Consider the following 72,089-nt stretch of genomic DNA (forward strand, 5'->3'; position numbering starts at 1 on the left):
ACTGTACCATACAAGTTTCTCTCAATACAACTGTACCATACAAGTATTTCTCAATACATACAAGTTTATGTCAATACAACTGTATCATACAAGTCTCTCAATACAACTGTATCATACAGGTTTCTCTCAATACAACTGTACCATACAAGTCTCTCAATACAACTGTACCATACAAGTCTGTCAATACAACTGTACCACACAAGTCTCTCAATACAACTGTACCATACAAGTTTATGTCAATACAACTGTACCATACAAGTCTCTCAATACAACTGTACGATACAAGTCTCTCAATACAACTGTACCATACAAGTTTATGTCAATACAACTGTTCCATACAAGTTTATGTCAATACAACTGTTCCATACAAGTTTCTCTCAATACAACTGTACCATACAAGTCTCTCAATACAACTGTACCATACAAGTCTCTCAATACAACTGTACCATACAAGTCTCTCAATACAACTGTACCATACAAGTCTCTCAATACAATTGTACCATACAAGTCTCTCAATACAACTGTACCACACAAGTCTCTCAATACAAGTCTCTCAATACAAGTGTACCATACAAGTCTCTCAATACAACTGCACTATACAAGTCTCTCAATACAACTGTACCATACAAGTTAATCTCATTACAACTGTAGCATACAAGTTTCTCTCAATACAACTGTACCATACACGTTGATGGCAATACAACTGTACCATACAGGTTCATGTCAATACAACTGTACCATACAAGTTTCTCTCAATACAACTGTACCATACAGGTTTATGTCAATACAACTGTACCATACAAGTTGATGTCAATACAACTGTACCATACAAGTCTCTCAATACAACTGTACCATACGAGTTTCTCTCAATACAAGTGTACCAAACAAGTCTCTCAATACAAGTGTACCATACAAGTCTCTCAATACAACTGTACCACACAAGTCTCTCAATACAACTGTACCATACAAGTCTCTCAATACAACTGTACCATACAAGTCTCTCAATACAACTGTACCATACAAGTTTCTCTCAATACAACTGTACCATACAAGTCTCTCAATACAACTGTACCATACAAGTCTCTCAATACAACTGTACCATACAAGTTTCTCTCAATACAACTGTACCATACAAGTCTCTCAATACAACTGTACCATACAAGTTTATGTCAATACAACTGTACCATACAAGTATCTCTAAATACAAGTGTACCATACAAGTCTCTCAATACAAGTGTACCATACAAGTTGATTGCAATACAACTGTACCATACAAGTTTTTTCTCAATAGAACTGTACCATACAAGTATCTCTCAATACAACTTTACCATACAAGTTTCTCTCAATACAACTCTACCATACGAGTTCATGTCAATACAACTGTATCATACAAATCTCTCAATACAACTGTACCATACAGGTTTCTCTCAATACAACTGTACCATACAAGTTGATGTCAATACAACTGTACCATACAAGTTTCTCTCAATACAACTGTACCATACAAGTTTATATCAATACAACTGTACCATACAAGTTTCTCTCAATACAAGTGTACCATACAAGTCTCTCAATACAAGTGTACCATACAAGTTGATGGCAATACAACTGTACCATACAAGTGTCTCAATACAACTGTACCATACAAGTTTCTCTCAATACAACTGTACCATACAAGTCTCTCAATACAACTGTACCATACAAGTGTCTCAATACAACTGTACCATACAAGTTTCTCTCAATACAACTGTATCATGCACGTTTCTTTCAATACAACTCTACCATACAAGTATCTCTCAATAGAGCTGTACCATACAAGTCTCTCCATACAACTGTACCACACAAGTCTCTCAATACAACTGTACCATACAAGTTTCTCAATACAACTGTACCATACAAGTTGATGTCAATACAACTGTACCATACAAGTTGATGTCAATACAACTGTACCATACAAGTTTCTCTCAATACAACTGTACCATACAAGTTTATCTCAATACAACTGTACCATACAAGTTTCTCTCAATACAACTCTACCATACAAGTATTTCTCAATACAACTGTACCATTCAAGTTGATGTCAATACAACTGTACCATACAAGTTTCTCTCAATACAACTGTACCATACAAGTTTATATCAATACAACTGTACCATACAAGTATCTCTCAATACAACTGTACCATACAAGTCTCTCAATACAACTGTACCATACGAGTTTCTCTCAATACAAGTGTACCAAACAAGTCTCTCAATACAACTGTACCATACAAGTCTCTCAATACAACTGTACCATACAAGTATCTCTCAATACAACTGTACCATACAAGTATCTCAATACAACTGTACCATACAAGTATCTCTCAATACAACTGTACCATACAAGTTTATGTCAATACAACTGTACCATACAAGTCTCTCAATACAACTGTACCATACAAGTCTCTCAATACAACTGTACCATACAAGTTTATGTCAATACAACTGTACCATACAAGTATCTCTAAATACAAGTGTACCACACAAGTCTCTCAATGCAACTGTACGATACAAGTCTCTCAATACAACTGTACCATACAAGTTTATGTCAATACAGCTGTACCATACACGTTTCTCTTAATACAACTGTACCATACAAGTTTCTCTCAATACAACTGTACCATACAAGTATCTCTCAATACAACTGTACCATACAAGTATCTCTCAATACAACTGTACCATACAAGTTTATCTCAATACAACTGTACCATACAAGTTTCTCTCAATACAACTCTACCATACAAGTTCATGTCAATACAACTGTACCATACAAGTTTCTCAATACAACTGTACCACATAAGTCTCTCAATACTACTGTAACATACAGGTTTATGTCAATACAACTGTATCATACAACTTGATGGCAATACAACTGTACCATACAAGTCTCTCAATACAACTGTACCACACAAGTCTCTCAATACAACTGTACCATACAAGTCTCTCAATACAACTGTACCATACAAGTCTCTCAATACAACTGTACCATACAAGTCTCTCAATACAACTGTACCATACAAGTTGATCTCAATACAACTGTACCATACAAGTTTCTCTCAATACAACTGTACCATACAAGTCTCTCAATACAACTGTGTAGTCTCCATACAAGTCTCTCAATACAACTGTACCATACAAGTTTCTCTCAATACAACTGTACCATACAAGTTTCTCTCAATACAACTGTACCATACAAGTCTCTCAATACAACTGTACCATACAAGTCTCTCAATACAACTGTACCATACAAGTCTCTCAATACAACTGTACCATACAAGTTTCTCTCAATACAACTGTACCATACAATTTTCTCTTAATACAGCTGTACCATACAAGTTTCTTTCAATACAACTGTACCATACAAGTTAATCTCATTACAACTGTAGCATACAAGTTTCTCTCAATACAACTGTACCATACAAGTCTGTCAATACAACTGTACCATACAAGTCTCTCAATACAACTGTACCATAAAAGTTTCTCTCAATACAACTGTACCATACAAGTATTTCTCAATACAACTGTACCATACAAGTTTATGTCAATACAACTGTACCATACAAGTTTCTCTCAATACAACTGTACCATACAAGGTTCTCTCAATACAACTGTACCATACAAGTATCTCTCAATACAACTGTACCATACAAGTTTCTCTCAATACAACTGAACAATACACGTTTATGTCAATACAACTGTACCATACAAGTTGATGTCAATACAACTGTACCATACAAGTTTCTTTTAATACAACTGTACCATACAAGTTTATATCAATACAACTGTACCATACAAGTCTCTCAATACAACTGTACCATACAAGTTTCTCAATACAACTGTACCATACAAGTCTCTCAATACAACTGTACCATACAAGTCTCTCAATACAACTGTACCACACAAGTCTCTCAATACAACTGTACCACACAAGTCTCTCAATACAACTGTACCATACAAGTCTCTCAATACAACTGTACCATACAAGTATCTCTCAATACAACTGTACCATACAAGTCTCTCAATACAACTGTACCATACACGTTGATGGCAATACAACTGTACCATACAGGTTTCTCTCAATACAACTGTACCATACACGTTTCTCTCAATACAACTGTACCATACAGGTTTTTCTCAATACAACTTTATCATACAAGTTTCTCTCAATACAACTGTACCATACAAGTTTCTCTCAATACAACTGTACCATACAAGTCTCTCAATACAACTGTACCATACAAGTTTCTCTCAATACAACTGTACCATACAAGATCTCAATACAACTGTACCATACAAGTCTCTTTACAACTGGGTTTCCATTTTTAAAAAGTTTGCAAGTTGAAAAGTCTTTTGTAGTGTTACTAGTGTTATTCATTGTAGGAGAGACCGATTTACCAGAAATAAATTAAATTCTCTCTCTCTCTCTCTCTCTCTCTCTCTCTCTCTCTCTCTCTCTCTCTCTCTCTCTCTCTCTCTCTCTCTCTCTCTCTCTCTCTCTCTCTCTCTCTCTTTCTCTCTCTCTCTTTCTCTCTTCGCATAATAATGGTATTTAAACATGTCTTGTCTTGTTAATATGTATTTTGTCAAACTTTATAGGAAAGGGCTTAATATAATTTAGAAAACTTGTGCCCAATCTTATATATCACATGAATAGCAGGCCGATGAGCAATTTGATAATGCTTGTTCTCACAATTGTTTTCAAACTAATAAGGTTAATAGTTATTGTTTCAAACACACGTGTTAAGAAATCGAGGATACTAAAATCGGGTCCAACATTTGTACTTCGAAAGGTTATAGATATTGTGGCTCATTTTTAGTAGATAAAACATAAAAAAACATATTTACATAATTAATATTAATAGCAATGGTGTCGTTGTGTAAAGATCACAATATCTATACAGTGAAACCTCGCTATTAAGACCATTTGTGGGGCTGGACAAAAGCAGTCTTAATAGCGAGGTGGTCTTAGTAGTGAGATGGATCAGATTGACCATAAAGAACCGTAACTCTGTTTAAAATAAAGAGTATATATATCATAAAGTAAGTTACATGTATATTATTCAACAATAATAACTAAACTGTATTTGAAATGTTGAATTTTATTAAATGCGTGTAAAAAAGATAAAATTGCTGAATTTACAGAAGAATAATTATGTATATAGTCCTTAGTTTATATCATAATATACATGTATATTTACTATTGTAAACATTGAATAAAAGGAAACAAACAATCCATTTCAAGTTCAATAGGAATGTAGTAATATGTAATAATTATTTTAAAACATGTATATAGATTAGAACTATAGAGTATCTCGTGCTGAATGTGTCATAGAAAGTATATAATATTTGTTTTTTCTTTTATTTATTGTTTTTTCCAAAGTCAGATCTCATGCCACATTCAGGCTGTCAAATGTCAAAACTTTCTGACTACCTAGTAACATGAACAAAGTATAGTCACTCTTTATCAACCACGTGCAGCTGCCATTGGTGAACAGGCTAAAATGAAATGCTGTTCAGTGTCAAACAATAGCATTGGAAATGTATCGGCAATATAAAACAATCCTGCTTATTTTAAGGGTAAAAAAACGGTATACAATTATTTTAATTTTAAGTAAAGCTACTGTTACAAATCAGTAAAAGAGAAATTTGATAAATAAACTAAATTAAGTCTTTATTAACTGTGTATTTGAATTTTATGTGAAGAACGAAATGTACATTTTACAGTAAATCAACATATTTTTTTGTAAGGAAGCATATATTGTATGTGAATAATATTGCGAATGATGAAATTTAGGAATTGACAAGAGAAAGCCTTTCTATTTATTTTAGAGGAACCGACGATCCAATCTCGACCTCAAACCCAGCGAGTTTTAATATAATTTTTATAACGTTTTTTTCCAGATGCAGCATAGCGTAAACATTTGTGAGACAAACAAGATGAATCACTACATAATGACATTCCTCAGACGATACGCTAGTTAGGGATCGAATTCAGCCTTCTAAAGCAACAAAAATCACGACATGAAGCCATATAATCAAAACGTGAATGAAGTTATACAACACACCAGCTATAAAAACAAATTTGATTCCGCTGAATTTTGTCTCACTTCTATCTTGATATTTCCCAGCTGTCTACTTTTACACGTCCATACAACTTCTAAGTTAGAAAAATGTTTGTATCAGACCTGCTGCATTAAAGTACATGTATGTATTACGTAACACAGCTAGTCGCTGTACCACCCCCGAGGCGACAGTCCAGACAGACATCCCTATATTCTTCAACTACGGTTTAGTCAGATTATTTTAATTCTGGTGTGTTACACGACACAACGGAGGGTAGACGTTTTATATATAACATAATAATATGATAAGGTAATAGTACTGGACCATCAGTAAATCAGTTATATGTACAATACACTATCATCCTATTATTACAAATTAAGTCAGGCTTTAATTAATACCATTAAGCCCCATTCATGCTATCAAATGTTTCCAGTTCACATCACTATACCTATGTTACAACATCATTTTCGAGATTCTGAAAAACAACATCTCAGTTGCAATCAAACCACGGACAGTAATGTAGTATACTGTAAATTATACTCTATTTATCGTAGGTGTAATAAACTTTTCACATACATACAGTAGTTACTTCGGATATGCTTTAGAATTTTAGAATATAATACAATACAATCCGAAGACAAATACAGGTAAAAATGATAATACAACATTGGCGACGATACGTGTATATCATAAGTTTGTATGTAACCTACCTTAAATAAAAATAATAGAAAAAATGCTCCGGGGTTTTAGACTCAAAGATATATATTGTCCTGAGTTACAGAATGTATTTAAATTCTGTAGCGTTCCGGGTATTTAACAGTAGATTCAACTTTAAAGCACTAGAATGGTTTTATATATGTATTTTTGTATAAGCATTATTCAGCTGTCTCATATGGGATTACAGTTATAACATAATTCCCCTGAAGGGTTTTTTTTTTTAGTTTAAACTTTACGGAAAAACAAGGATCAGAATAGATTAACATTTTTTGTACCTGTTCATTTCAAGCTTTATCAATCCTGATAGAAAAACCAAAGTTGATACAGTACACAATCTGGCTTTTCAAAAAAAAAAATAAAATAAAATCAACAAAAAATACAACAGTTGCGCTGTTAAAAATTCTCTACGATATTTTACAACGTTACCGAACTAAATAAAGGGGTCAGGGAATTTTGTATTTTTCCAAGGCTAGGATTTCTAGGAGGGAAATTTTAGATTTGTTTCTTACATAATTTGGATAATCTTACGAACAGTTATGAAAAAAAATGATTACATTGATGCAAATGATGACGTCACAAAACATATGAGACCTTGAAGTTATGAAGTAACAATTGAAACAACGCAGGCTTTAAGCTTTGTCAAACTTGTATAAATATTGTCAACTTATTTTCAATATCTTCAATAAGATTCGATAAAATTACCACTATTGCGTTTATCCGTAATAGAGTCAACCACACAGGCATAATGATACCTATTACTTGATGACCTTGACCTTGTTTTTCGTTCATTGTCATCCTAGCACTTGCATGGTGACCTTGACACCGTCAATATCCATTTTAGCCCAGTACCTGGTGACCATGATATCGTCTATATCCGTACATAGCCTATCCCTGGATGACCTTGACCTTGCCTGTGATCATTATTAACATATCAGCAGATGACCTTTGAACTTGTCTATGTACATTATTAGCTAAGCACATGGTGGCTTAACATCGTCTATATCCATTTATAGCATATCACATATGACCTTGACCTGTCCCAGTCTTCACTTTCTAACCTTGACATGTACTGTATGTATATAACGCTGAATCGACCTTTATCATCATCCTCAAAGTTAAACAAAATTGACCTTGACCCATATATTTGAAATAAAAAGTAAAGATGAAATTCACAAAAGGCGTGATCAAATATTCCATTGCCTACATCATTGACTCGTGCTTAACATTAAGTATATCAGACATTCTGCTGACATAAACGTATTCAGTTTTGTGTAATTGGCCTTGTACGGATTCAGTTTTATTACACTGTATATGTTCAACTGCATGAGCGGCCAGGTGAACAAGACTATGTAAACCGTAGAGTGCAAACTCGTAAATCTTTGTAAAAATCGTGTTAGATCTAAACACGTCGTACATTCCTTTTTCCCTCGAACGAGTGTTTACATCCACAGCGGAACAGACACAGTGTCTGCGATGATTTATGGTGACGAAAAAGCTGTAGCACTCAAACCAAATAAACAAAATTATATTTCATATAAAAACGTATAACCTTGAACAAACAAACCTCAGGGTTTCGACGACTTCAAATGCTGTTTTGCCCAATTTGCAAGCCGCATGTATAATAGAAAAGTATTAACTCTCAAGCTGCTGAACCTATATTCACATTAAACGTCAATAATTTCCTGTCCTAAGCAATCGATAGAGCCTTGCGTTGATATCGAAATTTCAAATTGGACCAAAATCTGGCTAGTTTTTATTTCCGTCTTGAAGTTAAAACTAGAAATGGACAATTACTTGAAGTTAGCCATGTTATCACACTTTCGATCGCAGACTTTGTCATCAAAATTGATAATTATTTTCATTTGTTTTCAATGTTCGTTTTATAACTAATTCTAATAGCGATTGTCATTCTTTTAAAAAGTTCATATATGTATAAGTCGTCCCATAACTTGATATTTGTTTGCTAACATTATTACATTTCCTGTATACAAAAAGAGAAGGACTTGTTTGATAAGGAAGGAAACCCTTAATATACATCATGTTTCGTTATTACAATCATTTAGATTTCCTATTAATGATAAGAATACGGACCTCCCTCATTTATAATGGATTCCTAAACTTCCGAAGTATTCCTATACATATCGTTTTATAGCTGACCCGTCTAACTGTACAACCACGCCTTTGTCTGAACTACTAACCCCCATTCTAATTACTATAAAATCTGGGTTACAGTCTTATTGTGATACTGTCCGCTCAAGAAGTGGAATTAATAGATTGTGGATTTTGAAGAATTCCAAATAGCTTATGACTTATCTTCATCAACATGTACATCACAATACCCTATTCTAAACTGAAGGAACGCCCTCGTTCCCTTGTTATGAGAGCTTTCTTTTCGAAGAAAGGCGAACGGCGTATAATTATATGTTTTTGAACTATACTGAAGCATATTTTGTAAAATTTACGTTCAAATCAAAGAAGAAATTTACTGAGGACAAAATCATAAAAATGATCAAGTTGACCTGTTGGTTGATTTGTTTTTGTTTCCATACGAGGTTGAATTTATCAAAAGAGATCACAACGACCTTGTACGTTCAGATATATTGATTATGCCTTGTCCTTAAGTAACAAGAAATTTTTTGACTACGTCCATCATATAAATCCACCAGAACTAGAAATCAAGGACACGACAGACTGTTCTACATCAGCTGCTTATCTCGATGTTTTCCTACAACGAAACCAACATGGATAGCTTTCCATCAACCTGTATGATAAACGTAATGATTTGAATTTCCCTATTGTGAATTTGCCATTTCTGGATAGCAATGTTCTTGTTTCTCCAACCTATGTTATGTACATGTCACAGTTGTTATTAGTCGATATTCAAGGGCATGTTCCCATTATCACGATTTTCGTGCAAGAAGTCGTCAACTGACTGAAAACTCGAAACACATTCAAAAGATGCAGGTTGATGAAAATTATAGGAAGATTTATGGTCGTTATGGTGGATTCGTTTTATTTCTTTGTGCGACATAAAGCTTCATGTATTTCATGCTCGATAGTTTAACTATTGGTTCCACTGTTGTATACCTTGTACTATATGATAACGTGACATTACTTACTTGGATTGACCAAGGTTTAAATTGCGGGTGTTGTCGATGAAACAGAAGACGCTTACTTTTCCGGAACACATGATCTTATACTCCTTTAACTTTTTCAGGAGTATCCGTGTAAATATTTCTTTCGTTCATAATTTGCCCTTGTGTTATGGAACAGTGTATGGAAAACATTCTTTATATATATATACTGAAAGGATAAAAAGAACGCAGGGTAATATTTATTCCGATATTTTGAAAACGCGTTCTCCAAATAAAGTGAAACTTTGTGGATTGAGTAATTAGGTCATATTACACCTTGTCATGTATCGAAAATGTAGTCACGGTACAGTGCGCAGCTCTGGTAAATGGAGGCAGGAAAAAAAACAAGAATCTCGTGCACCGTGTTGTTCTGGTCTCATGCAAGTCACTCTTCGTTAGTTTTTTAATTGAGAATTTGATTCGTTTTAAGAATGGCACGACTCACAGAAGTTCAGAGGGGTCGGGCCATTCAGATGCTGATGCAAGGACAGCTGCAAAATCAGGTTGCTAGGCACTTTGGTGTTAATGTTTCCACCATAGAACGTCTTGCAAGACGTCTTCGGGAAACTGGGCGATTGGCCGATAGACCTAGGTCAGGACGTCCGCGCGTAACGTCACGACGTCAAGATCGCTATATTGTCGTCTCTCATGTGTGTAATCGGCGCCTTACTGCCGTTGAGAGTGCACTTAATGTTCGTGGAAATCATGGGCGTCCTATAAGTTCAAAAACTGTAAGGAATCGATTACGAGTAGTTGGTGTAAGAGCACGTCGCCCCTACGTAGGTCCACACCTTACTCCTGCTCGACGTCAGCGTTGTATGACGGTTTCCACTGAGACAGTGGAGACAAGTTTTTTCACGGACGAGTCGATTCTGTCTTTATCGATCTGACGGCCGTCAACGTGTCTACCGACGTCGTGGGGAACGTTTTACGGACGCTTGCGTTGTAGAGAGGGATAGGTTTGGGGGCGGTTCAGTAATGGTGTGGGGAGGAATCTCACACGGGTTAAAATCACAATTGGTTGTTAATGATGGCAATTTAACAGCAGCTAAGTATAGAGATGAGATCCTCCGACCCCATGTTATCCCTTTCTTACAGCAGCATAATCTAACCCTCCAGCAGGATAATGCTAGGCCCCACGTAGCAAGGATTTGCCAAGTCTTTCTGGCCAACAACAACATTCAACCACTAGATTGGCCGCCATATAGCCCTGATTTGTCCCCGATCGAACATCCTTGGGACCAGTTGGATAGACAGGTTCGAAAGCGCCAGCCACCCCCTGCTACTCGAGAGCAGTTGACCAGAGCTCTGATTGAAGAGTGGGACAACATCTCCATGAGACGGATAAATTTCAAAATCCTATGGGTCCATTCAATTTAATCGTTAGTACCTCTAAACCAATTGTCAGATGCAAAATACAGACTTTGGAAATTTTTAAGCTTTAATTTATCTGTAAGTATACAAAATTTCGTTTTAAATGAAGCCCGATATCATACTTAATTTCTGGTTTTAAGTTCACCCTGCGTTTCTTTATCCTTTTAGTATATATATATATATATATGGCCGTTTCATCAACCAATCGTGTTAAAATGTAATGATGCTATTTACATCCAAACCAATTTGAACGAAAAAGGATAGTATTGCACATACACTGTGATTATTGGTTTCCTACCCAAGTGCAATACTGTTACTCCAAAATCCTGTCGTCATTAATCATCTATTTTTAGATCTAGCGAGCCAATTTTCTGGTTTAGGTGTTTAGGCATCGTTAAGTACAATGTATCTTTTATTTAATTTCTTTCAATAAAAAAGAAAGAAAGATAAAAGTCATTTTTTTGTGATTTGAAAAGGATTATATCTAAATTTCATCACAGCCTTAAATTATATCATTTCTGCATCTCCTCGTGTATGCGTTGCAATACCGATGTGAAAATTATGTTGCTGGCGTTCTCAACATGTCACAACGATAAAGTTTTTGAGAAGATAAATTATGTAACTTTGAGAACACTACATACAGTTTTATCCTATAATGGAATATCTGTTTAATCTCAAATCTGTCAGAAACAACATTTGCTTTATTTGTTTTGTGACATCGAGCACGAGTTCGGTATTGACTGAAAATGCTGAGATACAATCAGCATTAAATCAAGTCTGTAAAAACTAAACTGGTATAACGTATGTGATATATTTTTTTTCGATGGATCAAGCAAATGTGTTACATTTGCTAGCGAGTGGCACCATAATACCTAATAGAAGCATAAACGCGGTTTTTTTTTAGCAAAATGACTACTTTTTTTCAAATTTATCAAATACTGTGTGTGGACAGAGTGTCAAGTGTTATGACAGAACGTGTTAATAGAATTTTTACAGAAAGAGGGGGTTTCCTTTCCCTGCCTTCGTTAATGTTACTGTAAACATCTTGTGCTCGCAAGAACACATTGCGATTCTGTATAAATGAACATTGTAATGCTTACTTGAAAATAAACACTTTATATCATAATGAACACTATATATTACTTTATATCATTAAAACACTTTATATCATATTTTACACTTTATATTATATAAACATTTTATATTATGATAAACACTTTATATTATAATAAACACTTTATATCATATTTTACACTTTATATTATAATAAACATTTTATATCATAATTAACACTTTATATTATAATAAACACTTTATATCATATTTTACACTTTATGTTATAATAAACATTTTATATTATGATAAACACTTTATATCATAATGAACACTATATATTACTTTATATCATTAAAACACTTTATATCATATTTTACACTTTATATTATAATAAACATTTTATATTATGATAAACACTTTATATTATAATAAACACTTTATATCATATTTTACACTTTATATTATAATAAACATTTTATATCATAATTAACACTTTATATTATAATAAACACTTTATATCATATTTTACACTTTATGTTATAATAAACATTTTATATTATGATAAACACTTTATATCATAATGAACACTATATATTACTTTATATCATTAAAACACTTTATATCATATTTTACACTTTATGTTATAATAAACATTTTATATTATAATAAACACTTTATATGATAATCAACACTTTCTATAACAATTCACACTTTATATTATAATTAACACTTTACATTATATCTAACACTTTATATGAAGAACTGTCCACATAAAATGTTAAAAAGTGTTCTGACAAAAAAGTTTTGACTTTTACGCATCATCTGTATACAATGTCCGGACTACTGTAGGTATCAAATGTAGATAAAGCCGTATCTATATTTTATCGACTTGACGGGACAGATTTCATACTACCATAGAACATATTTTATGTTTCCTTCAATGGCATAATTGTACGGTGTCAGATTCGTGTCATTTCGTCTTTTCGTCATAAAAAGACGAAAATAGAAAATCCAAACTCTCGTTCTTTCCTCTTTTCGCCCCGATAAGAGAACCATAATTCTCGTCTTTTCGTCCCACAAAGACGAAAAGATGACAAAATCATCAGCGAAAAGACATACGAATGTAATAAATGCATGATAATTAGCGAACTTAAGTTTCGTATTTTCAGGGTTAAGAATCTCATCCTTTCCTGTTTCCTTTCCGAAAACACAAGCTTACTTCAAGATTCAAGATTACTTAGTTCATATTTGATTCGCGACAAAATAACAAAATAAGAAACTATCACAAGTCAGCCACCGTACAATGAACATAAGGCGTGTATGTTAAAAGTGCAACGGACCGAATCATTATTAGGATTATGGAAAAGGTTTGCTTAATGGATAAAGTTCAGCGCAATATTGTGAGATACGATATCATGTAAAATTAGTAACTGCATGTGTTTAATTTCTCACTTCCGTGTCCTTTGTAAACATTTCTAATTTTGATATAGCGGATTTGATTAAAAGTACAGAATGGAGGGATTTCAAGCTCTCTGTCTGATTAAACAGTGTGCTTTATCAGATTTTCCATATTAAGGACAGCTGTGTGGATCACTTGAACTCTGTAAATAAATTGAAAGGACGTGATATTCGAATGCCGTAATCTGATTACAAGGTAACATATCGGACCTCCTGGAATTCATAGAATCGTGTTTTGGGGATTAGTTCAGATGTATGATTCGTATTTCACAGGAATTTCAATTTGAGATTTGAAAGTACTTCGGCATTTTTTTGAAACAGAAGTTATCTCTTGCGCATCAGGGACAAAACCGTATCTAATAATTATGATATTATTAATTTTGTTGATATATAGATATCTTGGATTGGGATTAAATTTGGATGAAAATGTATGAAAGATGGAAAATTCACATAAAGAGTAGTTTACTTGAAGCAATGTTTCTAACACAACGAAGGTCGCTGATAGTGCGATGTGAACTCTGTTTTATCAAATGAAAGAGAAAAGACACATAATATTGTAGTGGTAGTATTTTTCCAGATAGGCGAAAATGAAAAATGTTCTTCGGAGGTCATGAGTGCACTTCTAAATGAAGAAGTAATTGTTTCCAAAGATTTTATTTCGAGGCCCACCTTTTTCTAAGACTTGTGCAATAGACACTCAAGTGAATTGTGTATTTTAATACAAACGTAGAGTTATATAGAGTAAAGCCAAATAACGAACTAAACTGCATCATACAGCTGTTCCTTCTAGGACTCGTTAAATCTAGGAAGTGACTGAGGAAAACCAAAAATGATTAAAAGAAATGTCAGAATTTAGATGAGTAGGTGTTGTAGCTCCGTGAGCTGTTTAATTGCGTACTGTATCTGCTACAGTAAACAATACAAGGACAGCTTTAGTCTTATCGTTCTTGTTCGAACAAATCATTAGATTCTGACATTGCAATCAAGTCCATGTGTCATGTTTATACATATATCATGATAAATAAATGTGTTATTTTCAGTTAATATCCTACATGCACGCCTAAATTACCCATCCTGATAATTATTTCCTGCCATAGTAAGTCCCCTCGCACGCTTCCATCCAGGCCAACAAGAGTGATTGATATAAGTTGGAAAAACTTGTTTCACACTTGATATAAAATAAAAGTTTATTTAAAAGCTTAAGCTAGATTTAAGACAGGATTTTATACTGAATTAAAGGACCAGGTGGTGAAGTGGTTCGATTCCCCGATCGGACGTGAAAAGTTATGGGATCACCTGTCCTACCACGTGGATTTTTTTCCGGGAAATCTAACTTCCTCACATATCAATACCTCTTGCGCGCTCCTATCCGGGGTAACAAGAGTTATATAACTTGGAATAACTTGTTCAGTAATTGTGGTAAAATAATTAGTATAAGTTTACTGAACAGAGGCTATACCACATCAATTTAAAAGGTTATTCATAAGGCATAAACCAGATGGTTGATTTTATGCCACCTCCCTCTAGCTCGTCAGGAGGAATGAAGTAATCAGTTATTCTATCCGTCAGTCCTACGTCCGTCCATTTTCTCTCCTATTTAATCCACAGTCTGTGGCTTCATGGTGTAGTGATATAACATAATCAAAAAGTGTGTACTTCCGCTGTATATGAATCATTTAACACCGAAATACTCGCACAAGCAAGTAGACTCTTTTGTGTTGTCTCAATTCGCTCAGGATCACTTTCACAGCAAACATTTAGTAAATTGGTATGGTATGTTCTGACATATCTATCCTGTAATCTATATCACCAACTTTCTGAAGAGTAGTGTATTCTCACATCCACTGCAATTGTACTTTGTTGTGTTTCACAAGTCTGAGAATTGAACTGTTTTTGTGCAACCTCCATATCCTGTGTCTGCGCTGTTCTGTTATAATTGTTTGGTCTGTGTAAACAACAGATTAAGTTTATATTCATACTGTTATAATGTTTACACAACACCGCGCAGAGATTAAACCGCCATTACTTTAACTCATTTTCATTAAGGACACACAAGGATATAAAGGAGTCTTTCACTTGCTTCAGTTTGAGACATGGTAAATGAATCTCGTCACATTTTTGTTCATTTTAGCCAGCTTTTTAAAAACATACTTTGGGTCCTTTTATCAATTACACATCAAACGGGAAACTTGTGTAAAACTTCTATATCTGTTGAACGAAATGTACCCGTTTACAGTCCTTGCTATATGTTTCCTTTGTCGATAGCTTGATTCCCTTAACTTTGAACATATAGTCTTTTGAGGACTCTGCGGTGACCATTTCTTCAGCGCTGTATGACTTAAGAAGTATTCGCATAAGTAAGCGCCTTTAAGCCATGTAACGCTAACAAGATGTAAATCTCTGTGTATAAGTAAACTTTGGTGGCCGTTGGTCAAGATATAAGATTTTTAAAAATCGACAAAAGACAAACAAAGGGAAGAGCACATTTCAATACAAAATTAGAATTAAAATTATATACAGCATTTTTGTATATGAACGCTAACATATTTATGTTCCCAGCTCGTATGTGACTGAAGTGCCGTAGACCTATAAAGTATATCATATGACGACATTTCAGTTTTATTATTCTCTGTCTTTTAAGTGCAATCTAAAGGGTTGTAAAAACCCACACAAGTCAATATTACCTTTCAATACAAATAATGTCAAGTGATTACGCCGGAGATGGCATCAAAATGCCGATATTATCTTTTGTTAACAACATTCAATGATACAGTGATAAAACTTTGACATTAGAAAGATTGAATCTGACACGACTGAGTTAGTAGAATTTTTGCGTAGGTCATGCACCAGTCAAACTAGGTAAGGTAAAGAAACGTCACACTTCAGTGGTTTTAATTAGGGTTAAGTTAAAACTATTAGTGTGGGAGTTTACACCCCATCAATTACGCTTTATGCTTTGATGTGTCTTTGGTATTTATGTAGGCGCGAGAAAGAATGAAATTAACGAAGCCATTTTCGTAAAAACACTGATTTTAGATTTCTATTTAATATTTACGTATAGGTTTTCCATATCAAGTTTAAAGTGGGCAGACTTTAGTTATAGTGTAAACCGTACGACGTAGCTTTGAATCTTCGTGCAAACTGTCAACAAGTGAAAGTGGATAAAAAGATAAAGGGTTGTTGATCTATCTACAAATTGATATTGTTTAAATGTTATCTGAAGATTAGTAGTAGAGATGTGAATCAAAATGCTCACAAGGACTCTAAATTAATTAATTAATTGATTAATAACACGACATTGTGTCCTTAAATTATCATTACTTTTTACGATATTGAAATGCAATCTTTATAACGTTTAACTTTTAGATTTTTTTTCATGTATCTTAAATCGATGACTCGCAGATATACGCCCAGGTAATTTTTTTTTTTTTTTTTTTGATAACTTTATATCAAATTGGGCGGGTGAGAAAATCAGCCAAAATCAACTGCTATGTGTTATTTCTTTATTTAATTATCATCTTTTAGTAGACGTGATTTTCACGAAATACGCCCAGTACAAATCGTATATATGTACAGCCTATTACCTCTATGTGAAAGGGCAGTTTTCTTTGTACGAGAAATAAGGCGTGCCCTTTCAGTATATAATTTGGTAAAGGAAATAAATTTTCTGCAATCTTGAATATTTAAATTCTTATAGACAAAACGTGTTTCAGGAGCAGATAATTTCGATTGATTTATTTATCTCCGGAATTTTTCAGAAAATATAAATCATTCCAATACTGCCAAGACTGTATCTCTGATTTAGTTTTACTAGGAATGATAGTAACAGCTTGGATACAGTATATCACATGTTCCGTGTGTTAAAATCATCACTCATTGTGAGTAAATAGTTGATGGAAAAAAAACTTAACATGTCGGAAATTCTACTAAAGCTTTTTCTCAGCCATTTAAAGTTAAGAAGCTTGATGTCATTTAAAGACCTCATTTTGCTGGGTAACGATGCTTTGCAGAAAAACAACCTAGTCAATACCAACATGATACCACAAGCGAGTAAAGGGTATTATGTAGAGTTAATACAAAACCGTTTATGTCTAGCACCTGGACTTAGATTTTTGTCTTTCAGTTTCCATTGCCACTACGAAACCTGCTTTATCAGTTCCATAGACAAGAACCGCAAGATTTCTTTAAATAAAATTAGGTGTTCTACCAGAAGCTTTGAACCTGTAAATGATGAAACTTCCAACATTGTTTATGGTATTGAATGCGCTCCTCGTTGTTAAATATAAATTGGTGAAACAAAGGGACAATTAATAAAACGCATGAAAAGTCATCGTTATGCATTCAGCTGCTAACAAATCAGTGTCTGCATCAATATTTTTCACCTCCATGACCTTTCTGTCGATGAGATCTGTAAACATTGTAGATTATGGGGATTTCATAGACCTTATATCAAGTAAATCCAGCTGATACAAGTAGCTTCATAAACAACCCTGTATCCTCAAGTTATGGTGTCTACATGTTCCAGTTGATTCGATGTTCAAGGGCCTGCTCACAATATCAGGATATCAACAACTGTCAAACTAACAAATCAACCAGCTTGGATTTAGCAAGATTTAAGAGTGTCGTCGATGAAGTAGAAGACGCTTTCTCTTCCTGAATACCTAGTCCTATCCTTTTTGTACCTTTTCGGGAGTCTCCGAGTTAATCTTTCTATTGTGTACACTTTGCATTCGTTTAATTGAATTTCAGATTAAATCAAGATTCTGTTAAACTTGTTATTTTTGTTCTGTTCACTTTAGTATGATATTGTAACCTGGGTTCCGATTGGCGTATCTCCATTCGGATCTTAAATCTGTTGTTACCAGTGCAGTTCATCTATGACTTTCTCTATATGATTTTGTTATGATATTTCCATAACCTCGTACCGTGATCCAGTTTAATTGGCCTGCTGTAATTGGACGAGTCTCAACATTATCTTATCGAGGTCAAATCTAATTGATCTGCTGTCATTGGTCGGGTCTCAATGTCATCTTATCGAGGTCACATTTAATTGGTCTGCTGTCATTGGTCGGGTCTCAATGTCATCTTATCGAGGTCACATTTAATTGATCTGCTGTCATTGGTCGGGTCTCAATGTCATCTTATCGAGGTCACATTTAATTGATCTGCTGTCATTGGTCGGGTCTCAATGTCATCTTATCGAGGTCACATTTAATTGATCTGCTGTCATTGGTCGGGTCTCAATGTCATCTTATCGACGTCACATTTAATTGATCTGCTGTCATTGGTCGGGTCTCAATGTCATCTTATCGACGTCACATTTAATTAGTCTGCTATCATTGGTCGGGTCTCATTATCTATTGTGGTTAAATTAAATTAATCTATTGCCATTGGTAGGGTCTTAATATCAGCGTTTCGTGGTTAAATGTAATTGGTTTGCTGTCATTGGTAGGATCTCAACGTCATGTTATCGTGGACAGGATTAATTGGTCTGTTGTCATTGGCCGGGTCTCAATGTCATCTTATCGCGGTAAAAATAATTCGTCATGTCTCAATATCATTGTATTGTGGTCAAACCTGTATTAGTTGATCTGCTCTTGTTGTTTTGGATTCAAACACACGAGGAAACTGGTAAAATACCTCTGACAAGGTCTCAATATCATCTTGTCGTGGTTAAACTAAATTTGTCCTGTCTCGATAACCATGTATTATTGTCGAACTCAAATGGTCTGCTGTCATTTGGTTTTGTCTCAATATCATAGTCGTTAAATTTATCTGCCCTGGTTTCATTATCGTCGTATCGTGGTTAAACTTAATTTTTCTTGTTTTGTTGATCTCTTGTCACTGCCAAGATCTGTTTATTGGTACAAAAAATAATGCACGAGTATAGGGGACCGAATCCGATATCTCATCTGTTATTATTATAACAAGACGTCAACGTAACACATTCGTGTTCTTTTTTCTTAAGTATCAATTTTGAAACATAAATGTAATTTCATTACTATAGAATAAATAGCAGGAGAGATATGACAAATAAGCATTTTTATTTCGTTCGTCTTATATCATTTGCACATGATTACAAAAATGTTAAAAATTGCTTCAGAAATGAAAATATACATACATAAATCAGACATGAGTCTGTTATGTTGTTATATAAAGCATTTTCCAGTAAAAAAAAATCTAAATCACATTGTATGATATCAATACGTCATTGCTGATAAAAAAAAAACTCCATTTTAAGTCAGTCATGTAATGTATCTATTTACGGAAGACAAAATTAGTGATCGTGTTGTACAGTAAAACACACATTTACGAGTTACACAACAAGGAATATGTACACTACAGGACTGATGTTTGTTTCCCACAAAATAAATTGTCCTTTGACCAATAGGGGAAGAAAACACAACATGGTCAGTATAATAAATTCTGCATAGAAAAAATGCTGATTTGAAATTACAAAAATCAATGGGTAATTTAGCTGGTAGTTAGATATGTAGATTCAGCTAGATGGACATAAAGTACATGTATAATGAAAAATTTATCTTGAATATTTAAAGAAAAAATCATTAAATAAATAAAGTAATTCTTTAGTCATGATATCTTAATGAATACAAACATCAGTCACTCTTCTGATGGTAGTTTGAACGCGAGATTAAAGAAATACAAAGCTTCATAGAGGTTTTCTGATATATGCTCTGTATTCAGAAGAAATGGCTCGTTTCACATAACTTGAAAGACAAACGGACATAAGATTAAGCTAACAGATATTTCTCAAGCCATTAGTGCTAGCGTAAGACAAGCGTCTTGTTCAAGTGTCTCTCAAGAACTATGCACCGAAGAAAGTCCACAATATCTTTGACTTGCGTCCTGGCTATTTCTAACATAACAGATATTCAGTATTTCGTGGAAAGAATTCTGACACATACTTCGAGACATCGTAAGAAGAATTGCTGATTTCGAGTTCCGAGCATAATCTAAGCAATTCGGATTTCGCCGTTTCCAAATCTTCCGCTATCACAGCGAAATTAGAAAAAGGTTCTTCTACTTCCTCGTCAAAGTCCCCTTCTAAACTTTCTTCGTTGTCTAACTCGTTGTAGCGTATTGTGTTTGATTCGTGAAGAGTGTAGATTTTGTTCCTGACACTGACGCGGGACAGAGTTTCTTTGTGTGCCGAGGGAACACACATCACTCCCATGATATGGCAGCGTGGCGTAATGGTTCGCGGCAAGATTGGCTTGACGCCGGCAGCGATCATGAAGGAGCAGAGAAGAATATCAACCTCGTAGCAGGACTTGATCCAATCTCTCAGGTAGAACCCGCCCATCCGGGCATTTATCTCCAACAGTTTTGGGCCTGTTGACGTCATTATCATCTCGACATTAAAAACCCCGTTGACAAGTCCAATTTCAGTGCAGCATTGATACGCTGCTGTCTTCAGCTGTGCGGCTTTGTCCGGCGGAAGACACGTCGGCATTAAAGCTGCTGTTTCTGTAAACGTTCCCGGTCTCGTAGGGCCATTATCAGAGATAAAAGCAGCAATGAGACGTCTTTGATATATGATGATATCTATGTCATGTTCTGTACCCTCATAATACTCCATAAGCATCATATCGTTCCCGTGTCCTAGTCCAATTCCGGGATGATCAGACTCTTGTCGAAGACAACTTCGGATTCTTTCATACTCGGCCCGGCACTCCTCTTCGTCCTTGACCAACTTGACACCAACAGCACTAGAACCATATTCGAGTTTCAAGACCGCTGGGAATTGGACATGCTTTGCAGCGGAAGCAATTTGTTCGGATTGTCGGATAGCAGCAGATCTGCCTGTGTACAGGTATGTCCGCGGAAAATGCGGAATATCAGCCGTTCGCTGACGTAAGAGATGCTGGGTAGAGCTCTTCTTTTTAGCGATCAGCGCCCCTCGTAGACCGGCGCCGCAGTACTTCATTTTGTCACATATATTGGCTGCGAGAGGCCCACAGTCTTCCCAGAACGTGCAACATCCGTCGACATCGTCGATATCAGTCGACAGAAGCTGAATAATATTTCTCGCGTGACGGTCGTCCTGCATGTGGTCAGAGAAATCATACTGAAGAAATTTATCTACATTCTCCGAAACGAACGAATCTTCAACATCATTCACAAGAAAGATCTACAAAAAAAATGTAAAAAAATGGGTATTAATTTATATATAGATCTTGATAAGATTTAGTGTTATCGAAAGATTTTTGTTAAATTTAATCTATAGCATGGTAGTAGATACCAAGTGTTGTCTGACTGCAAGGGTTGCTGTTAGTATCCCAAAAGTGACACAGACTACAGAAGATTGTACACAAGATACACAATTGAAAAGTATTTTTCATTACAAATTTAGAATTTTGTACCATAGAGTCAAATAATGGATTAAACTGAACCATGATTTGTTTACTTTATTACATTCACTATTGTAGTTTATTGTCCGAAGTCTATCACGTGTAGTTATATTTATGTTATGGACATTTTTATTTACTATCAACAAATAAATAAATAGATAAAGAAATAAAAATAAATAAATTGATTATTTACAAAGTGACACATCAATGATATATTTCGCAGTAACAAAATATTGGGGCCAAAGTGCCAATATCACTCTGGATAGTCATTAGTATGTATCATAATGGTTTCTTCTTTAGCTTTCTCAGACATTAAACTGTATGGAAACAAATATGAGAATTCACATAACATATTTGACGGTTTTTATATTCAGATAAGACATTTTATTATTAGAATATATACGACAGCATACCTTGATGCCGTAGTCTTGTGCTGCTTTCCAGATAAACCGCTTGCTGAAACCACCAGCCCCAATCACGAGGATTGTCTTTCCCTGCATTAGGTGGCGCTGGGATCGCTGTACCATTGTGTCCACTAGGGGGCTAACAGATTTCCCTTGTATGTCACAGTTCATTGACTCAAACAGTTGACAGTTGATGGTGCAGTCGTGACTGTTCACCTCTATTGCAATTGGGGTCAAACTATCATCTTTCTCTCCGAGAACAAAATCTAGTCCTAAATCGAAAAAAAAAACATATCGTTTCAGAGATCATCGTTGAATTTAATATACATCAAAGATGTCATTCAAATTCACAACACGGATCCAGTTTTTACTGTATAAACGCAATTAAGGCACTCTCACCGTGTCCAACATGACTGAAACACATTTTGACTGTTACACAGTTGGATATTACCTTAATACACTGTCGTACTCATACATATCATTTTTACGCCTGAAGAGCGTTACGAACTGTTTCTACCAGTTTACGGAAACTTCCTAAACAGATTAATATCGTTCATTCAAAGAAACAACAGCGAATGAAACATTTGGTCTCAGATTTTAACACAAGAAGTTGTAATAAGTAATACAAAGCAAATTATATTGCTCAGCTATCAAATATATATTCGTGTTTTATTTTGAAGCTTCACACTAAATTATCCACCTTTTTTATTGCAATCTGTTACCATAACATAAACAATGTGTACCTATAACATCCGTTTGGCCCCCATCTCCCCCTCTCTCTGATGACGTCATTTCCTTTTCTTTACGAATTATTTCTCCCAGGAGATCTTCAGAAATTTTTGACGTTTTTTCTCTGAGTCGATTCCTTTCCTTGGCACTTGTGACTCCACATGTACACAGTGTCGTGTCAAACGTTTGGGGGACCGTATTGTCACCATTGATTGGCTGGTTCCTTTGGCCAACACCACATATTAGTGTAGTTGTCTTTGGGTGATCCCCGAATCCTCTACAAACCGTTGACCTCAACCGGAACGATAAATCTTCTGGAAATTAAAATGTGAGATAAAGCAATACGGAAGAAATACATGACATCTAATAACTAAGAAATATTTAGTAATAATTTCAGTCTCATGATATCGAAAATATAAGCTTTTTATAGACATATCCGAGACACTTGAATAGTCAGTGTGTTTTGGAGTCTCGCCCTCCCTCCCCCACCCCCTCCCCCTCCCACCTAGACCCCCTAAACACAGCTGCTTCAGCAAGTATATATAAATATATATATATAGAAACAAGATATAGGCCAATATATACGACTCGTAGATATGAACGAAACGGGATACCTATTAGAAGGCTCTGTGTTGTCATACTTATGACGTGAAAATCTATCAAGTGAAGATAGTGCCTGTGGCATTTTGCTTATTTTCCCCCTTGATAACACTATCTCTGGACGTCGTAACCCTGAAAATTTGGAACCTTTAGAATACCTACATTATCAGTTTACCGGAAAGTTTTACAGATCTATTTAGTGTAATCTAAACTTCCGTAAGTTCCTGATATATATATTGGTTCGTTTAAAAATATCTGACATGTTTTCAGAAATTGAGACATATCTTAAATACGGTAATTATTCACAGGATAACAAAAGTATGTCTTAGCAAAGATAAAGTTTGGTTCGATCAGGTAAAGTGTTGGAGAAAAGCTTATTTACTAGTTAAGCTAACCTGAATGAATCTTCTCCTTTTCATATGAGAAATTAAATGACTACTGTTTGATTTTAAACGTTACAGAAATCAATACTATTGTATCGATAAATAATAATTTCATTCAAGATTTCTTGACTATTTGAGCAATAATTGGTCTGTATCGATAACCTGGATATTTTTCAGCTTTCACTTGAAATATTTTAATTCACAAATATTTTTCGATGTCCCAACTAAAGGGTGAGGAAATGTCAAAGCTTAAAACTAAATTTTTAAAAAATACTTAACATATACATGTTTCTATTTTTCGGCTTTGTCCCTGCAGACTATTTTTTATTGATATAAATCCCCGATATTTATGAATCATAAGGTTTCATAATGGCTATGAAAGTATGAATCTTGATTTGATGATGATGATGAATTGTTGAATGTGGATGATGATGATGCATTATTTAGTATGTACAATAATCATTATAGTAATATTGATTGTCATATGTATGTTGAAATGGATGATGAGGAAGATTATCATGTTTTTGATGATGATGATGATGATGATGATGATGATGCATTATTTAGTGTGTAACATGATAATTTTGATTGTGATATATGAGGATTATCATGTATGGTGATAATAATAATAATAATAATAATAATGATCACATGCATTGTTGAATGTTGATGATGATGTTGATGATTCTTTTGAATGGAGTGTTCTTGTTTGACACGCAATGACTATATGTGCACCTGTGGTTGGATGTGTGAGAGGGTGTGAGTGTATTTGTCCTGTTCAACGTGTAAAATCTTGAAAAATAAAAAATTATAAAAAAAAATAAATCCCCGTCATCAGGATATTTCAAGCAAAATTGGTACACATAATCTCACCTTCCGCCATTGTTGATGCAAAACGTTCATAATCCTTTGTTCTAGTTTCAGTTCCAGTGACCTCAACGTTTTATGTATAACCTTGATTTTCTCGTCATGCCTTTTTAGCATATGATAAAAGCTATGGGCAATTGTAGATATTTTACTAAGTACAACGACCAGTTACCAAGACAACCGATCCGGGCCACGTGATCATAAAACCATTACATAATGATGTTTTTATTCACTGCTGTAATGTAATTTGCCATTTGTAATTGCCATTTAAACTTCAAACCACAATACCCACAATACTTGTAACCACTGAGTAAAACCCACACATACATACCACTATGTTTGTAAAACATAATACCTGATACACATTATTGTTTAAAGTATGACATAATGACTTAATCTTTTACAAATTCGTGAAGAAACAAAAAAAAAAAAAAAAACATAAAAAAGGGGATTACTAAGCATACAACTCTGCGCGTAGAATACTCATGTGTGGATGACGTCATTTTCTGTGCTCCCTGATTAGGAGGAACCCGGAAGATCGCCTGAAGGTTTGTGATAATCAGGCAATGATTGACGGGTATTCTCGTTTAATTTACAAGGACCATACACCGACCGACACTTGAAAGATAATAGACTCTCCTACTCCATATTTTAATTTCGTTATGTCTTTTATCTGCTTGGTTTTCAGGACACGTTCATTTTTGTGTTAACTAATGGTTTCTTTATTTGCCTATGTAAAAATCGACCGAAATTGTCTTTGACTGATTACAATAATTCTAGCTACGTAACGCGAAGGTCAGCTATGTGAGGATTACAAGGATATTAACATTGGAACGCTATATTCTCTACATTGCTTTTTCCACACAATGAACTCGTTAAACGATCGTTTTAATTCTAAATTTAGAGACAATGCTTAGTAATAATCAAAATGTAAGTTTGTGAGTACCATTTCCGTTGTCCTTAACGTACAGAAAGGACTATGAACAGTTACTGCAGTATGAATTGTGACATTTGTGAAAATTATATTTTGTTTCTTGTTTGATTGATAAAAACAATACTCATTCACTTTTTTAGATTTTTTTTTTTTCAAATTTCAGATAAGCTAAAGGTCAGTTCTTTCTTAAAATATTATGGATAACATCTTATACAGCCTTGTATTTGTGAAACTCCAAATCAAATTTCGCATTTTTATTTTTATTTACCATAACTCAATTTCAAATTTGTCGACGGAAATGTATTTTTTCTGTTGTTATTTACCAAAATGTTTGTACTTGGTCGGTGGGGCGTAAAAGGTCTCCACGAGGATGCTATTTTCTGGTTCTAGATCGTTTAGGAGGTGAATGACGGCTTCGACGACACCTTTCAAGTCATTCCGAGCGTGATACGTCACACCAAGACTTCCGTGCCAGATAACTCCTGAGGGTTTCACCACAATCTGATGTAAAACAAAAGAAATCAGAGTTGACAGCAGTTGCGGGGAAATTTTGCAATACCATTAAACCTCATTAAATCGAACTCATATAACTGGAAGACCGTTTAATTCGATGCCTGTCATCGGTCCCGACCAAATATCTCACTAAAGATTAGAACTCACGTACATGAAATAATCTGATAAGTCGAAGTTTTCCCAAGGTTCAATCGACTTTGAGATAATAAGGTTCGACTTGGTATTAGAAAGTCCCATTGTTTTCTACAGTAAGCCCGCTGTTTCATCTACTTGAGGACTGAATATATGTTAATTGTTTTGCCTTCTGGACATGTTGACATATATAATTATATTTCTTAGCATTCTAACAATTCGTGGGACGATTAACTATAACGGTAAAAATATCCATATATATGTCCGCCACTGAAATTGCATGATGATGGTCTGATCATCCAAGGTTAGAGTATCGGGAAACACGAATTCAACAGCTATTTGCCGATCTTCGTCTCTCTGATATTTGTTTCCATGGTTGATCCCCCGTGAATATCAAGAAAGCATTCTATAGAGGGTGGTGCCTTGTAGAAGTTGGTGCCAACGTCACCAAACCAACCACTGGAACCGTGGGATTCGAACCAGTACACCGCGGATCATCACCTGTCGGGTGTAGGATCCCAACTCTAAGAAAAAACCTGTTATAAGATCACAAAGTCTACACCAGTGCAACTAAATACGCAAAATATTTTAAAGAAATATTTACGAACTTACCTTATCTCTTAATAAGACAGGTTTGGAATTCAGAAATCGTTGAACCTCTTCATAAATTAGGCTTGTTGTTCCTAATTTTGTGTCAAGCTTGATAACTGTTATATCCGCACCAGGAGCGGTGTCATACCTCAGATTACATTTGTAGGTAAATGCTAGTGTTTCTGGATAGTCAGCATTGATGTTGGCCAGCAGAGTTCGGGTCCAAAGTTTATCATCCACGTTTTTGACCAAATTTAGGGAACTGGACATAGGACAATCCAGATTAGACTCCAGTGTCTCTCCATCTGATCTCTGACCATCTGTACACGCGCGCGTGAAATAATTTAGGAAATATGTTACCCTACGGGGCGGATTGAAAGTATCCAGAAACGATTGGCCCGCAAGGTCCATGGTTATCGCTTTGTGGACGTAGAGAGAAAATAATTCCGGATTTCTCTTGGACCTGACCTTCGTCAACCAAGATGTTGACATCACAAGGAGCATATCACGTGGGCATATTTTACCGCCTGCAAGTAAAATTCCGAAACATTCAACTGGTGACGAAAGCAAGGCAATAGTGACGTCATTGCATGTAAATTCTCTTCGTGGTGTGTCTGTTCTGTCAACCGTTTCCGGAAATCCGTTCTCATATAAGGAATACTGAAAGAGATTAAATGATTAGATTAAATAAATGATATTTAGAATAATTGAATTGTTGAAAATATCATATGGTTTAAAAAGTGTACTTTAAATAGATTTCTTTGTTCATCAAACTATAAAGATGATATCTAATAGTGTCTTCAGTAATAACAAACATATTTCACAAGTGTTTCTAATATTTTGGTATATTTCAGGAATGCGTAGAATAACAAAAATGTGTTATTTTTAACTAGGAAAACACTTTTATCTAAAAGATATTTCTCTCTATTTCACTGGCAAAAAATGTAGTAAATCCTTATAAACACACTCTACATACTCCATGAACACGTGAAATCCTTGCTCGGCTTGTACGATGAACATTTGGTTGGTTTGAGCAATGCAAGGGGTTGTACGATGAATATTTGGTTGGTTTGAGCGATGCGAGAGGCTTGTACGATGAACTTTTGGATGGTTTGAGCAATGCGAGGGGCCTGTACGACGAACCTTTGGATGGTTTGAGCAATGGTAGAGGGTTGTACGACGAACCTTTGGATGGTTTGAGCAATGCTAGAGGGTTGTACGACGAACCTTAAGGTATACGAACTGAACGTGAAGGTTCTTAATTATAGTTAATATCTATATGGTTATCAAGCATCGTACAACTGTCAACAACGTGTTTGATATTCTTTTCATTTTTTTAAACTGGATCTCTTTAAAATTAAAAGTGGCTGGTCCCGCAGGTAAGACTTCAGAATTGTATATCCTGTCTCTATTGCATGATCGCATGAGGTGAAGAAATTTGGGAGTTGACATTTTCTCTTTTTTTTCTAAACACTTCCTTTCTCTAGTAACCACGTGATACAGCTTTAAACACATTTTTATAAAATACCTACTAATCACAAGAGAAAACGTTGTACTGTATTAACACCCGATGTTTTCTTTGGTATAGATACGAAAATATGTCTTTTTATAAAAGTACTAGAGCTTCCTATGGCTGATGATAAACTAATAGTACTCAGTGTGGCATTGCTGTATTTGACGTGCCATTAAATCATTTTTGTAACCATGATCTGTAGATGGGCTGTCAAGACCACGAGGAGTTTTAGTAGGATGATTGACAGGTTTAAAGCGTTTTTAAGATTACGGCTATTAAAGCGTCTCTATAACTTGAATTACTGTTTCACAGCTCGATTGTATTTCTTTCCATACATCAATGACACTTAATATTATAACCATCATTGTGTAAAACTTTTATTTTCTACTGTTGAGAGTATGCCTGTAAATAAGTAAATGTAAGACATTGAAAGTATATATAAGTATATATAATTATATCTTAGAGAAATATATGTCTGTCAATTTGAATGATGTAAGAAAGAAAACAAAACAGGGATGCTGAAAATACATCAAAGGGAGGGAAAAGACAATAAGAAAATGGAGAAAGTGCCATATATGTTTTGATAATTTGAATCTGACATCGTCCTCAATAATGCTGAAAAGAGTTTATTGGGACATCCAGCTTAAACCCGAATACGTGTGTAGAGAAAATGCCTAGATGCGTCATTAACATGCCCGAATAAATTCCAACGAGTCCAGGATATGTCTCAATGAGACCAGGGAACGTACATGGCACTATTAAGTTACATATTACTCGAAATCAATAACATTAAATACAAGCTTTCGTTGATATAGACTGTTTTAGGAATGAGGTCTGTTCAGACGATCGTACTTCAATCAAGACAGGAAAATTAAACAGAACGATTGCACTTTGACTGCTGACATTTACAAATTAGTTTGTAAGTAAAGGTGACGGAAAATTTTTCATTGCATCGAAAAATGACCTACCTGGAGAGCATCGTAATAATTGACAATGTGGACATCTTCTAGTGGAACGGCGATGGAGGGACTGGGCGGACCCAGATCTACGTCGATTGACCATGCCCTGTAGGAACCCACAGCAGTGGTGTACAGGCCGGTCTTCTCTTCATACAAGTCCGATACAGACGGAAAGTCGGACACCTATAAAACAACAACTAATATTAGTTTGAATAATTACATATTACTCGGTGCACTTTACGCCATAGCTATTGTTATCTTGACATTTGATAACCACAGTAAAATATCAATTACTTTACAGACATCATTAGACCGGAAGCAGTAGATGGCGCCACTTGAGCTTCACTGACAACGCCAGGAAAACAAAACAAAGTCCAAAGAGCAAATAATTAAACTGTTTTTCTTTTCTATTTTTGATCACATACATCACATCACATTAATTGAATGTGGATGCTTTATACTTCTCTTCACATTGAAACCACGGTTACATAAACTTTTGGATAATAATCTAATTCCTTCATTAACCACTTCACGTCATAATTAGTCAGTGTAATTCTGAGGCGGAGTCTCATTGTAGCAGCTGGTGGCTACCTTAACTACCTTAACGAAGAACATATGGAAGTCCCGTCTGATGCAATCAAGTGAAATTAGGGTTAGTGTCTTGTGTGTCTTGCCCTAAGACAGAACCAAGAGATCGCAGACTGGTGTATTTCTCAGCAGTTGCATCTAGTGTAGGTTAGGAAAAGGTCGTATACCCTTATTGATAAATACCTATGTATACCATTATCGATAAATACCTATGTATACCCTTATTGATAAATACCTATGTATACCCTTATTGATAAATACCTATGTATACCCTTATTGATAAATACATATTGTACCCTTATTGAAAAATACCTATGTGTATCCTTATTGACAAATACCTATGTATACCCTTATTGATAAATACCTATGTATACCCTTATTGATAAAACCCTATGTATACCCTTATTGATAAATACATATGTATACCCTTATTGATAAATACCTATGTATACCCTTATTGATAAATACCTATGTGTACCCTTATTGATAAATACCTATGTGTACCCTTATTGATAAATACCTACCCTTATTGATAAATACCTATGTATACCCTTATTGATAAATACCTATGTGTACCCTTATTGATAAATACCTACCCTTATTGATAAATATCTATGTGTACCCTTATTGATAAATACCTTGTATACCCTTATTAATAAATACCTATGTATACCCCTATTGATAAATATATACCCTTATTGATAAATACCTACCCTTACTGATAAATACCTACCCTTATTGATAAATACCTACCCTTATTGATAAATATCTGTGTATACCCTTATCGATAAAAACCTGTGTATACCCTTATTGATAAATACCTACCCTTACTGATAAATACCTACCCTTACTGATAAATACCTACCCTTATTGATAAATATCTGTGTATACCCTTATTGATAAATACCTACCCTTATTGATAAATACCCACCCTTACTGATAAATACCTACCCTTACTGATAAATACCTACCCCTTACTGATAAATACCTACCCTTATTGATAAATATCTGTGTATACCCTTATTGATAAATACCTACCCTTATTGATAAATACCCACCCTTATTGATAAATATCTGTGTATACCCTTATTGATAAATACCTGTGTATACCCTTATTGATAAATACCTACCCTTATTGATAAATACCCACCCTTATTGATAAATATCTGTGTATACCCTTATTGATAAATACCTACCCTTATTGATAAATACCCACCCTTATTGATAAATATCTGTGTATACCCTTATCGATAAATACCTGTGTATACACTTATTGATAAATACCTACCCTTACTGATAAATACCTACCCTTATTGATAAATATACCCTTATGTGATAAATACCTACCCTTATTGATAAATACCTGTATATACCCTTATTGATAAATACCTACCCTTACTGATAAATACCTATGTATACCCTTATTGACAAATGATAATAATGATAAACTGATAATATTTGTGGGACTTCAAGTTACATCTAAATCAGATTATATTTAGGAAAGTAAGAGCACAAAAACTGACCGACCAATGAAATGGAAGGATCCATAATTAGTATGCATAGATATTAACAGATGATGTTGATTGCTGAACTTATGTGCCCTACTATGCATCTGCTGACCAAGTCTCATCTAAATCGGATTATATTTACGGAAGTTAGAGCACGGAAATGAACCGACCAATGAAATCAAAAGATACCTCATTAGTATGCATAATCATTAACAGATGACACTGATAGTCAAACTCAGTCTTAATGACCCCAAGATGCATCTGCTGACCAAGTTTCACCCAAATTGGATGATATTTGGGGAAGTTAGAACACGGAAACGAAAGTGTTATAGACAGACGGACGGACTGACGGACAAACCCAAATTAATATTCCCCGTTTCGGTGAAAGCAGGGGATAAAAACGAAAACTAGTAAACAGACAAAAGCAAAATCGTTCTTAGTATGTGTTGATACACCATCTTCATTGGGCAAACATTTGAAATGCGATATATCGTACTGATCAAAAACTGAAGCTTTCTTTTTCATTTATGTTTCTCACTGTTTTGTTGTAAATTCTGAGACACACCTGCATCATTTCATGACGTCATAAAAGGCTTGCTTCTATAAAGCGGTTACAGTAAGCCTAGAAAATTAAAAATAAAAAGGTGAACAAAGCAGAGTCCGCTACTTGTGACATTTACGTATAGATAAAACTAGTAACTGATGTTGTTTAAATCCTTAAAACAAGTAACTGAAGTTGTTTAAATCCTTTAAACTAGTAACTGATGTTGTTTAAATCCTTTAAACTAGTAACTGACGTTGTTTAAATCCTTTAAACTAGTAACTGATGTTGTTTTATTTCCTTTAAACTAGTAACGGTAACTGAAAATTAAAAATAAAAAGGTGAACAAAGCGGATGTTGTTTAAATCCTTTAAACTAGTAACTGATGTTGTTTAAATCCTTTAAACTAGTAACTGATGTTGTTTAAATCCTTTAAACTAGTAACGGATGTTGTTTAAATCCTTTAAACTAGTAACTGATGTTGTTTAAATCCTTTAAACTAGTAACTGATGTTGTTTAAATCCTTTAAACTAGTAACTGATGTTGTTTAAATCCTTTAAACTAGTAACGGATGTTGTTTAAATCCTTTAAACTAGTAACTGATGTTGTTTAAATCCTTTAAACTAGTAACTGATGCTGTTTAAATCCTTTAAACTAGTAACTGATGTTGTTTAAATCCTTTAAACTAGTAACTGATGTTGTTTAAATTCTTTAAACTAGTAACTGATGTTGTTTAAATTCTTTAAACTAGTAACTGATGTTGTTTAAATTCTTTAAACTAGTAACTGATGTTGTTTAAATCCTTTAAACTAGTAACTGATGTTGTTTAAATCTTTTACATTTGGGTGGTCGGGTGGCGCAGTGGTAACGCACTAGACGTCCAGGGTTCAATTCCCGGAACACACGTGAAAAGACATAGAGTCACCTGCCTGGGGTTTCCCCTGGTAATCCGTTTCCCTCTTATAGTAAGACCCCTCAAGGAATTTCTATCCGGGCTAACAAGAGTGATTAATATAAGCTGATAGCTTGTTTCGCAATTGTTGTATTATAAATAAATAAAGTTTATATATCATGTAACTGCTGATGTGAGTTATAGAAATGTATAGGGCAAAAGCTTGTATTACTTACACAGGCGGAGTAACATGAAGAAAAGGTGGACAGTGTTTGTAGGAATCTGTACTTGGCATTCCTTATCTTATCTGGTCATATTACGTTACGTATTCCAAATCCTGTATCATGAAGATTATATATGATTGAACTCCAAAAAAACTGTTTCAGTTCACATAGTTGTATCAATCGAATTTAAATGTCTTTTTCAGGAATTCAAAGTAGTTAAAAGTAATTATGTCAATTTATGCTAAAACTAGGACATAAAACAAAAGTGAGCAGGTTACATATGTAAAAACAGAAATTTCATAAAGAATGAAAGAGATACCAAAATATCGTAAATATATAATTTATAACAATAAAAAATAACAAAACTGAAATATACAAAATAAACACACAAAAAAAAAAAAAAAAAAACCAACCAAACAAAAATAACAAAAACACTTAAAACAAAAAACTGCAGCAACACAGATATCCAAACGTCATGAACCAACAACACAGACATAGAAATATCACGAACCAACAACACAGACATACAAACATCACGAACCAACATCACAGACATACAAACATCACGAACCAACATCACAGACATACAAACATCACGAACCAACAACACAGACATACAAACACCACGAACCAACAACACAGACATACAAACACCATGAACCAACAACACAGACATACAAACATCACGAACCAACAACACAGACATACAAACATCACGAACCAACAACACAGACATACAAACATCACAAACCAACATCACAGACATACAAACATCACGAACCAACATCACAGACATACAAACATCACGAACCAACAACACAGACATACAAACATCACGAACCAACAACACAGACATACAAACACCATGAACCAACAACACAGACATACAAACATCACGAACCAACATCACAGACATACAAACACCACGAACCAACAACACAGACATACAAACACCACGAACCAACAACACAGACATACAAACACATTTTTATCTCCTTTGTTTTGTATCTGAAAGATACGAGAACGAAAATACACATGCTGCATAGAGTTTAAATTTAGAATTGATTAAAGAACGACGTCGAGAGGGAACTCGGACTGTACGGGATCAAGAAGGAATGGTCAGCGTATTGATCTACCTGACCTTGTCGACATCAAGAGGGGGTGGTCAGTGTGTTGATCAACCTTACCTTGTCGACATCATGAAGGGGTGGTCAGTGTGTTGATAAACCTGAACTTGTCGACATCACGATGGGGTGGTCAGTGTGCTGATAAACCTGACCTTGTCAACATCAAGAAGGGGTGGTCAGTTTGTTGATAAACCTTACCTTGTCGACATCAAAAAGGGGTGGTCAGTGTGCTGATAAACCTGACCTTGTCGACCTCAAGAGGGATTGGTCAGTTTTTGATAAACCTGACCTTGTCGACATCAAGATAGGGGGGTCAGTTTTTGATAAACCTGACCTTGTCGACATAAAGAAAGGGGGGTCAGTGTGTTGATAAACCTGACCTTGTCGACATCACGAAGGAATGGTCAACATGTTGATAAACCTGACCTTGTCGACATCACGAAGGAATGGTCAACATGTTGATATAACTGACCTTGTCGACATCAAGAAGGGGTGGTCAGTGTGCTGATAAACCTGACCTTGTCAACATCAAGAAGGGGTGGTCAGTTTGTTGATAAACCTGACCTTGTCGACATCACGAAGGAATGGTCAACATGTTGATAAACCTGACATTGTCGACATCACGAAGGAATTGTCAGCGTGTTGATAAACCTGACCTTGTCGACATCACGATGGGATGGTCAGTGTGCTGATAAACCTGACCTTGTCGACATCACGAAGGAATGATCAACATGTTGATACAACTGACCTTGTCGACATCACGAAGGAATTGTCAGCGTGTTGATAAACCTGACCTTGTCGACATCACGAAGGAATAGTCAGCGTGTTGATACAACTGACCTTGTCGACATCATGATGGGGTGGTCAGTGTGCTGATAAACCTGACCTTGTCGACATCACGAAGGAATGGTCAACATGTTGATAAACCTGACATTGTCGACATCACGATGGGATGGTCAGTGTGCTGATAAACCTGACCTTGTCGACATCACGAAGGAATGATCAACATGTTGATACAACTGACCTTGTCGACATCACGAAGGAATTGTCAGCGTGTTGATAAACCTGACCTTGTCGACATCACGAAGGAATGGTCAGCGTGTTGATACAACTGACCTTGTCGACATCATGATGGGGTGGTCAGTGTGCTGATAAACCTGACCTTGTCGACATCACGAAGGAATGGTCAACATGTTGATACAACTGACCTTGTCGACATCTCGAAGGAATTGTCAGCGTGTTGATAAACCTGACCTTGTCGACATCACGAAGGAATGGTCAGCGTGTTGATAAACCTGACCTTGTCGACATCACGAAGGAATGGTCAGCGTGTTGGTAAACCTGACCTTGTCGACATCACGATGGGGTGGTCAGTGTGCTGATAAACCTTACCTTGTCGACATCACGAAGGAATGGTCAACATGTTGATACAACTGACCTTGTCGACATCTCGAAGGAATGGTCAGCGTGTTGATAAAACTGACCTTGTCGACATCAAGAAGGAATGGTCAGCGTGTTGATAAAACTGACCTTGTCGACATCATGATGGGGTGGTCAGTGTGCTGATAAACCTGACCTTGTCGACATCACGATGGGGTGGTCAGTTTGTTGATAAACCTGACCTTGTCGACATAAAGAAAGAGGGGTCAGTGTATTGATAAACCTGACCTTGTCCACATCACGAAGGAATGGTCAGCGTGTTGATAAACCTGATCCTGTCAACATCACGATGGGGTGGTCAGTGTGCTGATAAACCTTACCTTGTCGTCATCACGAAGGAATGGTCAACAAGTTGATGCAACTGACCTTGTCGACATTAAGAAGGAATGGTCAGTTTGTTAATCAACCTGACCTTGTCGACATCAAGAAGGGGTGGTCAGTGTGTTGATAAACCTGAACTTGTCGACATCACGATGGGGTGGTCAGTGTGCTGATAAATCTGACCTTGTCGACATCAAGAAGGGGTGGTCAGTTTGTTGATAAACCTGACCTTGTCGACATCAAGAAGGGGTGGTCAGTTTGTTGATAAACCTGAATCTGCCGATAGTTGAACGGGATGGTCAGTGTATCAGTAAACCCCTCTAGAACCTCTGTATCTGTCAGTCAAAGTCAAACGGCTCCCTACTGATGTTTTACTGCTGTGTCTAAGGCTATTGATTTACTAGAACAATTATAACAAGTATGTTATCTGGTGAACACATGCCCTACAGAACAAACACCAGCATGCTTTGTTAACATGTTAATGGACGAGACGAGTGATTTCCTGGCCCCCTGACATCAGCTCCCAACATCAAAAGTACATGTACATACATGGCATTTTACCACATGTACGGTGAATATATATATATATATATATATATATATATTTGTGGTTCACATCCTTCACGGAAGACATCTAATAGAACATGATTCTATAAATAAAACTTATTTTCATGGTATCTTCACTTTTAGTTAGGGAAGTTTCTTCCATCCTCAGTAATAGATAAAATTAGAATCCCTCAATGATAACGAAATTTGCAGAATCCTCTAACAATTCTCTAATAATAGACATTTTCATCTTGACTGGGTTTTTCATACGGGCGTTCCCTATTCAAAGCGTAAATACAAAGTTGATAAACTGACGACGCAGAGGCCTTGATTTACCTATCTATAGGATGAAAGAGAACTAACAGACCTGAAATGGAATGCGGTTGGGGAGGGGTCAGGGAGGAGTTAGGAAGGGGTCAGGACTGCGGGACCATAAATACCAGTGAAACATATCTAGTGAAATGGAATCCCTTATTTTCCCCCAGGTTACATCAAGCGGTCAAGTCGCCGAAACCATGCCGCTTCGTAACTCTTAATAACCGGCAAAGACAATGTTTGTCCCTTTTACATATTACACACAGATATGTTTCAACTCTGCATATAACTGAAACCATCGATAGCATCTCCCGTGTAAACAACATAAATATATTGGTACTGTGTTCTATCTCTTCACAGATGTTTATAAGATCTCCATTGCCTTTCGTTAATGAGAACTTTGACCTCGAGGTTTCACAATCTAAAACTCCGGGATATCTTTACCAGTAATTATCTGGCGTTCGAGGAAACGATGTATCCAGATAAAAAGGCCTGCTGCAAACGGCAGGAATATATTGTATGTTCATCCCTCGATTATTTCAACAGCATAAATCAAGTATAGTAATAATATTTCACACAATATCTCACTCGATAAGCATGGAGTTTTAGAACATTTGCAAGAGATAGTTTTAAATTACATGCATTCTTGCAACCCTACAATGTACCGTAAGTTGTTTCTATCATTCAACATGTAAGACGAAGTTATTTTAATTATAAATTTATATAACTTATATAATTTCAAATGTATTCCGTCAGTAGTAAATTTCAAATATTGTTTATTTAAAACAATTGCGAAACAATTTATGCCAACTTACATGGATTACTCTTTAAACATGTGAGGGATCTTACTGTGTGAAAAATTACCCGCGCAGGTGACACTGAATCCCTATAAATTAGCCTCAATATTCCCTTCACATGTACGCGATTCAATTTTACCCATTTTTTAAAATGATTATCAATTTTATGTGATATCCTGTCAAACATCGCAGCTCAGAATAACTAAGAAGAAAAGTGTTAAGATCTTACGGGTGTTATACCGCAGACAAATATCGACTCCATCAGGCCCTCGGCTCCGTATGTGTTGCTACTGTATCTGATCTGGTTTTTCTGTGAATTGATAGTTTTATATGATGATTTCAAGCTACACCAAAGAAGCAAGAAAAGTAAATCGAAATTTATAGCCGCCTACAAATGGAATTTACTTTTACTAAGAGCCCCTGGTACCTACAGCTGTCGAACCCCCGGTACCTACAGCTGTCGAGCCCCCGGTACCCACAGCCGTCGATCCCCGGTGCCCACAGCCGTCGAGCCCCGGTGTCCACAGCCGTCGAGCCCCGATGCCTACAGCCGTCGACCCCCGGTAGGTCAAAATACATATTTATACCTGTAATTCCTTAATTATACAGTTCATTGATTCAAACGGCTATTTGAAAAAGAACTCTTTGTTTAAAAAATCAGTATGCTCAACATCAGATTATGTTTGGACATGACATTGTTACAAGAAAAATTCGTTTTTTTTTCATTTTAATTGAAATGTCAGAATTTACTTTGACTAGCGAAACTGAGTTGATGTGTTGGAATAACCATCAAATATTCTGCTACAATTTCGGTGGGTTCCATGCACTATATGAAAAGACAAACAAAAGGAATATAGGAACTCATATTCCCTACTTTCAATATTTCCTATTGACCTCAACTGGCAAACGATACCAGGAACAGGTTCCCATGCAGACGTTCACACTAGGAATAATCTGGACAGTTTCAAATCTAATTGAAATCCAAATTAAATGCTACTATCGTCTCTCCTCAGCACTATACATTGTTCACAACAGCGAGGCTAATAATCATCCCCAACTACATTCCGGAAGGCTTCATTTAAAATGAACGAACTTGTCTATTTCAATTTACGTAAAGTTTACTTGGTTTGCCTAATCTTGCGAGGCAGACAGCGTGTACCTCTCCAGTGTTTCTATATCTGTTAGAAGAGTATCTTAACATCGAGACCACCTACATGTATGCAGTGTATTTGAACAAATGAATCTGCATATCGTGTATATTGTGTATTTGAGCATCATATATGTATTCCGTATATTTGTAAATTGTGAATATTTATACCGTATATATATATACTATGTATACTGTGTATATGTATACCGTGTATACTGTGTATATGTATACTGTGTATGTGTATACCGTGTATATGTATACCGTGTATATGTATACTGTGTATATTATACTGTGTATGTGTATACCGTGTATATGTATACCGTGTATATGTATACTGTGTATATGTATACTGTGTATATTATACTGTGTATGTGTATACCGTGTATATGTATACCGTGTATATGTATACTGTGTATATGTATACTGTGTATACTGTGTATGTATACTGTGTATATGTATACTGTGTATATGTATACTGTGTATACTGTGTATGTATACCGTGTATACCGTGTATATGTATACCGTGTATACTGTGTATGTGTATACCGTGTATATGTATACTGTGTATATGTATACTGTGTATACTGTGTATGTATACCGTGTATACTGTGTATATGTATACTGTGTATACCGTGTATATGTATACCGTGTATATGTATACTGTGTATATATATACCGTGTATATGTATACTGTGTATGTGTATACTGTGTATATGTATACTGTGTATACTGTGTATATATATACCGTGTATATGTATACTGTGTATATATATACCGTGTATATATATACCGTGTATATGTATACTGTGTATATATACCGTGTATATGTATACTGTGTATATATATACCGTGTATATGTATACTGTGTATATGTATACTGTGTATATGTATACTGTGTATACTGTGTATATGTATACTGTGTATATATATATACTGTGTATATGTATACTGTGTATACTGTGTATATGTATACTGTGTATACTGTGTATATGTATACTGTGTATGTGTATACCGTGTATATGTATAATGTGTATATGTATAATGTGTATATGTATACTGTGTATATGTATATGTATATGTATACTGTGTATATGTATGTGTATATGTATACTGTGTGTATATATATACTGTGTATATGTATACTGTGTATATATATATATGTGTATATGTATACTGTGTATATGTATACTGTGTGTATATGTATACTGTGTATATGTATACTGTGTGTATATGTATACTGTGTGTATACTGTGTATATATATACTGTGTATATGTATGTATATGTGTATATGTATACTGTGTATATATATACTGTGTATATGTATACTGTGTGTATATATATATATATACTGTGTATATGTATACTGTGTATATATATATACTGTGTATATGTATACTGTGTATATGTATACTGTATATATATATACCGTGTGTATAATGTGTATATATATATACTGTGTATATATATATACTGTATATACTGTGTATATGTATACCGTGTATATATATACTGTGTATATATATATACTGTGTATATGTATACTGTGTATACTGTGTATATGTATACTGTGTATATGTATACCGTGTATATGTATACTGTGTATATATATATACTGTGTATATTATACTGTGTATACCGTGTATATGTATACTGTGTATACTGTGTATATGTATACTGTGTATATGTACACCGTGTATATGTGTATATGTATACTGTGTATACTGTGTATATATATATACTGTGTATATGTATACTGTGTATACTGTGTATATGTATACTGTGTATGTATACCGTGTATACTGTGTATATGTATACTGTGTATATGTATACTGTGTATATGTATACTGTGTATGTGTATACTGTGTATATATATACTGTGTATATGTATACTGTGGTGTATATGTATACTGTGTATACTGTGTATATGTATACTGTGTATATGTATACTGTGTATGTATACCGTGTATATGTATACTGTGTACTGTATATATATATACTGTGTATACTGTGTATACTGTGTATATGTATACTATGTGTATATGTATACTATACTGTGTATATGTATACTGTGTATACTGTGTATATGTATACTGTGTATACTGTGTATATGTATACTGTGTATATATATACTGTGTATATGTATATATATATATACTGTGTATACTGTGTATATATATACTGTGTATATGTGTATACTGTGTGTATATATATACTGTGTATATGTATACTGTGTATATACTGTGTATATATGTATACTGTGTATATGTATACTGTGTATATATATACTGTGTATATGTATATGTGTATACTGTGTATATGTATACTGTGTATACTGTGTATATATACTGTGTGTATATATATACTGTGTATATATACTGTATATGTATATGTATACTGTGTATACTGTGTATATGTATACTGTGTATATATATATACTGTGTATATGTATACTGTGTATACTGTGTATATGTATACTGTGTATGTATACCGTGTATACTGTGTATATGTATACTGTGTATATGTATATATACTGTGTATATATACTGTGTATACTGTGTATATGTGTATATGTATACTGTGTATATATACTGTGTGTATATGTGTATACGTGTATATGTGTATATGTATACTGTGTATATATATATACTGTGTATATATATATATATATATACTGTGTATATGTATACCGTGTATGTGTATACCGTGTATATATATACTGTGTATATATATATACTGTGTATATGTATACTGTGTATACTGTGTATATGTATACTGTGTGTATATGTGTATGTGTATATATATATATATATATATGTGTATATGTATACCTGTGTATATATATATATACTGTGTATATATATGTATACTGTGTATACCTGTGTATATATATATGTGTATATGTATACTGTGTATGTGTATATGTATACCGTGTATATGTATACCGTGTATGTGTATACCGTGTATATATATATACTGTGTATATGTATACCGTGTATATGTATACCGTGTATATGTATACCGTGTATATGTATAATGTGTATATGTATACCGTGTATATGTATACCGTGTATATGTATAATGTGTATATGTATACCGTGTATATGTATACCGTGTATATGTATACTGTGTATATGTATACTGTGTATGTATACCGTGTATACTGTGTATATGTATACCGTGTATGTGTATACCGTGTATATATATACTGTGTATATGTACCTAAATCATACAATTACACTATCGTCATAAACAACACCAATATGAAATAGTCTTGTTAACAAATTCATTTTATTTCTGACATGAAAGTGAAAACTATCGCTAAATTCTGAATTAATCCACTAACTGTGTTTGTTCGTCAGTAATAAAAGAAGTTTATTCGCTTTGATATCAAATCAACCGGCCATGCGGCTCTAAATCTATATGATTCTTTGAGAATGTTTTAGTTTGAGTGTCATTTTCCGAATAGATTAGTCAAGAAAATTAGACATGATAGTCTGGCCTGTCAGTATGTGAGCGCGATCATGCAGACATCTTTTGTAACGTATTTATTTGTGAACTGTCAGTTCGACGTCGAGCAGACGACGTTGACAAACATATTAACATGTATGTTATGGGGACGATTAGGTTTTTGTTGCAAATTACAAACAGACTGTTATAATGTTAGAGGTTTGTAAAATTATGGAAGCCTCATACTATTGAGGTAGTCTAATGACATCGCATTCGTGTATGTCGGGCAGTACACGTGACAGGTTGTCATATTTATTGTAGCACAAAGTCTCAAAAGTTACTAGTCGGTATAATGAAACACTGATGGTTAACATGTATACTGTGTACTCTATACCGTGCATGACTTAACGTGTATCCGTGTATCGAGTACCCGTATGACGTGTATCGTGTGCCCTTATGACGTGTATCCGTGTACCTTGCATATCAGGTATTGCGTACTGCTTATCTACAAGCATACATGTTCAATGCGCGTCAAATAGATAAACAAATAGAGTCAGATAGAGACAGCCGATATTTGAACAAAGCGAAAATCTGTACATACTATTGACATCAAATGCAAAATATGTGTTTGATTGTGACTTTCGTAATACATACCGGATATTCTTACAGCCTTACATAAATTATGATACGTTTTCTTGGAGCCTTGACATATTACCTAAACAGCACGTCATATGTGAAGTGGCACTTAACACGATTGTTACGTTTCACTTAACGACAAACTTCCGGTGCTCGAAACAGTCGCCGTCACCACTAAGATGATGCACATGTAAGTGTCATCACATTATATTTTCTTTTAATTTTGTTTTTATCTAATATTTCTATCACCAACGTTTACACAGGTTTTTGGTCTGAAGCATTTAAACGTTTTAACGGAATATAAAGTGACACCGAATTCAGAACTGACAACTAAGGCAGGTCAACAAAAAAATTTAAAATATAGATTTCCGGAAACACCAGATCAGTCAGTATGACAACGATGATAAGCCGATCACAATTCATAAGGTGCGTTTTATAACACTTTGTGCTTTATTAAATACAGTTAAAAATGTAACCAACTCATAAAATTAAATATTTATCACACACTTGATGTCTGTCTGATATCTAACGATAAAAGGAAATGCTGTTAGGAAATTGTAATATGTATTGAATATTAAGGTGCCACATGTGAAAACAATACTATTTTAGAATTTATTGAAATTGTCATAAATAGTGCTCCCTTAGGTAATTTCGTGTGAAATAACGTCCACCTTATTTTCAGGAAGAATTATTTTTCTGTATTAGAATAAAGCTAACTATAGCCTAATGCTGTGGAATAATCCCAAAAATCCCGGGTATCTAGAGTAAATGCAAAATTATCTAAATAAGATTGTATTCCATCAACCTAAAATAGTAATTAAAAAAGAAACATGTACCGATATATCATCTGATTGTGTCTTTTCTTTTTTTAAATCTATCTTATTTTATTTTTACTTATAAAACAATTAGATAAATTTGCCTGTCATAGTTAGAGAGAGTGACAGAAAGACAGAGAGGGAGAGAGAAAGACAGAGAGAGAGAGAGAGAGAGAGAGAGAGAGAGAGAGAGAGAGAGAGAGAGAGAGAGAGAGAGAGAGAGAGAGAGAGAGAGAGAGAGAGAGAGAGAGAGAGAGGAGAGAGAGGAGAAAGGAAGGAGGAGTAGAGAGAGAGAGAGAGGGAGAGAGAGAGAGAGAGAGAGAGAGAGAGAGAGAGAGAGAGAGAGAGAGAGAGAGAGAGAGAGAGAGAGAGAGAGAGAGAGAGAGAGAGAGAGAGAGAGAGAGAGAGAGAGAGAGAGAGAGAGAGAGAGAGAGAGAGAGAGAGAGACAGACAGACAGACAGACAGACAGACAGACAGACAGACAGACAGACAGAGAGAGAGAGAGAGAGATCAACATTTTCTTGTCAAGTCTACATGCTTAAATACACAAAACCTACCTTTTTCTGCTGTACTTGGCCCTCCGTGATAGTTATCACCCTCGCCAGCTTTTGAATCACTTGTTCCATTTATTTAAAGAATTTAGATCAACATCTGTTGAAACATAAGTAGATAAGAGATGTGCAAGTTATGTGAATTAATCGCTTGTCCGTTCGATGTTTCACAACTTTAGTTGAGAAGATTGACGAGATAGCACCACTGACTCCGTATGAGGACCTGTTCTTACTTTCGCGTTTTATAATCCGTTGCGCTGCCATTACAACCAATGAATGATCACCCCAACACCCTCGTAACTTCCGTTTTAACTGTTTCCGCGTACTGAACGCATAGTAGCAAGATATTCGCTTCTAATTATCTAACAAAAAATAGAGTGCCCACTCCATATCCTGTTCTCACGAAACATGCACATAGCTTAATAATCTCATTTTACGAAGATAAAAAAATTGGAGTCGGTCACATGTATCTACAAGCACATGTGTGTGTACCTCTACGTACATACATGTACTGTATGTCAGTAGACAAGTCGACCTGCAGTCCGCCGACTACACAAGCTTTAGCCGTATCAGTTCAATTAAACTTGAATTAGAATGTCCGCATACAGCGATTAGGTTACACAAATATTATTGAGAACTGTTTAAATCAATAGTACTCAGTATAAAATAATTTGAACTTCGTGTTTGATACAAGCGGTAAAATATACATGTAATTTAAATGGTATTTAGGTCGTGTTGATCTGATTGAAATATGTCACTGTCTTTTTAATAAGCGGATCACATAATTACTATTTCTGTACCGTTATTAACAATGGCCGTGCAGTTCTGTGAAATATCCTGATAATTCAACAGCCAATCCTCTGCAGCTGGTCCTATTTGAGATGATGAAAAGTCTTAATATGCAACCGTTTCTATGAACTAGGCTGCCATTTCCATTTCCGCGAAAAGGATTTCATGCGACGAGAAAGATCAGAAGGCCAAATATTAGGGCATGCTGGAAAATCGCGACTAGTCCACAGTTTGGTACCAGATAATCAATGGAAAATGGTAGACATTATTGTACTAGTATTTCTTTATTTATCAAAGGGCCCAGATTATCATAATGTATATATTTGCAAATATTTGAAGCTTGCTGACACATAATACTATAGATTTAACGACAAGAAATTATCATAATCAAGATGAAGAGGTTGTCAATATTAGCAACGCTTACTTTAATATGTTTAGGAAATATAACGTGAAGCGCGCTCACGAGTATTCTGTAACCTGCATGCATGAAGTGATGAATCGCTTGCTTGACTTCTTATTTCTATGTATTTTTACTGTTGTTTCGTTGTATCTATATTTCTGGGTTTGCCGTTCTGTGAACAGCCAGGATCTTAATGAGGCATGGTCTCCTTGAAATAACTGGTATCTAACTCACTGAACAACATATGAAGGTCAGTCGCGTGCCATTCAGATTAATTTAGGGTAGAGTGCCTCGCCAAAGGACAAACCCTCAATAATTGATAGACCAGACGGTTCATTTATCAGTTTCCCGAGAAACAAAACCCGACACGGTTAGGGAGCCTTGAAGCAGGCACCTCTTGTTGTTTTGTTTTATAGCTAATATTCATAGTAACTAGGTTTATCGAGTTGTGTAAGCTTGGATGGAAGGATTAAAACAATTTCTGCTGTACGTTGATTACTAGTCAAGTTTGAGTCGCACGTTAGAATAACTGCAGTCAATATAAGTACAGAACATACATCATGGTTATCTTCAGTTTTCTGTTTAGAAAGAGGTATAGCGATTAAATGTGTCGGAACACCTATTTCAGTTCTTTTGGTAGATCTGAAGATACGTTACTGATGACGACAGGTGAACGTGCATTAGGGAGCCACCGTGTCTAAATATAAAACATGTACGTCCGAAAAGTGGTGTGTTTAACGTGTTTGTCGCTGGCGATATCTCGATTAAAACTTATGCTTTACATGGCACATCGAGATGTCATTCTATCATGTCTCCAGCACAATCAGGTAGGACTCTATGTTACTAGTACTATCGTGTAACTCATCGGCTTTATTCGGGTTGTGATCGGCAATTGCCGCAATGCGTATGAATATGTATAAATAAGTCAAACAAAACTTACCCAAATAATTAGTTTATAAAATGTATATTGAAAAAAAAATATATATATATAATTTCATGATGTCACTAGATGAGATCTTCACTGCGACTCCTTGAAAATTCGACCAACGGGGATGTAACGTTTTACTGCCTGTGCTACAGACACTGATGAAGAAATCAGCGACATTTTAATCGTGAATTCAGTTTAAAAGCATAAGCATTTAACACTATTTAATTCCATTTGATTTTCCAGTTTTTCGGTATCAGCGCACGCTTGGGGCTATTTTCAAGGATAGGATTTACGTTATATTTGATCACACTGAATTAGGTTCACTTGCCTTAAAGTTGGTACATGTATGCGCTGTGCGTCAAAATTCCAGTCAAAGCTAGTTTAGTTAAAATTTGAACATATTGTTCATGTAGGTACTTCGAAGATTATGTTTATCATCACTTCAGTGCTAGTTTGTGAAAGCTATATCAGACACTCTGAGGCTTATATTTAATAGTGGTGCGTTATAGCAATACGGAATAGCAAAAAAAACGGGGTATTTGTGATAAATAATCCGAATGTCGGACGTCATTGTCAAAAATGTCAGCCAGTACATTAAATAACGAAAAAGAAGTACACTGTCAAGTGATCTCGTTACTTTTCCGGTGTGATATCTTTTACACTATTATCACAAGACGAACAAGGAACTTCCTATTGATAAACTTTGCAAAAGTAAACGAAACATGCTAGTGAGTTGTAGGGATTTGTCTATGACGTTTGGAGTTACCTCCCTTCGTAATAAATTTGGAACCTCTATAACAGAGTGCTGTAGAGATTTGTATATAACGTTTAGAGTGGCATCCCTTCGTCATACATTCGGAACATCAATAACAGAGTGCTGAAGAATTTTTTCTATGACATTTGGAGCAGCCTCCCTTCGTAATACATTCGGAACATCAATAACAGCGTGCTGAAGAAATTTTTCTGTGACATTTGGAGTAGCCTCCCTTCGTAATACATTCGGGACATCAATAACAGAGTGCTGTAGAGATTTGTCTATTTCGTTTGAAGTAGTTCCTTCGTAATACATTCGGAACATCAATAACAGAGTGCTGTAGAGATTTGTCTATTTCGTTTGAAGTAGTTCCTTCGTAATACATTCGGGACATCAATAACAGAGTGCTGTAGAGATTTTTCTATGACATTTGGAGTAGACTCCCTTCGTAATACATTCGGGACATCAATAACAGAGTGCTGTAGAGATTTGTCTATTTCGTTTGAAGTAGTTCCTTCGTAATACATTCGGAACATCAATAACAGAGTGCTGTAGAGATTTGTCTATTTCGTTTGAAGTAGTTCCTTCGTAATACATTCGGGACATCAATAACAGAGTGCTGTAGAGATTTTTCTATGACATTTGGAGTAGACTCCCTTCGTAATACATTCGGGACATCAATAACAGAGTCTTTTTTTTTAGTATTTTTGACCGTAGGACAAATAACAAAATACTGAATCCAAAACGCACATGAAAACTACCTTATTAAACAAAAGCTGATGTGAAATATACTGAAAATTTTCTGTATGAATAACGTGACGGCAGCCATTTTATGAACTCATTTTAGACACAATACTGTAGGCCAATTCTGGTAATCTTTTACCATGCTGAAAATAAGACTTGTTCACGTTTGTCCTCTCGTTTGCGATACTTTATCATTGAACGGTTACCGGATAATGTTTATTGTCAGTATGAACGCAATCTGAATGATTGATCCATGAACTGATGCCTGTTGTGATTACCTATCCGGGATTCTAGGATAGCGTTTGTATCATCAAGCTACCAATTTTGATAAAATACGAAAAAAGCATCGCCAGTGTCTTTAATTTCAAACCAATGTGATTATAATCTACATTTATCTCTGTAACGGTATGTTCCGCCAGCAGAACCAGACCAGATTTCCCAACAAACATCGCGGGTGCTGAATGGTATAGAGTGAGTGCATGTGGTCATATCCTCATGTATCGAGGAGGGGGTGGTCACTGTCAAATTACCTGTCGATCGAGGTCAAATTTTATCGGACAGTAGATCTACTGGAAACTGTTGGTTGCTTGTTATTTCTGGTTTGCATGACCGCACATTCATTCAAAATAATTCATTCAGCACAGTGTACAGTTATACAAGGAAATAGACAACGACGAAAACGAGGGGGGAGGAGACGGCGATGAGAGGGAAGAGGAGACTGTTACGAGGAGACAGCGATAACGGGGGTGGGGGTGGAGGGATGAATGACTGGGCAGACGCCAAATGAGGAAGAGAAATCGAGTAGACAGCGATAGAGGGGGTAGGGGTGGTGTGAGGGGCTGGGTAGACACCAAATGAGGAGATGAAATCGAGGAGACAGCGTTAGCGGGGATAGGGGTTGGGTTGAGGGGCTGGGTAACTACCAAATAAGGAGATGAAATCGAGGAGACAGCGACAATGTGTGATGGGGGTGGTGTTGGGGTGGTGGTGTCGGTGGTGGTGCGCGTGAGGGGTTGGGCAGACGCCAAATGAGGAGATGAAATCGAGGAGACAGCGATAACAGAGGTAGAGGTGGGGTGAGGGGCTGGGCAGACGCCAAATGAGGAGATGAAATCGAGGAGACAGCGACAACGGGGGTAGGGGTGGGGGTGATGGGCTTAGCAGACGCCAAATAAGGAGATGAAATCGAGGAGACAGCGATAACTGGGGATGGGCAGGGGTGAGGGGGATACTGTATCCTGTTCAAGTAATACCAGATATCTTCTTCGTGTTATACATTCTGACAAATCAAATTTGCTGCCATTTTTAGCTGTCATGACGGAAACAGGTCGGAACTTCGTTTTCATGTTTTTGTTTTGTCCTGTTTTGCTATATACATTATCATATCAACCAATCAAAACGTCCATTTAAAGGTGAACACGTTCCGGTTCCGGTTCTGTTTCGGTAATAGCAATAGCTGCGTATTTAACTTGGCCCAGAAGAAAAGAAAAACATTTTTGTAACTGTTGTAATTTTTGTAACTGCGTGGCTTATAAAAACCACTCCCTCCTTCAGTTAAATACATGTTGTCTATTAATCGTCTACACCTCGAAGGTAAGACAAAGGTAATGACAAAGAACGCAGATCTTACAATATTTCTTATTGTTAAAACGGAAAAAATGAAAATTGGTGACTGGGGGCCTTTGATTAGGGATTGCAAAGGCCGCCATTTTGATTTCGTTACATAGCAACGATATCCAAGATGGCGGATTTCCTTAGCAAACCTCCCCCTCCACAACCCTACCCCACCCAGTCACCTGTTATTGTCTACTGAAATATTTTTAACTATACGGCGCGTGTGTCACAGAATCAGAGCGATACATGTTCTTTGATACTTCTCGCAATCAAAGTATTTTGTTTAAATTTCTTTTGTGCAAGTACTGTATCATACAATAATCCCACGCTGTTTGTTTTTTCCATGACGTATATGTGTCATTAATCAAATTATAAACTATCATGACCAAGATCAGCAATGCTTTGTGAATCAACACCCACTAGTAAGTCCTGAGATAAAAATTTGTCTCGTTTTTTTCTCAGTAATAGGATCATTAACTTCGGTTGACTGCCTTACCATATATGATACACACTGTACGGTAATCAGTCCTTAATTTTGCTATGCTCTAACAGTGTGCTATTTTATACAAACTACATAAGTGTGGTACTACAGATCTTAACATTCCATACCCGCAACTAATTTACTGAGAATATGTCAGACATTATTCCTGAATGGATGTAAAATACTGACAAACAAAATGAATGAAATGACAGCATGTGTATAAATACATCACCCAGAGTTTACCAACGCTACAAGCACAGCATTTATCTCCATGTTGTACGTTTCGCATGCGCAGAAAATACATCTGCAATATAAAAAACTGATTTATTACTTTGTATATAAATATCACGGGCTGTAAAGTTCATTTTAGTATGCATTAAATGAAAAAATATCAATTGATTTAAAAATAACGAACTTTAAGTCAATGACACTGCACACTCTTTTATAGCTGAAGTAGTTTTCATAGATCGTTTGGTCCCTTTAAGCTCCATTTAAATCATGTTCGTATCAATTTCCTTGCTGTGAACGTTACTTTCCCCAGTAATAACAAAACTACCGCCTTACTGGTGTTAACATGTCATCACTAACTATATTCAAAACTCTGCCCTCTATGTAACAATTCTCGCTGTACAGATCGAGAACTGACGGAGAAAATGCGAAACATGAACGTTTTGGTCAAGACAAATGAAATTTTATACATACTTTTCATCGGTTTCTCATCTGGAAATATTCGATGCTCGTTAGTATATTCGTTCATTTCAATGTTAGTTCTAATTTAGAAAATCTTACATTATTGTAATTGATATCTATCTATATGATGACCTACCTACCGATCCTACTACATACCCGCCAAACTATTAAACTACCTAACTAACCAGTTAACAAACTACCCAACCAACCAATCAACCAACCAGCCAATCGGCTGCCTGCCTGCCTGCCTGCCTGCCTAACTGACTGACTGACTGACTGGCTAATTAACTAACTTACCAACTAACTAACTAACTGACTGACTGACTGACTGACTGACTGACTAACTGACTGACTGACTGACTAACTAACTGACTGACTGACTGACTGACTGACCGACCGACCGACCGACCGACCGACCGACCGACTGACTGAGTCAGAATGACTAACTAAATAAATAAATAATTAACTGGCTGTCTGACTTATTAGCTAACGCCGGTCTTCTACATTGACGTGTTTCATGCATATTGTATCAGTTTTTATAGTAATATTAAAATTTTCTCAGAAATTAGTCACGTTCCAATATTTACAACAGTAGCAGTGCTCATGACTCATTCATACATCTAGCTACATGAAAATACAGGATTCTAAGTGTCAATTACTTAGAATTTACTTTTGTTGTTTCCTCTCATATTACATGTTAAACCGATCGGAGAACTGGTACACTTGTTGCCTATAACAATACGTAGTTTTATGAATAATTCAGTTATGTTTAGATAAATTTACTGGAATAAAGACATGTTACGCCTGATCACGTGATCGCTCTCTGGATAACGTGCATCTTTTCTATACAGTAGATTAATATATTGTGCGTGGGATTTATTTTCACATTAATATGCAAGAGATCTCAATCGTGAATTGAAATCCCTCACGATTATTTGCACGAAAATAGCTCTGTATTGAATATATATATATATATATATATATATATATATATATATATATATATATATATAATATAAAGCCATGGTACCGATATCGGAGTCTTGCAGATTCCATGTCTATAATATCTCATCATTTAAGAAGTTTAAAGTGATGAATTCGGTAAATAAAGTGTTCATGAAATCAAAGTCGTTTACAGTATATAGAATAATCAAATAAACACTGGGATTGAACGGATTCGGCCAACCATGAAACCATTTGATAAAATTGATAACCGTCAAGGGTTTCACAGTGTTAGTCTTGTTCACAGTGTACTATACGGCCATTACATATATCACTGTAAAAATATATACAAAATGTTTGGAAGCAAGTTTTTGCAGTCCTTTTCCTTCAAAATCCATGAATACAATCAAAACATTGAAAAACAAACCCATAACAATTGAGCATATGATTATAAATTACATCGTTGTTGATGACCACACAGCAATTTTAGAATCACAGTTTTTGAAAAAAAGTAAATAAATACAGTACAAAATGGAACATTCCGATTAGTCAATCACAAAAAGGTAAAACCTTTTGCTCGTTCGTTTTAGAGTTTAACTCGTCAAGCAAGACAGTGTCCGTTGATAATTCGGAACTCTCAGTTCTATTGTGTTATAACTCTGATATATCGTAAAAGTGCTGCCGTATCATCGAATTCACGCAGTGAGCGTTACATTTTCTATAGTCAAGGGGTCCACGGTGACTGAGTCAGTACATGAAGCAATCGCTAGAGAGTCCGAAGTCAGTGATTTTTCGTCCTTAAATGACTCTCGATGTTAATAGGATGTAAAGTAACAATAAAGCCTAACAATAAACAAACCCTGTGGTCAAGAGGCAAGACCGATGACCTTTCCTCACTTGGGTGGACAATGTAAGGGTTCTGTTATCTTAATAATCAAACTTGTACTGGGCGAATACGATAAAAGTGATTTTTGAAACCTACACACCTCAGCAAACACAATGTCAGTGACATGAAAATTTAAAACTAAATTCTTACAATATATCCAGTAGGGCCGTTGTCACTGCAAGGACAACAAACATTGATACTTTTCAATAAAACAACACGAAAACACTTTCATGCTGACAAAAAATTTCAATGAAAACTCAAAATTGACAAAATGTAAGCATTCGAGCAGATTAATGCTTAATCCAATATTCCGATTTGAAGTTTTCAATACTCTAGACTCACTTGGATGTTAAACCATGTTCCTGATTTTGTTTCCTAACATGTGAGCTGTTACCATTACAAATGTTTATACAAATCAGTTCTTATATTCTGTAATATCATGTTAGAGGAATAAAATCTGATAAGTTGATACGATGATAAGTTTCAATAAAAATGTGAGCTGACAACGCATCTTTCTTATATTTTAATAATACAGTTGAAACTCGAAATCGCTTGAGTCGAAATTCCGTTTGAGTCGAAATAATTTTCAAGTCCCGATTTTTTTCCTTCTATATATTTTCAGTCCTTTCAATTTTAAAGCAAGAGAAAACTCGTTATCTCGAAGTTGATTTTTGCTCAAATGTCGGCACGTCTTCTGACGAAATCAGTCCTTACCTACACAAAGTAGAAAGTCACATGTACGTAACACATGGGTAATTACGACGTATCAGTCCATTGTGTACACAACAATTGGGCTCCGGCGATAAATTACCAGTCTGTAGTTAGATTGAACTGTCTCCAAATCAAATCCTGCTATGGAGCAAAATTAACAAATAATTGTAGTGTGAATTTGTAAAACGTATAATTAGTGTTCTCTCATAAAACAATAACTTGTGTAAACAATGACGATAATAAGTTCATACAATTCAAAATTTATTATTTGATCAAATTTACAAAATGTGTATGATAATGTCAGTAGAAGTTGTGTTCTCTTACGACTGTATATTGTGTTAACACAATAATAACATGTGATACTGGAAAAGCAGAAACGTTGAAGGCAAACCTTACACACGAAATATATTGATTTGAGATGTGTCAACCAATCGGCAGTTCTGAAATGATAGGGATCTTTCTTTTGTGGTTTGATCAACGTTTCAAAATTAAAAAAAAAAAGACTGGTTATCTGTACCCAGCGTTTTAACAACTACAACAGCGTCTTCATGGATTTTCATTATAGAAGTCTACATCCTTCTGTATCTAATATGTGTTTCAATTTAGTTGTTTTAATATAAATCTTTCAAGATTGTTATGAAAACATAATTTTAGGACGTTATCATAATGATTGCTGTTATCTCTTTTCAATCTGAGTCATTTTCAGAATAATGTTTAGGATCTTTAAGAAATAATTGTTTATATAGAATTCCTATATAACTAAGATATAATTATTTATACACTCAACTGACACATTCCTATCAGTAAAACATGTTTAAGTATACAAACCACGAACATTTGATTAAAAAAATAATATTAATTTAATTCAAAGGTTTTCTTATCAAAAGAAAATCTTTGCATTCCTTTTTTGTGCATTATCATTGTTTACTCTTCTGTGCTTTAAAAAAATCTATGTGATCCTGGCCTTTTTTGTAATGAATTTCTTATCAATATCTGTTGAATGAGTTTGTGTCATATTACCATTAAATAAATCGTTGAACACAAACAATACTGTATCCTCTAAGATGTATGTGTGCAGTGGAATTTGTTAAATAAATAATTTTCCTATGAAAAAATAAGTAATGTTTACGAAACCACTCACAAGTGTATTTATAAGGTTATCTTAGTATTACAGAAGACCACCTAGAGCGACCTACCTGATATGTCAATTGTGACATTAATTTGTTTCAAGAGAAAAGATATTTAATATGAAAGGGCAGGCGTTTGTTAGAATATATTTTTTAATGAACAGCTATCGTCAAAACGCAACCGATTTGACGTATATACATGTACTTAAAGTGAGATAAGACATGCCCGTCACGAGTTTATCATATCACAAAGATATCTACAAGTATTCATACAAGTGAAAAAAATTTCCACAGCAACATACTGACAAAACGTTGATTCAAACAGTAAATCGATTTAAGAAAGAAAACAACAACGCAAATACCGACATATCAACAGAATATGAACAAATAATATGAACAAAAGAATGATTCCCTGCTGGAAATATATAAGGGAAATACGACCAAGTGTTACGGAAGAGTTAGCGTCTTCTACGTCAATACAAACAAGTGATGACATTTCCAAATGATAAAAAGGTATACAACAATGGAACCAACAGCTAAACTAACAAGCATAACACATCCAGTTTCGATTCGCATAAAGCTGTGAATTAAAAAAAAAAGCAAAAGACAAAAAGATTCTCTTGAAAAGGTACAAGGACTGTAAGGTTTTATGAACGTGTAAACGTCTAATATGTTTCTTTGACATAACCTTTGATGGTCAATCAAAATAAGTAGTGTCATTTTCACGGATACGAATAAGATTACAACGAAACCAGCATACATACATAGAGGAACATCTAACTACATTTCGCACGTGAAAATGGAATATATGTCATTGAGAGTACTATGGTACTGTAAACCCCCACCATTGTCAATATCAACACGTATCGATAAGAAAAATATAAGTCTCTCAAGTCTGTCAGCTTAAGTCTGTCAGCTGGGGTCATCTTTCATATCACTGCATTTGATACGTTTATCTGCAGTGAAGATCAATAGCTATTTACTCTACAGCTGTACTGATATACAAGTTTGAAATGTGGAAATCACTTATATTAATTAGATAACTTTGCAACGTATACAAGTGAACTTTACTAGTGCTGCTACAAGGTAGTGGTGGATTTTGGCGTTATGAGTGGCATGGTCCTAGCTACCAATGGAAGAGCTAACGAACAAGGAAGTTAAAATCCACACTGTTTGTTCGATATCAATTATTAATTCATGTAAACATTAGCTTACGTGGTTATGTAACAGATACACAGACCCACACGTTTAAATGAGTCACACAGGCTTAGTAATGCTACTTAACAGCGTCACCAGGAAACGGCGGGTTACTAAAAATTGTTATAAAGACTCTAATTATGAATATAGGTTTATGACATTGTGACTGATCTGTACTAGGCAAAAAATGAAAAATAAAGCGAATGAACATGAAGAGATTTAAAGAAGAATCATTGAATGCTAAACATGATTTAGAATTACAACAGAAGGTGGTAACATGTAGAAATAAATAGGTGAATATCGTTCATCTAAGCCTGTAGATATGCTCGCTAATACAAGAAGATTGTATAGCAGAGACACAAGCATCACGAACCTTTTTCTAAGAAACATTAACAAAGAGTCGCAGTAGTATGTCATGAACATGTGACTGAGAAGGTGTTCCAAAGGATTAATATAACATTGAAATTAGTTTAAGGTATTTGTAAGTCTATTTTGTACAAAAGACAAGCTGTCATACCGATATAAGCTGTATCTTACAAATACATGTAAAACAATTGTAAACCTGAGTTCAGTGATTATCAAAGGTTTCTTGAGTAGGGAACATAAATTTTAACAGTCAAATCCAACACGATTTAAAAGGGGCTATTTCCTTAATTTCATTACGGAAGATGAGCAATATTTGAGGATCATGTTTTAGACAAGAAGATATTAATTTTTACCAAATTTTAAGTGTTAAATAAATATCAGCATTATATTAATGAATATATCATAATAGCATCTCGCTTCAAAATTGTGCTTTCTTTCAGGAAGTTTTGTTCTAAACGTGGTGATTCATATTTCATATTTGTTTTTGACTAAACTTTTCATATCACGAGTTTTTGTCATGTTTTCTTCCGTCTTTAAAAGACAGGATAATAATAACTTACATTACATCATTTCTTATTTAGAAATCAAACAGGGAGTTTGTCGACTCTGACGGAATGCATATCTGCATAAAAATCGTCAAGATTGTACACAAAACTCACATTTTCATACAAATTTACAGAATTAAAACGTCGTCGTACAGTTTTTTTGTCCTTATAGGACTCAACAGTGGTGCGAGGGTCCTAAATTTTGAAGACTAGGAGGCGACTGAGAAACATTCAAAGTAATCGAGAAAAGTAAAAATCTAGACGGTGAAATGTCAAAATGTAAAAACATTCAAAATCAAGATATTCCTTTCTCCTATAACATTTCTGTATTGCATTAAATTTTAAAAGCTGACTTTTGAACATCTAGCTTTTGTAAATGTATTATGGCTCAATGAAGTCAGTTGCAAAATTCAAGCAGTTCTGCATCCTATGTTGTACGCGTTGTTCGCGTGTTTCAAAGGAGACTAAATTTATTGAAGAGCTGATCAAAACAGGTCACAAATATCTTGCAGAGTTTTTTAATTTAACTTTGAATTATAGTGATGACGTCTTGTTTTAACACAACAAAATTTATTGACTACGTCCACCGTATAAAGACATAACAGACTTTGTATAAGATGCTCATATCTATCCTACAACGAAATCAGCATGGACAGATATCCATCAAGCTGTATGATAAACGTGATGATTCCAATTTCCTTGTTGTGAATATCCCATTTCTGGATAGCAATATCCCTCCATCCCCAACCTATGGTGTAATAACTCGATGTCGGTTCGGTATTCAAAGGTATGTTCCCTTATCACGATTTTCGATTTTGGCGAGAAGTCGTCAACTGACAGACAAACTTGTAACACAGGGTTTCAGCAGATGCGGGTAGATGAAAATTATTGGGGAGCTTTGTGGTTGCCATAGTGATTTCATTGAGACGTATTCTATTCCTTTAGTTTGCCTGTTGGTTCCATTGTTGAACACATTGTTCTCATTTGAGAACGTGACACTTTCTTAGATTGACCAAGGTTTACATGACAGATGTCGTCGATGAAACAGAAGACGCTTACTCTTTCGGTACACCTAATCAATATCTCCTTGTACTTTTTCGGGAGTCCCCTTTTAATTCTTTCTTTTATTCCTATTTTGCTTTGGTTTTGTTGAGTCTGAGTTCGGGTTAGGATTATATTGACACGTTTCCATTTTCCTGGTGTTTTTAATACATTGCGTTTAGCATCCATCGTTTCCCTCTCTCATTTTATCGAGTATTCTTTCCTATTCATTTCATCACAGTTGGCATATATTTCATTTTGTAACGATCTAAACCCCGTCATAGTAGTTAACGCCATTACACGTTTGTCTCGAATTCTAAAATTAATTTTAAATTTGTCAAAACTTGTTTATCTTTACACTATTTGTGTTGTGTATTTTTGTACTGCCTGCAAGTTTCCTATTAGTTCTTACTGCAATTATATCCTGTTTATAGAGCTGTAATTAGAGTTATGTTTCAATAATCCTACCTCAATGTCTATAAAATAAGAGCAAAAATTGAACAGAAGAATAATAAGATCAGGTGTTTCGGAAGAGGGAGTGTCCTCTGCTTCATCCACAACATGTAAATATTGGTCAATCCAAGTCAGTCATGTCACGTTCTTCAATGAGAACAAAGTATACAACAACGTAACCAACAAGCAAAATAACAAGTATCACACATGTTCATTTGCATATCGAAGAAATTCTTTGAAAACGTGGTAAAGTAATATCTTTTACGTCATTTCCGTATTTCAAGGTTTTAGTTGAATGGATCACATGTCTCTTTTCTTTACTATTTTCAATTTCCCAATCCACATGGTATGGTTTGGTTTCATATGATGTTGATATGATACTTTTAAGCATTTTGTTTTGCTTGCGTGGTTTTGGGATGCTGTAGCAGGTTTTGTGTAAGCTTCCTTTTTATAGTATGACTAATGTCGACTTCATGGTGTTACCAAACTAAAATACACTTCCGAAGATCCCCAGCAAAGCAGCCCATGCGGTCCTTTTATAACCGACAACGGCTGAATATCGTTACCTATCATACTTCGAGTGTTACGCAGGAAGTAGAGACAATCACTTTTCAAGGTTTTCTCGGGTGATCATTGCATATACGAAAATTTCATTCACATGTTCTCACTAATTAACTATGCATATGTTTTGGCAGCAAGACATAGCGTTTCGGATGCTAGAAATTTAAGGTTTTCAATTTCGATGTATTTTCAATACATATCATACAAATACAAAACTTCCCTTGAAAGGAGGTGGTGAAATATTTATATATCACAGCAATACTATTATTCACTAACCAATTACAGTATAAAAGAATATAAACTTCCGCACTGTTGAAAACAGCATTTTGTCCATCGCACCAATAACCTAGCATTTTGTTAATGCCGTGTTCGCAAATGGTGTTTGTCATTTCCAGTCTTTGGAATTCATATGGATAATTGCATATTTGTCAAAGTTTCGAGGAGAATGTTGATTTTAAATTCACCGATTTTTTCAAATATTTTTTCGGTCGTTCAATACTGATATTTGGGTTTGAATAGTATTTGTTTACCAATGAACACTAGTATTAATTTCTTGATTGTGTTTATACATTATTATATAATTGCAATTGAAATGGTACTTTTACTACATGACATATGACGCGTGTAAACGTAAATGATATTGTCGTGTCCCGTCGCAATGTTGATAAAAATACTGGGAATACTAACCTTATCTAAAATGCACAAAATCTGTTGAATCTGTTGAGTGTTAGAGATAAATCCATTGAAAATGTATTGATATTCAGCTGCCCCCGTCGGTACGTAATAAAAAAAAACTCACTGCTTATGGGTTACCGACAAACAAGCGACTAATGACGCTGGATGGGATATGTGACATATAATGTATCAGTCTGACAGGATCGAAGTCTGCCGTAACCTGCATGCAACGTTGTAATTCTTTCGAATAGTGTCATGGTTTAGAATATACACGTGTACGTGACGTTATTTGAATATCACAAGATATGAAAATGACGAAATGTATTATAATGGTGCATCTTTCAATGTCGATGTCTTTTATCGATTCGAATTTTCCTCCTGCGCCTCCTCGACTTCAAAACTTATCATCACTGGTGAGTGCTAGATGGACGAAACGGCTGTATGATGCAGTCTGATTTATTTATTTGGCGCTACTACAGCTAATTCTTACATTGGATTGAGAGGTGCTAATTACCTGTGTGTCTTTTGTACAATATTCGACATCATGTTAAATGTTCTATATGAGTTTATGTGGGTTAATGATAATTGTACTTACGGGGCTGTGATATTAAAATAAAGGCGAATTTAAGGTAAAAGGTAAGCATTGGCACAGAAGAACGAAATTCAATAATGGCACTTTCTTGCGACCTTGACCGCCTTGGCCTAATGGTGTCAAAGTTTGAGATACTGTACCAGATCTATCTGGTTTTGAGATAACACAAACATTCCCTTAGACAGCAAATATGTCAAATTGTATTTTCAATCAAAATCAGATTTGTTTACGTAGCACACTATTTCATGACACAGCTACATCTGTATTATAACTTCCTCTCTTCGTGAACTTAAAACTTTGTTATGGAGTTCCGTTAATTTCGGTATACTTCAGATATTCGCTATGTAACTTAAATGTATCTTCACGTACTTATGGCATGGGAACAGAACGATAAAACATGAAATCGCCATTGGATTGTTTTAACGTTTTGTTGGAAGATGGTTCGAGTTTCGAATCACAGAAAGATACAATGTACATTTGCACTGGTTGCTTTGTCAAGCACTACGTGTAACTATGTATAATCCGGGATCATAAAAAACAACTCCATTGAAATGTTTACTTTTAGTTAAACCGGCTTTAGCTAGACATCCGTGAACAGTTTAGTACATAAAGCAGGATCTACATCAGGTTTTTTTTTTATTACGGAACACATGTTTTAGATTATATTCTTAACACACGGAAAACATGCATACAGAAAATATCATTACTGACGAGACAGGGAAAAATACATACCATTTCAGACAAAATAAGTCAATCATCCCCCTCCCTTAAAACGATGTTCTCCTTCATCAAGAACATAAGTCATGTGATTCTCGTAAGGGTTAAAATGAAACAATAAAAGTAGTTTAGATATTTAGCCTTTGTCGTCAAAAACATTTTTTTTACATCGAATGCATCAGAAAGTTAAAATCCTGACTTTAGAATTTAGAATATTGACCGGTAAGGCTTTAACCTTCATGGGTTTTCATATATGTAGCATAAACAGTCTTTGTATATTAAATCTTGCACTATGTGTATGTTGAAACCATCGAGAAATACAACCAATCTGAGTGCAAAGTTCACATATCTCATATTTTGTTGCGAAAATTTGATTGGCATTTTGTTTTAATTGTCAAACTATATATACAGAAAAAGCATGACAAAATTAATTTATATAACTCTATTCCTTTATTCGCAGTCATGACAAGTTTTGAAGTAAATACAAAAGTGTTCACTACCTATTTGTATTTCTTCGTGTGTGCATTTGATGCGTTGATTGTTACAAAATTGGATATTTAGATGGTTTATGATAACTATGTTATACCTATTTATGTTGCCGGGACATTTCATGTATAAAAAACAAAAGAACGTTATCATATCAGTAAAATTGTAATTAAAAACAAATACAATGTCATTACGTATTGGTTAGTACGTTGGTGTTTTATTCTTGGTTTTTTCCTTTTTTTTAAAAATCAACATCGTTCAACTATGCTCCACAAAATTAAAAAAAGTAACCATTTATATAATTTTGATTAACAATTGAATAATTTAACAACAATGAAAATACCGACATGTCGAAAGAAACGTTATTCAAACTCACATCCAAAAAAGTTTACACGGAGAAAAAGTACAATTATACATCGTAAGACCAGGTGTTCCGGAAGAGTAAGTCTCTTGCTTCTTCGGCACCAGGATTGTAAATCTTCGTCGACCCAAATAAGAGATTTCCAAATGAGAACAAGGTAAACAACGATGGAATCCGACAGGCAACAAACTAGTCCAACTTAATATCGACAATGGAAGAGAGCGTCTCCTAACGAGATCATCATGATCATGAATCGAATATTCACAATTGGAGAAAGAAAAATCATATAGTTTAGATGAAAGCTGTCCATGGTGGTGTCGTTGTAGGAGAAAATCACAGTTGTTGAAGAAGAATCTGTCGTATCCTTGATTCCAATTCTGGAAAGAACCGTTTATTATTCAAAGACAAAAAGCATCACGAATTCTGAAAGTGAAGAACTTTGTAAGGTCTTTGTAGATTGTCTCGATAAGCTTTTCTATAAATCCAGCCTAATATAAAGACAAAGGAGATCAGCTAAGAGAGGGGCGCATTTTGTACTCCAATATGTCAATAATCTGTTACACCATTAAACCACTTATTGCGTGGATGAAAATATCATAATGAATGAATATGTTCTGCTAACGAGTGATACCTTGGCCATCTAATGTAGACAAATCAAATAAAATCACCACTAGTTTGATTAAAACTGCCTTTCCTGTTTTTTAATTTTCTAAATGCAGCAAATAGATTAAAATTCCTGCTTAGACGATCAATGTTGGCAGGAGAATTCTCACCCGTGAAATCATCAATCAATAATTTACATTTGGAACAATCGTTAAAATGCTAAATTATTCAGAACGTCTTAAGACTGTTTCAGGTATTCTTGCTAGAATAATCAGTGTGACCAAAGGGACTCGCATGTCAATACCTATTAGTTATCTGTAGGAGTGGGCACGTTGAAGAAACGCAAACGGTAATGTTAAAACTTTTTTCAGGGATGTTTTACACTCTTATTCTACCAGCATTACCTATGCTGGTAAGTTGCGGTACATCAAATGATGTAAAAGCTTTGCTCGACAATATATTTACCAAAAATTCGTACAATAGAAGAGTACGACCAGCGACTAACCAGACAGATGTTACCGAGGTAGGACTGGTCTTCCATCTCGTCAGTATAAATACCATTGACGAAGTGGCAGGGAAAATGATAGCAACGGCATATTTGTACCTGTCGTGGAAAGACAATCATATAACATGGACGCCTGATAGTTATGGCGGAATCAATCACATTTACATTCCGCAAAATGACATCTGGAAACCGGATATCGCTCTCGCCAATGGATATTCAAAGATGACAGTATTAGGAGATAACTTTATACTAACGAGAATATCGCATGAAGGTTTAGTGGAATGGCTTCCATATGAAGTCTTCGAGACGAAATGTTCCATAGACATTTCAGAGTTTCCTTTTGATGTACAAACTTGCAATATCACATTTGGTGTGTGGACGAGTAGTATGGAAGCTATTGATATTGATTTCATAGTTGGGAAGAACACTATCGATTTGGAATCGTACCAGGAAAACAGCAAATGGGACCTTGTGTCAACCGCGGCTGATACTCTTGCATTGTATGTAGAGGGAACCATGGCAACATTTTCGTTTACTTTTCGGAGGCGATCAGAATATTATATGTACAACATTGTTGTTCCAGTGATGCTCTTGTCCTTTTTGGCAGTATTTACATTTGTTCTGCCTATTGAAAGCGGCGAGAAAATGGGATTCTGTATGACTGTGTACTTAGCATTTGCTGTTTTCCTTACCATAGTCGGTGAATCCCTGCCTGTAAGCTCAACCCAATCCTTACTGAGCAAATATCTATTTGTTCTTATGATGATGGGAACAGTCATAATCATATTGACAACGATCGAATTACGGATCAGCTACAGGCATACATCTTCACACGAAATCCCATTGCTTCTGATAGGCCTTGTACATATCAGCCGAAGAATTCAGTGCAGACATCTTGATAAGGTTTCAGATCTTGACAAAGGTTCTGAAAAAATGGCACGTGATGAAAATGAAGAACTCCCAACAGAACACAACTTGTGTGGATCGTTATTTATAGAAACTTCTTGGTCCGATGTGACGGCGGCTGTTGATTTCTTTTCTTTCTGGATCTTCCTAGCAATAAATACTATTGCTACTTCCGTGATTTTCACCAGGGGATGAACCACTACATTAACATTGTATAATGTCTGTGAGAAATGAAAGCCCCTTCCGCTTATATGTACCATCTTTTAATGATATTTTAGATTTCAAATGTGACGTCAGTTACAGTTTGATTATGTTATTAAAAAATACTCGTTTGCATCATTCAAAATTCAAAAAAAAAAAAAAAAAAAACTGCTGATAAAGACAATGACGTCAGTTCATGATTTGAAAAAAAAAGTCCAAACGATTAATCTTCTGTTCGATTCTGTACTCCAAATACAAGTTTTTTTCAGGGTTATGTGATAACAAATATCAAATTTATTCTCAAAATTAAAACGTACAAGGGTCGTTTTTATGAAATTTCATATTAAATGAAAACTCGATGAAATATTCTATGTATGTAATGAGGGTCAAGATATCAGCTGTATCGACCTGTTTGTTGTGATGATATTGATATGAACTGATTTTTTTCTATCATATCGTAATATATTTATCGTATCTTTACCATTACAAGATTTTTATTATATCAAACTTCAGGTTTCTCTTAAATCGTATTATTAATGAAAACATGTACTGGGTTATTTGATATGAAGTAGGGGAATAGCACAGGACAGATTATAGAAAATAACAATAGAATAATTCAGTTCAAAGCTATTCATAAACTCTTTTACCGGGAGTGCAATATACAATCAACCTACGAATTTGACATGACTATGCATAGATTCCTAATATACAACTACCTGTGATTATTTTTCGCTATAACATATGTCAAGTAAGAAACTCTATTAAAATCTGAGAAAGCTGTGAAATGTGGATATGTACAATAATTATGGGGGCTAGAAATTGATCAGAATGTTTCGTTTCTGGATACACTGTGTCATGATTAGTGAAGCGAATCGTTTTGTTATTTCATACCCAAGGGCTCTGCATCAATAATTTTACATACGTCCGATTTTGTACTGGTTTCCCTGATTGTGCTTGGCAAAAATATAGGGTCGAATATCTGAAAGCAATACGAACTTTAAAACGTTAACTTATTTAATAGGAGCTGTGTTTTTTACCTTTCTGTAACGATACTTAGTAAATAGCCTCGTTTATCGTGCAACGGGAGATAAATCATATTTCATCGAGTAAATAGGTGATATCAATAGCTGTCAGTCATGTGACAGCTTGTCAGATGGTCATGTGACAGCTATTTATGTAACAGCTACAATAAAGCAATTTTATACTAAGAGCGTGTTCACTCATAAAACTTTATAAAATCCACCATTTTGATTTTAATCACACAGGTTTGTATTTTGTGTTCTTTTTCGATTTGTAAATGTTTACTTGTTCATTCGAATAGGTTTAAACATACTGTGTTTACCACTGATTGACTGGAACATCCAACTGACTTTACTGTATAAATAAATATGTCTATAAATTGATTCTATTGTAAAATTCCTTGTGTCTATTATCAGATATTGTTTGTTATAAGTTATACTGGTGTATGTTGTATTAATTTGTGATACTTAAATCGCTATACTTTAATGTTGTATATACAAGGTATGTTTTTACATGTTCATTTCATTATATGATATATATCAGCACATCTGCCTTGTATGGTACGTAACTTACTTGTTTAACTTTGGAGCAGACAATGATATATGTTAGGACAGGTGTAATTGTAGATATCAACAATCAGTGTCATATTAGGACAGGTGTAATTGTAGACATCAACAGTCAGTGTCATAATTATTAGGACAGGTGTAGACTGTAGACATCAACAGTCAGTGTCATAATTATTAGGACAGGTGTTTTTGTAGACATCAACAGTCAGTGTCATATTAGGACAGGTGTAGACTGTAGACATCAACAGTTAGTGTCATATTAGGACAGGTGTATTTGTAGACAGCAGCAGTCAGTGTCATATTAGGACAGGTGTCTTTGTAGACATCAACAGTCAGTGTCATATTAGGACAGGTGTATTTGTAGACAGCAGCAGTCAGTGTCATATTAGGACAGGTGTAGACTGTAGACATCAACAGTCAGTGTCATATTAGGACAGGTGTCTTTGTAGACATCAAAAGTTAGTGTCATATTAGGACAGGTGTATTTGTAGACATCAGCAGTCAGTGTCATATTAGGACAGGTGTAGACTGTAGACATCAACAGTTAGTGTCATATTAGGACAGGTGTCTTTGTAAACATCCACAGTCAGAGTCATATTAGGACAGGTGTTTTTGTAGACATCAACAGTCAGTGTCATATTAGGACAGGTGTATTTGTAGACATCAACAGTCAGTGTCATATTAGGACAGGTGCATTTATAGACATCAAAAGTTAGTGTCATATTAGGACAGATGTTGATTGTAGACATCAACAGTCAGTGTCATATTAGGACAGGTGTCTTTGTAAACATCTACAGTCAGAGTCATATTATGACAGGTGTATTTGTAGACATCAGCAGTCAGTGTCATATTAGGACAGGTGCATTTATAGACATCAAAAGTTAGTGTCATATTAGGACAGGTGTTGATTGTAGACATCAACAGTCAGTGTCATATTAGGACAGGTGTATTTATAGACATCAACAGTTAGTTTCATATTAGGACAGGTGTATTTATAGACATCAACAGTTAGTTTCATATTAGGACAGGTGTATTTGTAGACATCAGCAGTCAGTGTCATATTAGGACAGGTGTATTTATAGACATCAACAGTTAGTTTCATATTAGGACAGGTGTATTTATAGACATCAACAGTTAGTGTCATATTAGGACAGGTGTTGATTGTAGTCACCACCAGTCAGTGTCAAATGAGGAAAGGGGTTTAAGTAGACACAAACGGCTAATGTCATATGAGGACATGTGTTTAATCAGACACCAATGATAGACATCAATTAACAACACAGGTATCATAAAAATCAATACAGCATGTACATTCTTGTATATTTTTTCCCTTTCATAAACATCGAGAAATATGTCGATGAATACATTGTCAATGTTTTATTTACTGATGAGGACTGAGAGAGGATGGTCATAGAATATCATTATTTATATATGTCATTTTATTCTGCAACTGACACCGCCATTGTCCGAATACACCTGCCACGTATATTTTTGCTGTATTCGGCAGTGGCGGAAAACATCTGTATTATAGCACGTGCAGTTATTCAACAAAATTTACTAAAATACCAATTTAAAGATACAAATAATTGTTGAAATAAGGCATTTTATGTGTTGTAATTAACAAGTTGATTTACGAAAATTCATAAAATCGCTGTTATGTCGAATGAAGTTTGGGACTATGCTTTCGCGCGGAGCAATTATTTGGCGTTCGTTAACAGGTAAAATTAAGCGTAACGTCAATGTCAGATAAACACAGATTGAACAACAAATCTGTTCAGTCAGTGTTGCAGGATAAATAGAATACATGGTCAGTGTTTGAAAATATAGGCTGTATTTTGGCTCGGAACAGAAAAACAAAAATGGCTCACTAGAGGCTTGTCATTTTTGTCTTTCTTCACACTCGCCAAAATACAACTTATATTCTAAGACACTGACTATGTATTCTATATATGGTTGTGTTAAAGCTTGTTATATAATTGATAAACACGTTTAATAAATTTAGTTTCACTAACACCTTTTTATGAGTCTATTGTTGTATTGTAAATGGTAGAATACATTCACAAATGCCTTCACATTTTATTATAATAAATGCCTTAACATTTTATTATAACCCACAACACTTAAACGCAGAGAGAGAGAGGGGGGAAGAAAGAGTAATAGAGAGAGAGGGAGAGAAAGAGAGAAGGGGGGGAGAGTAATAGAGAGAGGGGGAGAGAGAGAGAGAGAGAGAGAGAGAGAGAGAGAGAGAGAGGGGGGGGGGCATCGATAGAGCATACGACGCTTGCTCTTCTGGAACACCTGGTCTTATTGTCCTTGTACGTTGTTCAGGAGACTCCGTGTATATCTTTCTTTTGCTGGTATTTTGTTATAATTTTATTTATTTTTGCATGTCTTGCTGCGGTACATGCACAAATAAAATGTTATAAAACCTTTGTTTTTTCGTTCAAAACCACCCTGACTGCCATTACCCTTGTCAACATTAACACGGTGATCTTATAACAATCAATTTAGAGTTGGTTTAAAAGTCTAGGAACGTTACTTTATCATGAATGAACGTGTAACTACAAAGCTTAAAGGTGCGAGAAAGAAAATTGTTCTCGTCAAATAAAACCAGACTCACAAAGTCGCCGAAAAGAAATTCATCTGAATAATTCATTTCCTGTTCAGTGACAAAACAATCTTGTCTTTGATCATTGGTGCTATTGCGCGTGACATAGAAGAAAAAATACAGTAATATATAATTTAGTGTGAACCCGTGAACTACTGGTTCTGACTGACTAACTAAAACATAACGTTATGTCGATGTTCGATGTTACTGGAATTCCTCCTGTGTATATACATGTGGCAGACTTTTATGTCTACAGAATGGTAGGAATTGTATCATTTTTTTTCCGGCTGTACTATTATCCTATGTATAGTAAGGTAGAACATGGACGGACGAGATGGTAAACAGAGGGTAGGAAAGAGATTGCTACATTGTAATGTAGGCTATTCAGCAACACTTTGTTTAACAATTGACAGTAGATGTGCGGGCGTTTGTTGATGGACACTGGTCATTTGTCAGATGAAGTTGATCTTGTAGTCAGCGAAACGTTGCAACTGGTGTAATAAAAACATCCATTCTATTGACATTTCTAACTTTAACAAAATAAATATCCGCCATAAGTATGGACAAGTTGTCGTGAAAGATCTTCGAAAGTAAATTACCGAGACACAGAAATCATCTTGTGCTGACGCTGCAGTGTAGAGACTTACAAATAACACCTTCAAATCTCGACAAAAGAAGCCTGATGAATACCATCAGTGCTCGAATGGTCATTAGTAAAGTGCAGACAGATCTACAAATTTAAAATGAGAAACAGAATATTGGTTTCGTGAGTTCCATATTATAACAAAAAACATTTGTGAATGTACAACGATCAGACAAGCGTACATATGTTCATTCTATCCTCAGGGCTCCAACCACACGGTCCTGACTGAGCAAAATGACCTTGACACGCTAGCAAAGAACACAATGATGGTTGTTCAGTCGGAGCGTTTGGACAAACCCTGGTAAATCAGAGTTTACAGATGTTGGAGACACAGAGGGCACTTAGTAAAAATCGAGAGGATAGAGTTCACTAGAACAAAGAAGTACAAATTGAAAAGCACCGATATAAGCTGAGAAACAACAATGTTTCTGGACCTTGTATTGGTATAAGAATGATTGATATTCACTCTATATAAATATGTTTCCATTTACGATTTTTCCGATCCGAAGTCGGAAAATTCTTCAGACATTTCTGTGAAAGGTCATTGTTTACTATAAACGGGTATACACTTGTTCAGTGTCCTTGAATGACTATAGGCCTGTAGTATATCAGTGATATGACGTAATGTATGTATGACGTCACACTTTACCTGATAACACGCCTACTGCACCTATACATGCGAGTAATCGTTCCTGATCGCCTTCTATACGTCGTATATAATTGGTTTGGAGTATTAACGGGACCCACTTTTATTAATATTTATTTGTTTTGATATCATCACACAGTATTTGTTATGAGATACTACTCAGCTATGACAGATTGTAGCTGAAATGAAAACCAGGAACTTATACGGTTATAGTAATTCAAGTTAACTTGGAACGCGTTTGTAGTAATTACTGAGAAGGCAAAGTAAAATGGGAAATTTGACTAAGTGTATAAGAGACCTGAATGGTGTTAAAGTTACAAAGTCTTTTGGAATTGGCATTTACAATATATGCATATGCTTCAGGTTAATGGTATATTGGTTATGTAAAACAGAAAGAGATAGCTGTTATTTCTAAATTTGTATTAAAGGTGTTATTCATAAAGGTGTCTTTTGCACAATCTCATTGAGAACGACAGTAAGAATTCTGAGTTGCAAGAGATAGAGTGTGTCTGAGAAATTAACTCAGTATAAACACTCTTTGTAGAACTAAAAAAAGAAAAGGCAGATGTTCTTGGTAGGTGTCAAGACAGTGATGATTGTTACATAGAAGAAGGTTTGTACAGAAAATTAGGTAGAATGTAGGGAAATAATTGTATAGGCAGTTTTCAGTAGGTAAACGATCAGGAGATCTTTTGATGGGTGCCTCCACCCAGATTGATCAGTAAAACAGTTCCCAAAATTGTAAAGGGGACTTTGGTCATTCAGATGTGTAAATCAGAGCCCTTTTCTCCTTTTCTCCCTTGTCAACATTAACACGGTGATCTTATAACAATCAATTTAGAGTTGGTTTAAAAGTCTAGGATCGTTACTTTATCATGAATGAACATGTAACTACAAAGCTTAAAGCTGCGAGAAAGAAAATTGTTCCCGTCAAATAAAACCAGAATCACAAAGTCGCCGAAAAGAAATTCATCTGAATAATTCATTTCCTGTTCAGTGACAAAACAATCTTGTCTTTGATCATTGGTGCTATTGCGCGTGACATAGAAGAAAAAATACAGTAATATATAATTTAGTGTGAACCCGTGAACTACTGGTGCTGACTGACTAACTAAAACATAACGTTATGTCGATGTTCGATGTTACTGGAATTCCTCCTGTGTATATACATGTGGCAGACTTTTATGTCTACAGAATGGTAGGAATTTTATCATTTTTTTCCGGCTGTACTATTATCCTATGTATAATAAGGTAGAACATGGACGGACGAGATGGTAAACAGAGGGTAGGAAAGAGATTGCTATATTGTAATGTAGGCTATTCAGCAACACTTTGTTTAACAATTGACAGTAGATGTGCGGGCGTTTGTTGATGGACACTGGTCATTTGTCAGATGAAGTTGATCTTGTAGCCAGCGAAACGTTGCACTGGTGTAATAAAAACATCCATTCTATTGACATTTCTAACTTTAACAAAATAAATATCCGTCATAAGTATGGACAAGTTGTCGTGAAAGATCTTCGAAAGTAAATTACCGAGACACCGAAATCATCTTGTGCTGACGCTGCTGTATAGTGTTGTATACACCTAAGTATACTGGTCAGGTAGTATAAATTTAGCCCGTGATACTGATACGGAATCTGGTTTTGTTACGATTCCGGAATTATAAATCCGGAGTCCGGCTCCGTTTGTAAATATTGTTAGTTGCGTTATGTTGGTTTCCGGTTAATAAAATGGAGGGAAAACACGACACGTTGTTCGGATGCTGTTTTAATTTAAAGATGTACCAACGACAACCCTCACACCCACAGCCAGCGAGTTATCCCCCGCCGTTGACCCAACAGTAGAGACTTACAAATAACACCTTCAAATCTCGACAAAAGAAGCCTGATGAATACCGTCAGTGCTCGAATGGTCATTAGTAATGTGCAGACAGATCTACAAATTTAAAATGAGAAACAGAATATTGGTTTCGTGAGTTCCATATTATAACAGAAAACATTTGTGAATGTACAACGATCAGACAAGCGTACATATGTTCATTCTATCCTCAGGGCTCCAACCACACGGTCCTGACTGAGCAAAATGACCTTGACACGCTAGCAAAGAACACAATGATGGTTGTTCAGTCGGAGCGTTTGGACAAACCCTGGTAAATCAGAGTTTACAGATGTTGGAGACACAGAGGGCACTTAGTAAAAATCGAGAGGATAGATTTCACTAGAACAAAGAAGTACAAATTGAAAAGCACCGATATAAGCTGAGAAACAACAATGTTTCTGGACCTTGTATTGGTATAAGAATGATTGATATTCACTCTATATAAATATGTTTCCATTTACGATTTTTCCGATCCGAAGTCGGAAAATTCTTCAGACATTTCTGTGAAAGGTCATTGTTTACTATAAACGGGTATACACTTGTTCAGTGTCCTTGAATGACTATAGACCTGTAGTATATCAGTGATATGACGTCATGTATGTATGACGTCACAATTTTCCTGAGAACACGCCTACTGCACCTATACATGAGAGTAATCGTTCCTGATCGCCTTCTATACGTCGTATATAATTGGTTTGGAGTATTAACGGGAC

General features: G+C 35.2%; 2 protein-coding genes across 3 annotated transcripts; one reads left to right on the top strand and one right to left on the bottom strand.

Moving 5' to 3' along the window:
• Positions 1-19,899: 19,899 nt before the first annotated feature.
• LOC132564130 (carnosine synthase 1-like) lies at positions 19,900-44,967 on the bottom strand. Of its 2 annotated transcripts, XM_060228808.1 has the most exons (7): positions 44,744-44,967; positions 29,847-30,020; positions 27,387-28,025; positions 26,453-26,630; positions 23,360-23,659; positions 22,626-22,888; positions 19,900-21,992 (listed from the first exon to the last, which is right to left on the bottom strand). In XM_060228808.1, the coding sequence occupies exons 1-7, from the start codon at positions 44,810-44,812 to the stop codon at positions 20,718-20,720; spliced, it is 2,898 nt and encodes a 965-aa protein (XP_060084791.1). In that variant the 5' UTR covers positions 44,813-44,967; the 3' UTR covers positions 19,900-20,717. The 2 variants fall into 2 exon arrangements, with proteins under 2 accessions (XP_060084791.1, XP_060084792.1); XM_060228809.1 differs by lacking the exon at positions 29,847-30,020.
• Positions 44,968-62,980: 18,013 nt separating this feature from the next.
• On the top strand, positions 62,981-64,006 carry LOC132564129 (neuronal acetylcholine receptor subunit alpha-6-like). The gene has a single exon (XM_060228807.1). The coding sequence runs from the start codon at positions 62,981-62,983 to the stop codon at positions 64,004-64,006; it is 1,026 nt and encodes a 341-aa protein (XP_060084790.1).
• The last annotated feature ends 8,083 nt before the right edge of the window (positions 64,007-72,089 follow it).

The sequence above is a fragment of the Ylistrum balloti genome, unplaced genomic scaffold (assembly GCF_031769215.1).
Source record: "Ylistrum balloti isolate Yb309-2 unplaced genomic scaffold, AGI_CSIRO_Ybal_v1 Utg372002, whole genome shotgun sequence".
In the NCBI taxonomy this organism is placed as follows: Eukaryota; Metazoa; Mollusca; class Bivalvia; order Pectinida; family Pectinidae; genus Ylistrum; species Ylistrum balloti.

Bases quoted from the DNA above. Each gene is read 5' to 3' on its own strand.
- LOC132564130 (XM_060228808.1), bottom strand. From the start codon at position 44,812: ATGGAACAAGTGATTCAAAAGCTGGCGAGGGTGATAACTATCACGGAG. The intron at 23,660-26,452 runs GTAAATAACAAC...TTTAATTTCCAG, and splicing joins GACCAAGTACAAACATTTTG to AAGATTTATCGTTCCGGTTG. The intron at 21,993-22,625 runs GTATGCTGTCGT...TTTTTTTTGTAG, and splicing joins CACAAGACTACGGCATCAAG to ATCTTTCTTGTGAATGATGT.
- LOC132564129 (XM_060228807.1), top strand. From the start codon at position 62,981: ATGATAGCAACGGCATATTTGTACCTGTCGTGGAAAGACAATCATATA.